General features: G+C 38.0%; 2 protein-coding genes across 6 annotated transcripts in view; both read left to right on the plus strand.

Moving 5' to 3' along the window:
- The window catches only part of slc38a1.L (solute carrier family 38 member 1 L homeolog), a 36,659-nt gene extending 31,969 nt beyond the window's left edge, over window positions 1-4,690 (plus strand). For all 3 annotated transcript variants that reach the window (XM_041586387.1, XM_018252515.2, XM_041586388.1), the window contains 2 exons: window positions 1,449-1,546; window positions 3,253-4,690. In XM_041586387.1, coding sequence (XP_041442321.1) covers window positions 1,449-1,546; window positions 3,253-3,333 — 179 coding nt within the window. In that variant the 3' untranslated portion in view covers window positions 3,334-4,690. The remainder of the gene's footprint in view (window positions 1-1,448; window positions 1,547-3,252) is intronic.
- A 14,461-nt stretch (window positions 4,691-19,151) lies between these two features.
- scaf11.L (SR-related CTD-associated factor 11 L homeolog) lies at window positions 19,152-59,215 on the plus strand. Of its 3 annotated transcripts, XM_018252518.2 has the most exons (16): window positions 19,152-19,310; window positions 19,974-20,088; window positions 23,395-23,470; window positions 24,584-24,738; window positions 25,450-25,527; window positions 28,409-28,512; window positions 29,283-29,344; window positions 31,343-31,380; window positions 32,251-32,351; window positions 45,616-45,714; window positions 47,126-47,232; window positions 48,780-52,325; window positions 55,111-55,460; window positions 55,710-55,910; window positions 56,414-56,533; window positions 58,508-59,215. In XM_018252518.2, the coding sequence occupies exons 3-16, from the start codon at window positions 23,410-23,412 to the stop codon at window positions 58,607-58,609; spliced, it is 5,124 nt and encodes a 1,707-aa protein (XP_018108007.1). In that variant the 5' UTR covers window positions 19,152-19,310; window positions 19,974-20,088; window positions 23,395-23,409; the 3' UTR covers window positions 58,610-59,215. The 3 variants fall into 3 exon arrangements, with proteins under 3 accessions (XP_018108007.1, XP_018108006.1, XP_018108008.1); XM_018252517.2 differs by lacking the exon at window positions 19,152-19,310 and having other exon boundaries at window positions 19,665-20,088; XM_018252519.2 differs by lacking the exons at window positions 19,152-19,310; window positions 55,710-55,910 and having other exon boundaries at window positions 19,665-20,088.
- Window positions 59,216-67,138: the final 7,923 nt, after the last annotated feature.

Consider the following 67,138-nt stretch of genomic DNA (forward strand, 5'->3'; position numbering starts at 1 on the left):
TTGTTGAGTTACTGTTTTGCCTGTTATTATGTAAATGAGGAGGATCCCTTTAACCACAGGCATTGTAACTGTGAACAATTACAGAGCTGCAGCAGGAAGCAACAAAAATGTTTGTTTTCCACTTTCATAAACTGTACCTGAACTCTTAACAGATAGAGGTAATGTTTTATGAGCAATATTATGACTGGCCAGTTAATATTTATGCTATTTTAAAATAAATATGTAAATTGAGATTGTATATCTTTATGTGTGTCTTTAAGGGCAGGGGCACACAAAGCTACTTGGGGAGATTAGTCGCCCAGCAACAAATCGCTTCTTCTTCTTTGGTCGACTAACCTCCCAGTACTACAATGTAAATCGTCAGCGGGATGGCGCTCGGAACGGTTTGTTTTCCGGTCGCCCGCAGTTTCCTCGTGAGGCAACTTCGGAAAACAAAGCCCTCCGAGTGCCATCCTGCCGTGATTTAGATTAGTCAGCTGAAGAAGTGATTTGTCGCTGGGCAACTAATCTCCCCTGTGTGCCCCTGCCCTTAACTTGGTTAAGAGCAGAAAATTAAGGGTGAAGAAAAAAAGAAATTAGTGATTAAAAAATGAATTCAAAAATTGAAACATATTAATAATGGATAATATTTGAAATCTTCAAATATGGAAAACCTAGAAAACAATAGCAGTTATACTCAATTTCATAAATGAAAAATTCTATATGCGATAAATATAAAAGTAAATCCCACAGGGATGGTGTGACTATGGAAATCAATGAAGAGGTAACCATACAGTGTCAGACTGGGACACCAGGGGCCCTCCCAAAAACCTTTGACCAGGGGCCCACCAATTAATCTTAGACCAGGGGCCCACTCTACTGTTATTCTTCCTCTCCTCACTCAACCTCTATTCTCCTAGTCTCTTTTCTTTACATACTCTATTATTCCATCTATTTAGCCTCTTTGTTCAAACAGAAATAGGGAGCGGCCATGAAATAAGATAAATGTTTAGCAGCATGAGGGCCCACTGACACCTGGTTCCAGGTGGGCCAGTCCGACACTGTACCAGAAACTGAGATTGCCGTAGTCAAGCTGTAACATAATGGAGTAGGCAAGTATTTAATTCTACAGTGTGTGAAGTAATCAAATCCTTATAATGATGGCACATTCAAGCAATGCAACTTTTAATTTATTTATAAAATACTTGCCATAAAGAAAAATGTGGGATATAGGAGCAGAGTTATCAAGGGTCAAATTTCGAGTTCATGGGAGTTTGTAATTTGAAATATTCGAATATTCACTTCGACCCTTGATAAATCTGCCCCATAGTGTTAAACTCAAAGTGCACATATTGTAAATGCTACAAATAAAGGCTGTGTGGCCTGATGATGCTCATAAATTAATTTCTATATGATCACTTGCAGAAGAAGAAGATATATTTTTCTTACTATATTTTGTGATTTAATAGGTGTAACATCTGCCAATATGTTGATCTTCATTCTTCCTTCATCCTTATATTTGAAAATCTTTAAAGAATCCCAAGGAGTCTTCAGAGATAGGTTGTGGGTATGTCTGTTTTATTATCATATGATATCTTGTTAAAAGTGACCTTTGTAAACACACATGCATGTTCTGGGGTGGAGGTTGAAAAGCAACCACAACATTTGCCTTGACTAAAAAAAATAAAAAAAAATATGTAAGTTGCATGCAAAAAAAACAGAAATGAACAGGTTTACAGAGAGAGCTGAATATAACCCAACTCTATAAATATAGTACAGATCATGCAACCTACAAATTGCAGGCCAAGTGCCTTTAAATAGATCACAGTACAGTAAAATTAATAACCTGTAAAATATATGCTTGCCATAAGTTATAATTGGTGCTTAGTGTCACATGACATATTAAACGTGTGTCTTATAAGACATATTATACCTCCATACCTCCTATAAGATATATGATTAATGGAAGCTAACGGTATTAAAGCACAATTGTAATAACCCTGCATAGCGACTACATACTGTAGAAGCTGAGGGATAGTGGGGCTCATTTATTAACGCAGCGCAGCACTAAAAAGAGCGCAGTGGCCAGACATTTGCCCAGCGCATGCGAGTATTTAATAATGTAGCGCACGATACCTTAACAGTGCGATTTGTGCGCTAATGTAGACACAAGACAGGTGCGACGTGTGAAACTGCGTATCAGCTGTCGCAGTGCTTATAATAAATTGTGCGCACAGGAAGATACCGCAAAGGTAAGGATTAGTTGTGCTCATGTATGAATGCGCTGCTTTAATTAGTTGCGTCACATATTGCGCATATTGCGTTCACTTAGACGCATCTGCATTTGTTTCTGTGCTAATATTTGTTTGGTTGCAAAGGTGTTTAGCCTACCTGATACCCTTAAAGGAACCTTGGTCAATATAAACATGTTGGGTGGAAGGCGTGGTTAATATGCACTTTACAAGGGTTGTTCATCTTGAATATACTAGCGCAGCTGGGCAGGAATGCGCATTTTGAAGAGCGTTACTATTACGCCACGAAGAGGCAGGCGTAAAAATTGTGGTGCTGTTGACCGGGTGCAGTTTTGCACATATACAGACGCAAATCTGCGACGGCCGCAGTGCAAGCGCATTGTAGCCACGCCCACAGCCACGCCCCTAACAACCACGGCATCGTTTGCGACATAAATGCCCAATCTTTTGCGCAATGCGCATAAACAAAACCATCGCAAAAGCTCTGTGTTATGCGCAATATCACGCAAATATATTAGCGATCACGCTTGTGATGGCGCAGACAACCTTTTACGTCCACTTATGCGCTGCGCTGCTTTAATAAATGAGCCCCAGTGACTTTTATAAAAAGAGGCATCAACCAGTAACTTTCTTCTCTATGTTTTGGTGGACCACCGTTGACTTCTCAATCTCCCTGTCTAGTAGAGAACAACAGTAAATGAGTGTCAATGAAAATAGCGCCCCTAGTTTGCCCTAGTCAATAATTGGGCAATGAACAATTGTGTTCCTAGGTTGCCCTACGTATGTTTAACAAAAGTGTTTCACATTTTAGGGGCATTTATATTAATGATGAGCGTCTGTATTATATCATACAAACCTATTGAGCCAAGAATAAAAAAATCACCATAATAATACTCACTTTTCAGATAATAATACTGCAAGAAATTGGTTGTTAGCAACTGAAATGAAAGCTCAAAAATGTTTACTTTATTTGTTAACATATAATACAACTTTGCTTGTCCTTTTGTCTTTGTATTTGCAGGCATTTGCTTTCCTGTCATTAGGAGTGTTGTTCTCCTTAGTCAGCATTCCCCTTGTGATCTACGATTGGATAAGCTCATGAGACAACAGTGAAGGTCACTAGTCCCAATAAAACTGCTGCTTGCTGCTTTCCAGTATCATCAACCCATCTGTTATTCAAGGGCACTGTAGTTGGGAAGAAGGCATACATTACTGTTTCTTCTTTCATCATTTGTAATTGTAGAGTTATTTCACTTACTTTTATATTCAAGCCATACTAATTTCTATATTAGCCTAATAGCTTTAAAATCATCTTGTATTTTAACCTTTGATCTGTTTGCTTTGACATTCCTAACAGTGTTCCATGGCTTTTTCTTAATATTTTATGGAGTACTAAAGCCTAAAATGAATATGGCAAAAATGCTGTATTTTATATAGTGAACGTATTGTACCAGCCCAAAGATTCAGCACTTCTTTAACAGTAATGATCCATGCCTCTAAAGTTGTCCACAGTAGTTTGACATCTCCTGATCTTGTTGGGTCATATTTTCAGTGTCAGTGACACTGCACAAGCTCAGTGTGCTCTTGGCAGTGGTTGAAAAGTTAAGATTAGGGAGCCTCAGAATTTATCAAGCAGAATGTAGAAGCTGGTGCTGCATGGCTGATAAAGTAAATTCTATGTGTTGTAACTTTTCTATTACATTTATACTGTATATTTTGTGTCAGTGTCTAACCCAGGTAACTGAGAGCTACCCAGAGCATGTGCTGTGTATCAGCAGAAAATGATGGGAATAAACTGGGCACATATTCAAAGGCACAGATCTTATTTGCTGAACGGTTCTGCTTGGGCTGGTACAGAAGCCCAGAACATAATGTGGAGCATTTGTAGTCTATTTTTTAGCTTTAATTTCTTTAGCTTTGGTTCTTCTTTAAAACAATCCGATGCAATTTTCTTTCCTCCTCCCAGCTAATTGTTTCCAATTATGTATTTTCATTGATAATTACCCAGAGGGTTGGATATTGTTTTTATGGTTACACTCAAAACTCAAAACATAGCTTTTGTGTTTGTTTCTATGCTAAGCAATTGTGCAGGTCACAAAGTGATTGATGCTATATATGTCAGCAGCCCTGGCGGCAAGAAATATTTTAATGGTCATTAGGTAGAAACATTTGTTTACATGTTTAATTTGTTTAATGGAGAAGGAGGTATTACAGACCAAAATAATATACAAGCATTGACCTATTTAAGAAACTCTTTAAAAGTATATGATCTAAAATGAATTTGTTAATTGTGAATATTATATGCAGTCTCTTATGATTCTTTTTTTTTTTTTTAATTATTTTATAATTAGATTGCTCTACAAAAAGTTAGGATGGACAGATATCTTTTGCTTAAAGGGAAAGGAAACCTAGTCGGCGCAAACCCCCCACCCCCCTCCCGTTTGTTGCCCACCCTTCCTCCTCCCCCCTGGCCTACCCGTCCCGCTGGGCAAATGCCCCTAACTTGTTACTTACCCTTCTGCGCAGGTCCAGTCCAGGGAGTTCACAGACGACATCTTCTTCCACGCGATCTTCTTCTTGCTTTGAACGGCACATGCGCAGTAGGATCATTTCGCCGGTATGATCTACTGCGCATGCGCGTGACTTTTGGCGCATGCGCAGTAGATCCGTACCGGTGAAATGCTCCTACTGCCCATGCGCCAAAACGCCCTTCACAGCAGGAAGAAGATCGCGTGGAAGAAGATGTTTGGCCTTTTTCCCTCATATGATTCTTTTACTTCCAGAAATTCCAGAGAGCAGACAAAAATAATAATAATACCTCTTTTAAAAATAAACTTAAAAATGCATCCATTTTTTTAAGTTCAAAGGTACCACAATTTTTTGCACTTCGATTTTATTAATTGTGGCATTTTAGTCTTAATTTTTGTTTTGTTGCAGCTTCTGTTTATAATTAGGAAAAAAGCAGATTGTCCATGAATTTTGCCAGTCAACAATGCAATATTTAAAAAACTTTCTTTTTCTCTGCAATATTAAAATAGTACCTTGTGCCGCATGAATCCATATTGGTGGTAAAACAATCCCTGCTAATTGTTTTTTCTAAAAAAAATAACAGTTCACCAGATGGAGAAATTGTTTTTTTAACATGATCAGGATGAAAAAAATCTCTTTGCCTGACAACGATCTTTGAGGCAAAACGTCAGCCCCATAGCTTTAGGATATCATACGTAACAAAATCATAGAAACTACTATGAAAGATCCAAAATAAAAAAAATCTGCAGAGAAAGACTATATTGAATATGTATGCATATTATTATTTTTTTTTTAAAAAAAAGGAGCTATTTAGTAAAGTGCATTGTTTCAGTGGCATCAATGCAGTGTCTGATTATTATTATCATATTAGTAAATATAAATAGGCATATAAATAAGGCTTTATGTGCACAGTAGCCTGTATTGTGTTTACTGGATATGTATAGAACAAAAGAGAAAGTAAATGCTATTAGCATATATTAGCACTGTACCACTGTAGAGGAGTAACTACTTAAACAAGTTAGAGAACATTGTAGTATAATTACAACCTTTCTTCAACCAGCGTCAGCATTTTTCACACCCGCCTCCTATCTCATAATATTACAGAACTATAAAAGCATATCATCTGGCTATAGTGCTTTGGGAATTCGGAGCAACAATAAACACTCATGCCAAATTTACTGGCCCCATTCACTGCTTTAGGTTCCTTTTGGGATGGTCAGATCCACAACTTTGAAACATAAAGGAAATAATGTGATAGTTACTAGTGTAGGCTGAGAAGTGTATTCAAAAGGTGCTAAACTGTACTGGGTGCAAGTGTAGTAAGCACGCTGTTGAACTTACATATTTTTTTTTAAAACTGTAATGTGTGAACAAGTAAACAATGGATACTAGCCAAAACATTAATTAGCTTCTAAGTTCTGCACAACACTCCAACATAACATCTTCATATGGTTTAAATGTCTTTATTTGCTTAATTGACACAGACCACTACAGCAATGTTTCAGGTCCACATTGACCCTCTCTCAAGCTTGGAGTGCTGCCTATAATTTAGACGTTTTGTGACCTGTGGAATGAATACAGTGGGACATTCACCCATTATAAAAGGTATCTGGTGCGGTGTTGACTTCCAGTCAAAACATTACCTGGCTGCTAGGATATAAGATTTAAGCCTTACAAAGCATGATATTATAGCAGAAACAGGTAATATAATGTATTTTAATGGATAGGAAACACTTTTTCTGGTACTTGGATACTGCATTCACAGTAATTTTATTTGGGACCCAAGAAGAAAAATCCAATGTATGCTAGTGTTACACCATAAGTTGTGGCACAAGTTTGGCACCTGCTAAGTTGTTCAAAAATGGTGACTGAGTACCTTAATTATGATTGCAGCTGCAAAGGCAGTTGAGCTAAAATTAATGCAAATGTTGCACATATTGGGAAGTATTTACTAGAGGCTAAAATTTGGAGTATATTCATCAAAAAAGAAAACACAGCATTGGTATTTTACTAAAAGAGTACAGCTTTTGATTAATTAACTTTGCAATGGCGAAAATTCTCCTTGCAATGGTGAACATTTACATTTTTTCATCCAGTGACATTTTTCCAATGCATAACTGAATATTTGCCCATATATGTGCATTTTCACAAAAAAATTACTCCAGCAATATTTAAGCACAATATGTTCACAATGGTGTACGTCCAAACTTTAGTAAGCATGAGATGAAAAAATAGCTGGCAAATAGTGATGGGCAAATTTCACCCGTTTTGCCGAAAAATGTGAAAATTACGAAAAATCGTGAAATACAAAAGTTCACGAAAATATAGTGAAATTGAACGTTTTCACTAAAAAATCATGAAAATCTAACATTTTCACCAGCGAATTTTCGCGGGAGATTCGCAAATTTATTTGCCAGCGGCGAAACGCAGAAATTCTCCGCAAATTCATGCAAGCCGAATTTATTCACCCATCACTACTGCCAAACTTTGGCAGAATTAGGTGAGGAGAAAATTCACCCTTCAATAAATATGCTCCCATTGATACGTGTCCAAACATGCTGCTTGCATGTATAGTTGCACCAATGCACTCACTCAGCCTGCTTCATTCTGAATGTTAGCTAGCCATAACTAGCACCAAATAATCCTATTAGCATACCTCTTTTTCTGGCCTATACCTGTTTGCTAAAGTTTATCCTTAACTTAGTAAACAGGTACCTTATAACGAGAGTACTATATGGACTATATAGTAGTTTTAGTACTACTTTTGACAATAGAATTCTTTGGTGACATTGGAAAATTATGCCAGAAAAGAATCAAATAATTTGTTTTTTTAGGCTCTATTCTAATTATTTTACTAAACAGGACACCTCTATTTACCAGTATTACCAATTCCAATCGTGCAGTGCTTCAAAAACCTAGTAAACAAAATGTCATACATTTCACATTCCTTAAAAATGTTCTTCGTTCTTTGTGTATATATAAATATGATGTAAAAAGATAGTTTGCTATATTTTTGCAATTATTTTTGTTCTTGGTTTTTAATATATGTTATATATAAGTATTTTCAAAAATACCCTTAAAAAGGTAGATAGAAATTAGGTTTACAGGGGTTAGTCATTTGTCATTTAACTAAACATTCCATCTGATTGTTGCAAAGCTATAGATAAGTACATGTTTGGTCATTCGTACTACAGAAAAATACAATTACCATTAAATACTAGTATAATATCAGCAACTTCAGGTAATAGAAATATTATGTAAGTACCGTATTTAAAAACATATAAAAACATTTCATACAATGTTTTGTAGTTTACATGCTGGTATTGTGTTTTCAGTTTTTATGTTAAAGCGGTAGAAATGGGTTTAATATTTATCTTATCTTCATTAGCCGCTGTGGTGTGGAGAAAAAAAAATACTTGAATGTTGTCGGTTACAACAATGAGCCCAAATGTAATGGACAATACATCTGTACGTCATTTATTAGTGTAGCCATCTACTATATTGCAACAAAATTTCTTATTAATATCATATTTTGCAATTTGATGGTCATATTCCACAACTGAAGTCCACAATACAGATTTTTCACAGGCCCACAGGCAGGTGACATCATGGGGCCAATTCACAAAGGCTCGAATATCGAGTGTTAATTAACCCTCGATATTCGACTGGGAATTAAAATCCTTGGAATATCGAAGTCGAAGGATTTTAGCGCAAATAGTGCAATCGTACGATCGAAGGATTATTCCTTCGATCGAACGATTAAATCCTTCAAATAGAACGATTCGAAGGATTTAAATCCAACGATCGAACGATTCGAAGGATTTAAATCCAACGATCGAAGGAATATCCTTCGATCAAAAAAACTTAGGAAAGCCTATGGGGACCTTCGAAGGTCGTAGTAGCCCATTCGATGGTCGAAGTAGCCCAAAAAACACTTCGAAATTCGAAGTTTTTTTACTTCGAATCCTTCACTCGAAGTTAGTGAATCGGCCCCCAAATGTATTCTCCATCAAAAAATATGTTTTGCCTAATGAAAAAAATTTAATTTTAAGAAACTCTCCGATATACATAATTACAAATGTTCGGTGGTTTTAAAGTTACTTTTAAATGTTATTGTTACTGAAATCAGTATGTGTCTGACTGTTTACATTTGGACTGCTGGTTCTGACTCCTGAAATATTGCAAGCCAGCTGATAACTGATTACTAAACCTGAAGGAGACCTGATAATTGTTACATTATTGTAGAGTCAGACCCAGAGAGCACAAAGTAATAAACAAGCACGGCTTTTGATTTACATTCACAAATAATTTTAAAACTGTTGAAAATTTGTAATGGATATATAGTGGAAAGTTGTTTAAAATTACCTTTTCTAAACAATGATACCAACTTACCATCAGAAAACCTTTTTAGCTCTCTGAGACCCTGTGCAAGTGAGACTGGGAGCCCATTTATCAACAATCCATTTATCAAACATTCTCATATTAGAGAGGTTTTTGAAACTACAAGTAAAGTTATTTTCTCATGTAATTTATTAAAGGATCCGAATATAAAAAGCACAAAACAAATGCTTAACGATCCAAATAAGAATTCAAAAACCAAATTGATCAAAATTTGACAAATAGGATAAGTGCAGGTTCCATTGACTTCGACTGCTTTTACATGGCAAAGTATTATATTAAGGTTTCGTGGTTTTTACACTTTGTAAATCTTGAATTTTTAGAGTTCGAGAGAAATTAAAAAAAAAAACATTTTTAGAGAAATAATTTGATTAAAAAAATAGAAATTCGAATGTTAGTAAATAGGCCCCATAGAGTACCCTATAGTGATAAAAATTGTTTTTTTAGGCATAAATTATACTGACCTGATAACATAAGTTAGAAGTGCAGTGTCTGTTTGGTCCAATTGTTTTTAATTTAAATAAGGGAAATTATGGGGCAGAATTTACTAACATTACATATTTTGTTGATCTCAACAGTAACAACAAAAACATTTTTTGCATCGTAACAGTTTATACAGCACTGCAGTAAAACATGTTCTGATGAACAATAATCACAATAATTAAATTGACAGTTTTTTTAATACACTTTACTGAATCTCAGGAACATTTTTCAAACATATTAAACTGCTAGGAATCTGGGCTCTCTAGTGGTTTGTTAGTAAATTTTAGTAGATGGCAAAACTAACCAAAGCACAAAGTGGGGCAAAATCTTCAGCACATTTTTTGAGTATAAGCTTAAGAAGCTTGCTTGAAATCCTGCAGGATTTCCAAAAATATGAAATAGATTGCTTTAGGAACTGATTCAACTGGAAGATTAATATTTTTAAAATTTTCCTGAAGGATCAATCTGAATTAGATAAATTAAGAATGGTTATTTTTGAATCAATCTAATTTGGTCTCATTCGTTAATTTCTTCAGTAAATCTATTTAATAAACCATATTAAGTAAATCAGAGCTAAATTTGCAAGGGGATTTATTCAGATTTACACTCAAATCTCCCTAGTTGGCAATCCATTTGAGGGATCCTATAACAAAATGGTGTAGTCTCCCATTGTGTGGGATTCTTTGCTCTAGATGAAGCGCTTAGCATTTCAATGTTTGTCCAGATTCCAATTCAACTTTTAATTGTGGTTCTTGGGCTTACTTAAATGACTGCCGAGATGGTTATTATGTATGTTATGTGTAAATGTATTCCTTTTGCGTTTATGCAGTTTCTTTCATACTCTGATCAGCACATGGTAGTGGGACCATCTTGTAAAACATTACTTGAATGTTATTAGCACAATTTTATGTGACTGTTGGTATTGATGTAATTTATAGTCAACAAAATAGTATTGTCATTTTTAAGAGGACATTTCAGTTTTGGTTTTACTTTAAAGTATAGGCTTTTAGATGTTGTAACAAATCTGTTTTTAATAAAGATGTTCAATTGAAAAATTGATATATGTTATGGATGATTATTTATTTACAATATACAAGCAATACATGGTTGTCTCTTTATAAAATTCACATTATTTGTTCACACCTCTCTTTAGCTGTAACCTTGTGCCTGGCTGAACCGAATCTGAATCCTAATTTGCATATGATAATTAGAGACGGGTAGGGAAATCACATGACTTTTTGTCACAAAAGAAGAATTTTTTCCACTTTTTCCTTTCCTACCTCTAATTTACATATTTACATTCGGTATTCAGCCGAATCTTTCACAAAGGATTCGGGGATTCGTCAGAATCCCAAATAGTGGATTTGGTGAATCCCTAAAGACAAAGCGCACAAGTTAAGTATTATGAACTTAAATATATTACGTAGATATAGTAACAACAAACTCCATAAGGCAAAGTGTTTCCACTCTTTCCTCAGGCGAAGGCACCAGTATAGAGAATTCAGAAGAAATTAATTAGCCCTATACATGTATACAGGGAAAAACAGACCCAAAGGAAAAAATGACATATAGAATATAATATTATGCATTTTATACCTGAGGAAGGATTGAGGACATAGCAAAACATTGCCATATGGGTGGAGGAGGGAGGGCTTTCTGTAATTATAGCTACCTGACAATATATTTAAGCACATAATACTAATGTGCTGTATCTTTATTTTATTTTCTGTATATAAAACCTATGAAGAATATAAATATTGTCTTCAGTTCTGGGGACAATGGGCATATTTACAAAAGGGTGATTTTTTTTGTCCTGAGGAAGACACCCCTCTGTGGTATTGAAATGCTGACAAAATAGAGATTTTTTTTATATACTTTTTGATACCAGAAACTAGTTTGACAGTATTTTTTGATTTTTCTTTTAAAAAAGGGTGAAAGCTGAAATTTGGCATGTTATCACCAAAAATTAAAATTTGCCTTGACCAAAAGATAATTACAAGAAGTTTTAGCAGTTAACTTCACATAGGCAAAAATGTACATTATTTTGCCAAGCAATATTTTACCAGTGAATCTTTGGTAATTTACAAAGAGCACAAGAAATTTGCACAAACAAATATCCCGACTGATTTGGGGCTGGCCAACTGCCATCTCACTTCTTCATTGTAAAAATTCTTTAGAGCATTTTTTCCTGATACAGTTGCATGGAATAATATCCTGATAAATGTCCAAAACATTTACTCCAGGAGAAAATTGTCACATTTGTCTCACACAAGCTTACAATTTTTAGTAAATATGAGATGTGTTGTGAATATAAGCCTGACAAATTGAGACAAACTGGTAACGTTTGACAAGGAGAAAATTCACATGTCAGTAAATGTGCCCTTATGTATTGCAATTCAAATTGCAATATAAATAAATTATAAAAAATGTGATGAGTACATTGTATCTACTAATTGAATCCTATATTATTCTGTAGATTAATGGAGCTTTCATGTAATAAACCGTGGGATATGTTTTTCTTTTTTAACTGAATCTGTGGCTGGGGCATATCAAGGGAAGTCATGCGTGCAAAGGATTTTTTTTAATTGGGGCCCCAATTTTCTTGTTGACAGACCCCACTAACCAAAGCACCCAGGTGACCAATGGACTTATAATTGGGGGCCCATGGGGGAGTGCCTTGCTTGCTAGCATGGGGCTCCCTAATTACTTATGACAGCCCTGTGTATATAGTCTTAAACAGACTAAGAATAAAGCAAGAACAGTACTGCATACACAGTGTAAGTGTAGTGAGATAAAGATGTACACCTAGCAATAGAACCGCTAGCAATACTGACCAGACAGTCTCCTTTAATCAAGGGTTTAACCTACGGCACTATTCAGGAAAAAATTTCCCTTTTTGCAGATGACCTCCTTATATATTTGGCAGATCCCAATGATTCTCTTACGGCCCTCCTGATCCTGGTCAACCGGTTTGGCTCATTCTCCGGACTACGAGTTAACTGGAAAAAATCAGTCTTATTCCCCATTGACCCTGGCCAACCTCGATCTCTACCAAAAGAGACCCCTCTCGAATGGGCCACCCAATTCAAGTACCTAGGAGTGATAGTCCATGCAGATCTCACAAAATACACTACCTTGAACCTCGACCCAATTTTAGTTAATCTGACCAATACCTTAAATCGATGGACTAAACTCCCTCTGTCTCTCTGGGGTAGAGTAAATGTCATTAAAATGATTTACCTCCCCAAAATTCTCTACCTACTCCATAATGCGCCAATATATATCCCCAAAAAATACTTTAAAAGTATAAATCAAATCGTGATCCCCTTCCTTTGGAACAATAAAACACCCAGAATCGCTTGGTCAAAGCTGTGTGCACCATGCGACGTGGGAGGACTGGCCCTCCCCAACTTCCATTGGTATTTCATAGCTTCACAAGTATATTACCTCCACTGGTGCTTTAACCCTGACCCATATAACCCAAACTCGCAGTTACAAGCTCTTTTACTATCCTCGTGGGAGGGTCTCCGCAACTTTCCCTATCGGAGTCCCAGGGATTCTGGCCCATTACCGACGACACTGACTACCCCACAGAAGGCCTGGCTGATAGCTCTCAAACTTTTGGGACATTCACCACCCCTCCTATCCCCTCACCTCCCACTCTGGGGAAATTCCTATCTAAATTACTTTAGATCCTTGCAACACTCAAGTTTTCTGGCCAAGGCAAGGCATTAAATGCTTGAAGGACCTCCTTGAGAATCATACCTTTGCCACCCTTTGCACACTACAACAAAAGTGCCAGCCAACAGAAATTCCATTATTTAAGTACCTACAATTACGACATGCCTTCCACTCCCAATTTAACAGCCTTACTCCCCAGCAATCCTGCCTAGTCATAGAAGAAATTCTTCATGATCCCAACCCGGCAAAGCTGGTGTCCCGGCTCTACCAGCAATTCCTTTTATCCGGCCCCAAACCTTTTCGATCGGCACAAGACTGGTGGAATACCAAAATTGTAGGCCTTGAGCAGGATAACTGGGAAGAAGCAACAGATCACATATACACTGGCCTGATATCGTTAAAAGACAAACTAATTCAATATAAAATTATGCATCATATTTACATAACTCCCACACGACTCAAAATGATGGGCCGGATCCCCTGCGACTCCTGTCCCAGGTGTCACCAACAAGCTGCGGATTTCTTCCACTTAATCTGGGAATGCCACTACATATTGAGCTTTTGGACACAAGTCGTAAACTATCTAGCGGACAATCTTGACTTTCCGAGAATAATTTCACCTACAGTTTGCCTTTTGGGGGTCCTAGAAGAGATAAATACCAGCTAAGTATACTCAAATCTCTTTTCGTATCCTACTCTTTTATGCGAAAAAAACTGTAGCCCTTCACTGGATGGGTAACCTCTCACCCTCTCTCAATGCGTGGATACAACTGGTTAACAAAGCAGTACCCCTATATAAGCTCACCTACGAAGTTAGGGGAACACCAACAAAATTTGATAAAATTTGGGGATTGTGGAATGACATTGACCCGACCCCTCTATAGCAAGTCTTAACCAAGTCCATCTCCTATTATGAAATCCTTCATGGTTAGCTATCCTACATATCCTCGACGGTCCCAACCTAGCCTTCAGATGTAAAGTTCACCTGAGTTTGATAGTGTCCATCTCAACTGCTCGATCACTGTATTGTGTTATGCTTGGTGATAGCCTGTGCCATGTTTTCATCCTGCCAAACTTGTACAGTTTAGTCTGCGAGTGTACTTATTTGTTGTATGTATGATTGCTGTGTGTTTTAAAAAGAAATAAAACTTACCTTTAAAAAAAAAAAGATGTACACACATTCTCCTTGTGAATGTGATATAGAGATAATGAAATTAAACGTAAAATGGTAAATAATAAGACTGAAGCCACAGCCTCCATATACTTGTATATATAAATGGAACTAGCTTCATCCATAAGTCAATTGTGCAATTGATTATTTTAAAAGTGATATATATTTTAACTGATTATATTTAGAAAGTGTTTTGATGTAACTAATACTACAATGTTATTGTGGTGAGTTTAGCTTACAGGGTTTTCCAAGAGGCTATTTTTATATTTTTATTCACACACGTGCACAACTAATTGCTATAAAGCTTACTTATCAAAGCGTTCACTAAAGTTCCCAGAGGGAAAATCCACAACATTTTGCTCACATATAATGATTTTTTTTCATTATGGGCTTATTTATCAAAGGGTGAAAATATGTTTCAAACATTGTTGAATATGTCCCTAAAAATCCTATACAAGTACGGTAATTAAGACTGTAGGGAACTCTATTTTCATCATTTGATAAATAAGCCCAAAAAGTTTTTTTATACTGACAACTTGACATGTTTTACACCAACTTTTACGTCTTTATAGCTGTGGCTCATATTATTCGGAGCAATTCAATAGTGCACTCTAGTGGTATGTTTGAAATTAAACAACATTAATATCTGCATCATTTCTATACTGTATACTGTAAACATATTGAAGTCATTGAGGTGGTTATTCAAACCATTAATAAATTACGGTAACTAGATAGTATTAAATATCCCAGACTGTATGTCCAGAGTGGACTAAAGGAATGAAAGTCGAGGGTCCCATTCAATAATCTTGCACCGCATTCCCCCAATAGTGCCTTAGGCAGATGCCTACCCCTATTTTGATCCCTGTGGAACAGAAGTTTGCATGTGGTAAGACCTGGGGAAAGGGCAGCACTGGCATATTTTCTTCTTAGTATGTGGCCAATGAAAATAATAATGTCTTCTAGCTCAGTGGTGAAATACACCTTTTGTGAAAAGGGGATGGCTATTAGGACACAGAAGGTTATGTGGATTGAATGAAGCGCTGGCTACCAGTTTTTGTTGCATGAAAGGCTACATAACATAATGACAGACAAAAATACACTATTTATCAGTCCTCAGAGGCAATAATCTGACCTAAAGGCTGTTGATGCCCTTTTGAAATAACCATATGCAAACCATGTTCTGATGAAGAGTGTCTTTAAACTCTGCAAAAAGTCACAGTTTAATGAAATCACTGTCTGAACCTTTGGGGTTTATCTTAAAATGACTGGTGTGAGTGAAATTCTGTAAAAGGCTATGGATGGACAATGCAGCTTGAATTTCCTTTTTGTGTATTTTTATTGTCATAAATCTTATTCAGGGAATGCATCCCAGACCTGTAAACTCACAATCGTTTTAAGGGAACACATTGTCTTCACTGGATCACTGAAATAGCCAAGTACATTTTAAGCGCCTAAACTGAAAAGGTCTAAAACCAATAATAAACAACCTCATATTCAGTACTGATGGGTGTTGGTTATTCAACCCAAACTCACAAAGTTTTAAGGGGACCACTTTGATTACCTTCTGTGGGTCACTGTAACAGCTAAGTACACTGATAATAAACAACCTCATATACAGATGGGTGTTGGTCAGAATTAGGAGTGTGATTAAGGTATAACATGGCATGGCCAAAATACTCTTGAAAAAAAATACTGGGCTGATGTATTTGCATAAGAACCTTTACCCTAGAAAAATACTTTGGGGCAAATACACTAAAGGGCGAAGTGGGCGTCACTAGCAAAAATTTGCCAGAAATCGTTTCGCGACCTATCGCCAGGTGAATGATCATTACTCCGCATATTCACTAAAGTGCAAATTTCCGCTTTGCCAGAGTTTCCTTCACCACCTTAGACCTGCCGAACTGATAAGATGAAGCTACATCCTCCTCAATTTTATGTCAGTGACTTCATATCCTGTATGCCGAAAAGTCATAAAAGTTCTAAAAAACGCTGGAGTTTATTCATATTTTAAAGCGGGATTGCCTTTAAAAGTTCTAACTATTAATTGAGGGGGGCATGCCACATTTGTTTTAGGTATGGGCTCATGTCTAGGGCATTAGAGGATCTATTTTGGTTTTTTTTAATTTACTTCCTTTGACATTTGTAATAAAAAGTGGCCACTTCAAGCATTTGCTCCAAAATCTCTAATAAATACATCTAGGGGGCAGATTTACATAGGGTCGAATATCGAGGGTTAATTAACCCTCGATATTCGACTGCCGAATGTAAATCCTTCGAATATCAAAGTCGAAGGATTTACTGCAAATAGTTCGATTTTAATCCATCGAACGAACGATTTTTCTTCAACCTAAAAATTTATAGAAAGCCTATGGGGACCTTCCCCATAGGCTAACATGGCGCCTCGGTAGGTTTTAGGTGGCAAATTAGGGGGTCGAAGTTTTTTTTAAAGAGACAGTACTTCGACTACCGAATGGTCGAACGATTTTTAGTTCGATTCGAAGTCGTAGTCGAAGTAGCCAATTCGATGGCCGAAGTAGCCAAAAAAATACTTCGAAATTCAAAGTTTTTTTTATTCTATTCCTTCACTCGAGCTAAGTAAATGGGCCCCTAAGCGTAAGAGTACTAAAGAAGTTTCGCTAGTCACAAATGAACGCTAGCGAAAGTTCACTATGAAATGCTCACACTGACGAATTAACACTAGTGAAACTTCGCCAGCATTCGGCTACAGAGACGCAACTTTGCATTTTTGTTAATTAGCATAATGGTAACGAATTTACACCTGCCGAAGTGGTGTGAAGTGTGGCGGAGCCTTGCCCTTTAGTAAATTTGCCCCTTTGTCTTTGGTTCAGCTTCCCAGGCTCTTTGAGCCAGTCTGTCCAACTCCCCATATGTGCAGGGTTGTACATGTTTGAGATGCAGAGTGATGGGTGCAAGCAAGGTACAGCACTTGTTACCCCCCTCCTTTAATACGTGTGGCCCAGCGTATCTACTTCCTTCCCCTTAAAGGAATTGTTCAGTGTAAAAATAAAAACTGAGTAAAGAGATAGGCTGTGCAAAATAAAAAATGTTTCCAATATAGTTAGTTAGCCAAAAATGTAATGTATAAAGGCTGGAGTGACTGGATGTCTAACATAATAGCCAGAACACTACTTCCTGCTTTTCAGCTCTTTTGGTTTACACTGACTGGTTACCCTGGTTACCAGGCAGTAACCAATCAGAGACTTGAGGGGGGCCACATGGGTCATATCTGTTGCTTTTGAATCTGAGCTGAATGCTGATGATCAATTGCAAACTCACTGAACAGATATGTACCATGTGGTCCCCCTTCAAGTTGCTGACTAGCTCAGAGGTATACAGCTGAAAAGCAGGAAGTAGTGTTCTGGCTATTATGTTAGACATCCAGTCACTCCAGCCTTTATACATTACATTTTTGGATAACTAACTATATTAGAAACATTTTTTTATTTTGCACAGGCTATCTATTTACACAGTTTTTATTTTCACACTGAACTGTTCCTTTAAGACCTGCCCCACTTAATGCTTTCCTTGACCTCAGTCTAATCCAGATTCGAGTGTATGGCAAGCACAAACTCTTCTTAGCTTCTGTCTTCCCAGTGCTGTGCATAAGCATGCTGTCCAACTGTTTTATATGTGGTTGCTCACGCGTTTCCTTCTCCTGTGGCACTGTGTGAGGGCAGGGGCTTTTAAATGGCCTCTCCTGTCCTAAACTCACAGTACAATTCTCACATGCCAGTCCTACCATTCATTGTATTCTCAGGATGGGATTCCTAAGGAAGTGACAAGGATTTTGTGTACTATTTCCTTTTATTTCATTCTCTCACCAGAGTGAAGCTTACACTTGCTCCATAAATCAGTGTTTTTGGGTGTTACTTTCTAACTTTCTACAGCAAGAAGGCCTCATGCTCATCCCATATTTGCCTCTTCTCATTTTCGGCACCCAGTGGAAGACTTCTGAGCAATGGTTGCAGCATCTGGGTATTTACCTTTCAATTAAGCCCCCTTCTCATGTAAATGCTACGTATGCAGTGGATAGAGCATTCTGGGCATATAGGGTCTCTGATTAAGTACATAGTTACGAAACGCGTCAGACCATGTGTTAGCATTTCTTCTTTTTAAACTGATGTAACCAATAAAGGATAAATTTTTAACCAACAACCTATGAGCGATCCTTTGACTTTGGAGTGCGCCGCAACGACTTGGATGTGACTAGTTGAAAACGTCTCCCTTAGCGACAGACTCGGGGCGGCAGCACCCGGGTCACCCCGTGGAGAGGGTAAGCTGATCCTTATGCATACTTATCTATGAATGTAAACAACTGTTGGAAGGAACGTGGGAAAGACTGTGTAATAAACGCAGGGCTCGGGGCAGGTGCACCCGGGCCAATTACCACCAACGGTGAGCGGATCTTAAACCGCTGTAATTTTCTTATGATACAGGGGATCAAGCGGATAGAAATTATTTATACCAATTGTAACCTCAGAATTGGTGTTGGGATATATATTTTTGACTGCTAACTGGGCATATAGGGTTGCCACCTTTGCCGGCAGCTAAACCTGAACAAAGGGGGTGGGGCAGATAGCATTGGGGGTGGAGCAGTGATGACATAAGAGGCAGGCACAATGAGGTAGGTGGCAGGGCCAGGTTATTGCACCATTTAGACGCAACTGGTTGGATTTCCATCCATGTTGTAAACCGGACAGAAGGTTTCGATGTCCATTTCAAAACCACGCTGGAGGCAATCCTTAATCTCTTATCTATATTCTGCTTGAGGAGTAAACTCAATCCTTTAATTACAGGTATGGGATCTATTATACAGAAATCCTTTATCCAGAACGCTGTAAAATACAGCAATGATCATTCAGAAAAACAATTTCTTATTTTTGATTGATTTGCTTTTTTTTGTTTTGTTTCTGTAATAAGAAAGGAATATCACTTGATAATTCATTTATTTTACTGTTCGAGTTTCACAAGGCTGAAAACCAAACAGAAACTTGACACCAGAGCAGGCCTTAGAAAACCAGAACTGTTTGGGTCAAAAACCAAACAGGTGGCAACCCTATGGGCAAATAACACTGCAGAAAGTGCACAAAAAAGAAATACAAGTAATAGCCATCCCCTCAAGTGACGCCATGTGATTAAGACAGCAGTAACAAATGCAAGAGGCTAAAGAAACGCTTTAGTTTGACCCTGTCCAGCGCCTGTACCTGTAGTCTCGCAACTACAAGTTCCAACCTATAACGGCTCGTGTAACATCACAAGTCCCGCGCACATTACCCTTCCCTCTGCCTAGAGCGGCCTGTCATTACGCTTTCCTCGAAGGCTGCAGCTTATTGGTTCCCCTAAACAGTCCCTCCTTGAGTAGATAGCTAAGATGGCGGCGAGTGTTTTTGTGCTGTGAGCCGAGTCGTTCGGAACCACAGAGCGGTGCAACTGTATTTGTTTTTGCTTTATCGCTTCAGGGTCTGACATGTGGCCTCGCTGAGGAAGACGTGGTGGTTTAGCCCAGTCCGAAGCCCTGCAGGTACTGAAGAGCGGCTACACGCGTACAGAGAGAAGGAGGCCTTAGCCGGACAGGTACCGTTCCGGAATGGTCCATAGTCGTATGTTTGCGTGCGTGAGATCATTGAGACGCTGTGTGTGTGTGAGAAGGCGGAGTTCCTGTGTGATTGTGAGAGCCTGTTAGCTAGTACTCTGTTTACTTTCGGCCTCCATTTGTTGTGCTGCCGCTTTGGGGATACTTTGTATGTAGCCACGCTCGAGACTTTCTGCCGACAATTGCACACAGACTGTAGTGTGAATCTGTGCTTGTCTACAGTTTTACTCAGGTGCTTAAGCGAGCACATCAATGAATGAAATCACTTAAAGGAAGTGTTCAGTATAAAAACTGGGTAAATAGGCTGTGCAAAATAAAAAATGTTTCTCATAAATGGAATGTATAAAGGCTGGAGTGACTGGATGTGTAACCACAAAACACTACTTCCTGCTTTGCTGCTCTCTTGGTTTCCGCAGAAATCAATCAATTGTAAACTCACTGAACAGTTCTGTCCCTAGTGGCCCCCCTTCAAGTCGCTGACTAGCTCAGAGTTAGAGAGCTGAAAAGCAAGATGTTGGATACTGACTATTATGTTAGGGTCAGGGCACACGCTCAGATTCGGGGAGATTAGTCGCCTGGTGACAAATCTCCTCTTCTTTGGGAAGACTAATCTCCCCGAACTGCCACTAGCCAGCTATTCGCCGGTAGGATGGCACTCGGAGCAATTAATTTTCCGAAGTTGGAGGAAACGTTGGCGACTTCGGATAACTAAGCGATCCGCTGCCGGGAGATTAGTCACCCTGAAAGAAAAGGAGATTTGTTGCCGGGCGACTAATCTCCCCAAATCTGAGCGTGTGCCTTGACCCTTAGACATCTGTTCACTCCAACCTTTATGCATTACACTTTTGGCTTACTATATTAGAAACTTTTTTTTATTTTGCACCACCTATTTAGCCAGTTTTTATTGTTACACTGAACTGTCCCTTTAAGGGAAATTCCACTGCACCTCAACGAGATAATTGTCTTATTATCACATTAATTAACCATTTTATTAACGGTTTGTATGAACTGCTTATAGAGTAATGTCAGCTGTTTATATTGAGATCTATTTATTGAATATGAGATTTTGAGCAATGGAGTGTCTAGTTATTGGGCCCCACAGCAAGATCGTCTGCCCTCCAGACTTGCTCAGTTTACGGAATTTATGCAAAAGCTCGTTAATTTGAAAGGAACTTATGTAACTTACATATCAAGCAGTGGCAGAACAGTGCAGCGTGACAGGGTATAAACTTAAGGCAAATTCCACTAACCCCCCCACCGTGAAGGTAAACTCCACTCGCCCTCAAATAAAAGTCTTCCTTATTAGCACGTTGTTAATTTTTACTATTTACTCTTTCTCTGACTAGATATTGGCCCTAAACTTACACAATTTACATAACATATCCAAAAAACTCAAGTGACTTTCATATCAAGGTTTGAAGTAGACTGGATTCTTAGCCACAGCTTATTCCTTTAGCGTGTCTCTGTATTTAAACAAGAGCCAAGATATGACGTCACCTTTTCACCTGTTCCTCATGCTTTTTGTCTCCCTGCCTGCCTCACTTTGCACAAGCTGTTATTTATGAGGGAGGCAAGCAGTGAGACAGGCAGCCACCTAAACCAAATCTTGGATAGAAATCGGAATGCCTCCTCCAAGAAACAGCCATAGTGTCAGTATTTTAATAACTATATTTTTTGAATGTAATAGAAACGTTTAATGAAGCCTTAATGAAAATCCACTCAAGTGAAATGATTAGTTATTGGGCCCCACAGCAAGATTATTGGGCCCCTAGAACAAGATATTTTCTTGATCATATATTGCAGTTAGTTATCAGTTCCATGGGGTCCCAATAGTTCCTGGGCCTCCAGCATTTGCATGGCCTGTTCCTTCTATATCAGTCCAAATTATATTCCTAGGTTTGGTTGTGTTCACAATCCCCTGCCGGCTCTCACTTGTATCCCTCAAGTCCACAAAATAATACCTAAAAAAGAAGCCAGCGCCACAGGCACCGGGCAAAACAAACAAATATAGGGCAATAACGTTTTGCAAATGACCCCCTTATTTCTGTGCACAGGTTTTATTGTAGCTTCACCGTGCTATGTGTAACCCCTTCTTATCCACCACCACAATTATATATAGCCTTTTAGGGAAGAGGGGTTGCTTCTTGCCTCGTGGGCCTTATAGGTGGATACTCACAAACATATGGTTCAAATAGGCGTAAAAAATCTTTGTTGTCCCAGCGCGTATCCTTTAGAACTGTGAAGTAGATGCGGCAGCGAAATAGTGTAATATTGCCTTTAATATATTTAAAAATGTAACATTAAAATTGCACTCACATGGCATTCCGCAATAATAGCATGTATAGCATATCGTCCTAGAGAGGCTTTCTCTCCACGCCTATCCACAATCGGAAATCCTGCTGCCAGAGCGCTCGTGGCTTTAGGGTCCCTTGCAGTATATCGGCGGGTCGCTCTCCTATGGCGTGCTATTCCGTGCTCCGTGCCTAAGTTACACCTCTCTTTTTCAGTAAAATCATTGGTGAGTTTGTATCATAGTAGCTGTGGTTTAAAAACAACCCCCCCCCCCCAAAAAAAACCCCCTAAAAAACACATCAGACAAGTTCAAGGTTTTGTCCCAGCACACCCTATCTAACCCGCAAGCTGAACGTTTATCAAAAATGTTAGCATTGCACACTTGCATGTGCAAGGGGGGCACCATATAAATAACTTTTACCGGTTTCTGATGGCGGCCCTGCCTGCTAGGTTATCTTGTGTTCATTTTTTCATTTTCAGTTTGCTAGATCTCTGCCCCCCCCCCCAATTATTTATTGTACTTCTTATGCGGTTGTCCCTTCTGCTGTATTTTGTTTCACTCAAGCCAAATTCATTTTGGATATAGATAAATATTTAAAAACAAGGTTTTAGGATTCTAAATACATTTCAAAGTGAGAGCAGAATGTAGTGACACCCAAAATACATTAAATACAGTTGGAAGTATGAAGATTGATTGCATATTTTAAATGTGTATTTGAAATTACAAGTCTGCAGATAAGCTCTTTATAAAATGACCTCCTTATCTTCAAACATGGCAAAGAGGTACAGATGTGGAAGGGATGGCTTTGTTTATTCAAGATCCCTGTTTTAACAAACTCTCTTGGGGAGGGTCAATACTAAATTTATAGTCATAACCATGTTCTTGCATTATTTGTTAAATGTAAAAATATAAACTTTTTTCACCCAGCTGTTAATATTAATATTACCCATCTAAGAAAAATGCTTTTACTTACCAGTTACAATTTTATTTTTAGATAATTTTGAGCAACATGAAGAACAACAGATTTATGTTGGCTGGGAGTGACAAGCAGCATAAAGATGATGATGATGGTAAGTTTTGAAATAATGCTTGTCCAGATGTGGTATCTGTTATCTGGAAACCTGTTATCCAGAAGCTTCGAATTATAGGATGGCAATCTCCCTTATTCAAATAATTCAAATTTGAATACAAATTATTTCCATTTTCTCTGTGGTAATAAAACAGTACCTTGTAATTGCTACAAAGATATAGTTAATCGTTATTGGAGGCAAAGCAGACCTATTGAGTTTATTTAATGTTTACATGATTGTTTAGTATACTTAAGGTATGAAGGTCCAAATTACAAAAATATCCATTATCTGAAAAATCCCAGGTCCCGAACATTTTGTATAACAGGTCCCATACCTGTAGTAGCATATAATGGGGCGAAGTATTAAAGAGGCATATACCCTCTTGTTTGCAATGCGTTTAACAAATAGGGCTTATCCTAAATATATTTCTTGCCAATGTTTTCATCATGAAATATGCTTTTTTTTTTTTTTTTTTTAATTTCTTGAATTTTCAAATGGTTCAAGGAACCTCTGCCATTGATTTCTACATGACCTCCAAAAGGTTTTAGCGGGAGCTTTTTGCAGCTTCGGGGCATAATGAATCTTAAAAAATGTTTTTCTATCCTAAAAATTTTAGTTTTTACTTAAACTACCCTGGAAAAACACAACTCGACCTTTGATAAATAACCCTCCTAAAATATGGATATCCATATTGCCTGCTCTCGTATACCCCTTAACTGGAAATCCCCAGGTCCCGTGTTACATGTTGGTAAAACCATAAGACTAGTACAAAATATAACAGATATTATAGTTCAGTGCTGTGAACATTTCAGGTTTTCTACAAAAAGTATATTCGACACAAGCCCTATAATCAGTGTTGCTTAACATTATTTGCATACTGGTCTTATCCACTATCCTCGGGGTTGCCATTGAGTGTATTTGCCTGGCTTTCAAAGCCCTTTGTGTAAAATTTCAAAAGGATTTTAATGAATGCAGCATCTCCATGGGTATGGTACTGTATAGTCTATAACAAAAGGAAATGGAGAAATGCAACAATAATTGGTCTACCAGAATTTACAGTATATGAATTATGAGGGTATTCACTATAAATATTACTGGCCTCTTGTTCCACAGATGATGCAAGAGAAGATTCCACCTGGTCTAGTCTTGTAGCATGTTTCACAAAAGAGCAGTGTCCAATATGTTTGAATTTTATGAGAAAAGATGTTGCATTTCCTGAAAACTGCTACCATGCATTCTGTTTCACCTGTATCTTAAAGTGGTCTGAAGTAAGTATGCAACTGCATTTCCATTGCATCTTCTTTGTCAAACTACAGACAACACACACACTTCCAATATTTAGGTTATCCAAGGGAAATTTAGTACCTTTTATATTTTCTTTTCTTCTCTGCATAGACATATCCGTGTTTAGGGAAACTACTTTCAAAGGTGCCAATACATAAAAACACAGTCTGGCAATAGTGCTGAAATCTAGCTAGCCATATAATATACAGTTGTGCATGATATGCTTAACTCTTAACTGTTTTTAGGTTACCTAGAGCATTGACGATGTACTGGTGGCATGTTAATAAGAGGGAGGAAGGAGCTTGTGGGCAAGTTGGCATCTAAACCCATAAAAATGAATTTTTGGCCATAAAACAGCTGATAGCAGGCTTTATATGCTCAGTGGTGCTCTTTGATGGTCAGAGTTTCAGCTACCCTAACTGTCCATGCACTTTCTTTACACTTCCAGTAATTTTTAACCCATAGTTGCTGGCTCAGTTGAGCTGAAGGCTTGGTATTCACAATCTAAAAATACAAATATCTCTGGGAATTACTATGAATGACCTGATATTTTATGAGAGTTTCTTTAACTGATCTTCACCTGTATGGTCATTATTTGCTTCTTTGACTAAAGAATAGAACTGCAATTATTATAACATAATGCTTTAGTTACAAAGCTTTGTGACTACAGAGGAAAAATTAATTTTTTTTTCCAGACTTCCACTTCATGCCCTGTTGACCGCAAACCATTTCAAGCTGTTATGAAAATAGATAAAGTTGTTGGATGTACTAAGGTATGTTTTTAATTTCATCTTCCTGTCATCTGAGGTTTTCAGACTTTGATTAAAGTCACTCTTTACACCCTTATACCATGCTTATAAAGCGGATGCCAGTATATATAACACATTCTATAGTCAATGTAGTATTGTCCAAAAAGAACCTTTGATGTAGAATTTTTTTTTTTTTTTTTTAAACCAAATTGGCCTTAGGGCCACAAGCGTGAAATTTGAATACAGGTATGGAACCTGTTGTCCAGAATGCTTGGGACCTGGGGTTTTCTGGACAACAGATCTTTTCGTAATTTGGATCTCCATACCTTGTCTTCTAGAAAATCATGTAAACATTAAACCAAATAGGCTGGTTTTCCAGTAAGGATTCATTATATCTTAGTTTGGATCAAGTGCAAGGTATTGTTTTATTATTACAGAGAAAAAGGAAATTTTTAAAAAATTCCGTAATTCGGTGTTTACTACAATTCCAATCCAACATATGAAGGGCTACAGATTGTCCATAACTTTGTTATAATTTAAAGGTGCCACCTCAACATTTGTTTCAGTGCCTTTCCCATCCTAGGATTGAAGATTGGGTAGCCTTCTGGTTTTTATCACAGGAACTCTGTGGAACAAGATACTTCTTAGCAACAAACTGAAGTGTAACGCTGGCCATACACAGACTGATAAAACCTGCCAATTCTGCCCCATTATGATCTAATCTTTGGCTTTGGGACCAAACAGGAGTATCTTATCCTGTATGCCCATCTTAACCTTTGTATGCTAAAATTAAACTGAAACACTTTGATCTGTCCTCTCTGCTAAAACTGATCTATACTAGACAATTTAGAAATCCATAAAATATTGTATGCATCTAGGAGTCTCCTTTCTTATTTTAAATAAACTCTTCCTTCATGCTCCTTTGAAAATCGTTCACTTTGTTTTAACTACATTAAATTGTCAATGTAGGAAATAATGATCAAATGATTTTGTCATCCTGAACTTTCACACAAATTAATTTGCCTGTTTCTTTAAAGTGGACCTGTCTTCTACCCATAAAAAGCTGCATAATTAAAGTCCATAGCAAATTTAAACATGAAACACAACATTTTTTTTTTCATTCAAAAATGGTGTTTTAATATCTGAGCTGTCAATCAAATATCTGCCCCGCCCCTATGTCTGAGGCATAGAGGCGGGGCATCCAATTACTTTCACTTTACATTCAGCACTTCCTACATGTCACTGCGCTTCTCACACCTAATTATGTAGGGCACTGGGTTCCCCATTCTGGTGTATAAGATTTTGGGGCGATACACAATGTATCTTAATAACAGTGTCCACAACATGGCTCCTGCCTGCTCGCTCTGATTGCCTTATTCCTTGTAACAAGGTGAAATTTGTATGTTCTTCGAGGGTAGAAGTATTAAACCACAAGGAAAACTAATTTCCTCTTTCCTAGAAGTGAGGCAGTTTTCATGTATACAATGGAAATGCAGACTTGTTTTATTCCTGTGCATTAAGGTCTCTTGTGTTCATAAAAAACTTTGATAAATAAAACATTCAGATCTATAAAGGCCATTTTCAGTTCTTCACTCAAAAAGAAACCTATATTCAATATACTTTTCTTTTCAGTGCAATTCTCCCTCTTCCACTCCACTCACGATAAGTACTGCCTGCACAAATCTTTAAGAACGGCTAGCAGCTGTGCTGCTTCAAAATGATCAGCACAGCTCTGAGTTCTGGATGGCAGGAAAGCAGCATCTGGGGATGTTTCATGTGTTTTTCTCACTAAAGGTGGCCATAGACGTAACAATTACGATCTTTCTTGGAAAAGATCTTTCCAAGAAAGATCGTTCGTTTCAATACACACGTGTAGAGCTGAATCGTCAGATATACAGGTAGATATACAGGTAGAAACAATAGAATTCTACCTGTATCTGATGATTCAGCACTAACAATGGGCGATGTTTGGGTCCCTTCAAAGGCACCCAATCAAAATTTTCCGTCCAGCCCGATCGACGAGCCGACCGATATCCAAGTCTTCTGCCGATAACGGTCGGCACTTTTTTCACCATACACGCAACGAATATTGCACGAAAATTTGTTTAATACGATATAATCTTTGCGTCTATGGCACCCTTAAGGCTGACCTTTGAGTGGTGCTGATTATTTTGATCAAGTAGTGCAGCCACCATCTTAAAACATATTTTATAAAGCATTTTCATGAATATCATCACTGACTAGTAGTGTCTGCCACTGAATATTCCCATAAAGAAAAAACCTGCCATTTTAAGTACTATAGTCCACCCTCTGGTACTTCTGCAGCACTGTACTCGCACACACCATGCTAGGTTTCTACGAGGTAAAGGACCTGCCTTTTTTCTTCTTTCCTGTTAGTTACAACTTGCATTTCCTATTGTTGTGAATACTTTGAAATGGGGGTCACTGGCCCTGTAAGGCTACAAATTATATTTTTTTTTTATCTTTCTATACAGACCCAATCCTATTCGTATTTGTCTCTTAATTCGTAATGTATTTGTAATTTAGACCCTAGCAACCAGATTGCTGAAACTGGAGAGCTGCTGAATAAAAAGCTAAATAACCTCAAAAACAAGTAATAGTAAATGAAAACCAGTTGCAAATTGTACCACAATATCACTCTACATCATACTTAGTTAATTTAAAGGGGAACAACTCCATTAAGTTACCAAAAACATTCACAGACTTTCAAAACACCACTCTAGTTGGAAAATGTAGTCAAATACAGCAGATTATATTGGTCATTGAATGTTTTTTCTTCCCTGTGATAAAACATCTATTGTACTGCTGTGGTGTTAATTCTGAATGGTCATAAATCACATTTCAATTTATTTCTAAATATTGTCTCCACATCTTTAAATTCCAGATCCCGGTCAAGATGAGGATAACTACAAAATCCATAGAAAGATACTGCTGTGACAGGAAACCGTGCTGTTCTATTGGTAATGCAAATGGCAAAATATATTTCAGGTACAAAACTTCATAACCTGTTTCAGCTACATTCTGCTGTGTTCGCAATTTCAATTTTTGCAATAAAGGGCCCCCTTTAGATAGATAGAGATATTATTGCAATATATGTACAGACAATCCCTGTTTTGTATAAGGGATTTTTTTAAGCTTCATGCACAAATGCCTTTAACATATTGATTATGGGCAAGTGCAGTGTTTTCAGGGATATAGTTTTTCCTAGTACACCTTAACTTAAAAACAGAGGTTTACCTATGATGAATTTATTAAGCAAGCTGATTTTATAAAAAGTAAATGTGAACATTCACAAATGCTCCATCTATAATCAAATGTTACAGTTAATATCACACCTGGCAATAGACTGGTTTTGTCACCATGATCTTTGTGTTATTTAAATTAGTCGCGCTACATGGAAATGTGGGAAGCTTTTTGTTGTAGCAAATATCTCCTCAGTACGAAGAATCCCGTTTCTTGGAGATCACATGTTCAGCATGTTTATTTACATGCTGGTTTTCCCATACATTTTGCATGGAATTTGTATTTTTGCAGCAGGATTTAAAATATACAGGAATATTTCTGAAAGTTATAATGGTTATATTTGTTTTATGAAAGACAATTTTATTTATTTTTTTTGCATCTTATGTTTTGCCTACATAGATTTTTTTTTTTTTTTTTTTTAAACATTTTCTCAGTACACATGAGGCTAACTATTCTCTATAATAAAAGCCGTTTTAAGATAATTATTTAAAATGCTCCCTGCTTTGTTTACTCAGAACTGATGCAGCCAAAGAAATTCCACTGCATAATTGTAAGGACAGCACTTGTGAGAAAAAGCGTAAGTTTATTGGGGTTTTTTTTGTACCCAGGTTCACAACTCTTACAAAAATATTCTTAACTTTTGATTAACTAAATACTAGCAACCAGACAGCAGTTGAAATTCTAAACCTGCAATGTGCAAAACATAATTGCAATTTATCTTATAGTTCTCCTGTCTATATTATTTAAAAAGTATTTTAATATGAACTACTCTATATAAATCATAGAGAAGCCGAGTGGTTGAAGATAAAGGACAGCTGATGTTGTAGATAGGGATGCACTGAATCTAGCATTCGGTCAAGACGTTTTCAGCAGGATTTGGCTGAATCCAAGGGCCTGTCACAAACAAAACATTTTTTAGCCACGTTACTTGTGCAGTTCTTTGTTTTTTTTCTCTCCCTATTTCCCTAATTTACATTTGCAAATTAAGGTTCTGATCCAGTTTTGTATTCGGCGAATCTTTCACAAAGGATTTGGCTGAATCCTAAAAAGTGCATTTGCTGCATCCCTAGTTGTAGATAGTGTATGCAAAAATATAGGATGACATGGTCAAAGGTGGTTTCACAACAAAAATGGAAATTATATGGGGCTCATTTATCAACACTGGGCAAATTTGCCCATGGGCTGTTGCTTATAGCAACCAATCAGATTGCTGCATTCATTGTTCTTCTTGCAGCTGGCTTTATAAAGCTAATCACTGATTGGTTGCTATAGGTAACAGCCCATGGGCAAATTTGCCCAATGTTAATAAATGAGCCCCACTATCTTCTCACGGTACTAACTGAGCATTTTGACTTCCCAACAATTCTCTCCTCTTATATGCCTCCTGGGTCATGGGAACATAGTAAAATTCCAGTGGCACACTGAATGCTGAAAAAGTGTAAAATGTATTCACCCCAAACACATACAGAAAAAAAAAACCTTTTTTCTGTATGTGTTTGGGGTGAATACATTTTACACTTTTTCAGCATTCAGTGTGCCACTGGAATTTTTCGATGTACCTGTATGACCCGTATGGCAGGAGTGGGTCCCCCAGTGTAGCACCTGGTAACACAAAGGGTACATGATGAGGGGTGGAAGCACTACCATTGTTCCTGGGTCATGGGAAAAAGTTATTTTTCAAAAAGCACTAGTTAATAGTTTTGTTTTGCACAAAAATCTATTTTTCAAAAGCGCACACTGTGTATTTTTTTTTTTTTTTTTTTTAACGTTACATTTTGAAATATGACATGGGGCTAGACATTTTGTCAGTTTCCCAGGTGCCCCCAGTCATGTGACTTGTGCTCTGATAACCTTCAGTCTTTACTGCTGTACTGCAAGTTGTGGAGAGGTTGCCTCCCTTCAAACCCCCCAGCAGCCGATCAATGGGAAGGTAACCAGATAACTCCTTGGTAGATATAAGAAAAGCACTCCATAGTAAAAATCCATGTCCCACTGCGACTACTTCAGTTACATCAAGTAGGAGAAAAAAAAGCAGAAAGCAGTTCCACAGTGCAGCACTGGCTCTTTCTGAAAGCACATGCCCAGGCAAAGTGACCTGAGATGGCTGCCTACACACCAATATTACTTAAAAAAAATAAAAAATAAAAAAAAAAAAATACACTACTTTGGTTAGGAATGACATTTTAAATGGTAGAGTGAATTGTTTGCAGTGTAAACTGTGTAATTTAGGAATAAAAACTACACCATAAAAATCATGACTGGATCCCTTTAACTCTTTGTATTCCCTTATATACTCGGAGCAGTTTTACCTAATTCTTGGTACAATATCATATATATCTCTGAAACAGGACACAGCTCTAGTTTTAAAAATACATGCATATTCAAGTTTAGTACTGTAGTACAATTAAATGTTAATATAAATATTAAGATTTGTGTCTTGCACTAAAGACGGCAGAATCAGTATATTTCTTTTATAAGGTGGAAGAAGTAAAAAGATTAAGTATAATGCAAAAATCTGTAGACTTCTATAAGACATTAACTTACAGTAGCTTTTTTTTTTTTTTTCAACAATTAGGGTGCATCAGTAAAGAGAAAACTGACCTGAAATTGAAGGTAAATGTTAACTTTTAATACTGATCCATGTTTAAAAAGAGTTATATGGATGATTTATTGGCTGCCTTCAGGCAATTATTTGATCAATCACACATATGGGGAGTTTTGTCGCTGCGTTAAAAAATCACTATAGCCTTGTCATTCACTTACCTTACTTAAGTAAGTAAATTGACTGACTGGGAGATCGCCAGTTACCGTGTAATTCCGCACATGTGCAGTTGTCGCAAACCAGCAAACTGCTCCAACTGCGCATGCGCAGAAATACCGATCTCCCAGTCAACTTACAGAGGATGCGGAAGATGGATGCGTGGAACTCCGCTGGAAGAATCTGCACTGAGGGGTAATTATGGAGTATGAGGAATTTCCCCGGGGGGGGCAGGTTAGCCTGGGGTCAGGAGGGAGGGCGGTCTACCTGGGGTGGTGGGTATGGGTTTTTTTGCAAAAGGGTTTCCTTCTCCTTTAAGATGCATTATGAAACCTCAATATATTTAGTAACACAAATCTGCTCAGTAATAATTAGACATGCTTAGCAATAAAAATAATTTGTTTAGTTTAAGGTGATGATATTTGCCTATAGTGGTTTTTCGCTGTGGTTGCTGTACACTTTGGATGGTGAACTGGAGGGCTCTGGGCTGAATGTGGTCCCCCAAGAGATTTTTATGGCCCCAAGCTGCTCAATATCATCCGTTTATTATAATCTTGTCCTGAAGTGAAATATTGCTTGCCTTATTTTGGATTATTAAGCTCCTGTTGAGAAGGGAGTTATGCTTCCTCTTTAATTAAAAGAATATAATGAAGTAATATGTAAAATGTTTTTTAATACAATGGCCTGTGAACACTGCAAAATGAGTGACTCGTGTTTCCTTTTAGATCAAAAGATTAAGCTGGTCCAGTGCTTGTTGCTCTGTTGGCAATCCAGACATATATTCTCCTGCTAACCCTTCTGGTACACCTAACCATGTTAGTAGTGGGTAAGTACTGTTTGAAATGAATATGGCTTTGCATTTTGTAGTCCCTAAAAGTTATTCTCTATTCTAATTTTCTTCTGCCGTCACAAAATACAAAAGTGTCCCGGATCAGTGACTGTAGCCCCAAATATAAGATCAGGGAGCATACTGAAAAATGTGTGCTAGTAGTTATGAAATAATATATTGCAAACTCTTATATAGACAGCTCTGGACAGAGAAAATTAACAAAAAATAAACATACCTATAACAATCTCCACACATAGTATAAAGACATTTGGTTTGTCTCTCAATAGAGGTGGGATAAATATATTCAGAAAAAACAACTGGCATTTCCACAATGTTTATTAATATTACAGCATTTTCACACACTAGAGAAGAGACCGGGGTTGCTAATTGATTTTAATGTTGTCTAGTACTTGGAACAATGGTACACAGGGCCAGTTTGGCCATGTTTAAAGGAGAAGAAAAGTCTAAAATTAATCTTCGAGTCCTCTGTCAAAAGAAATACATTTCTTTCCTTCTATTGTGTACACATGGGTTTCTGTATCAGACTTCCTGTTTTCATTTTAAACCTCCAGGGTTTGGGCTTGAGCATGCTCGGTTTGCTCCACTCCCCCTCCCCACCCTACTGTAATCTTGCTATGAGTGAACAGGGAGAGACACAGGCAGGAAGTGATGTTGCAACAAGCTAATATGGCAGCTGCTATCCTAAACAAACAGAGAGCTTCTAGAGCTGTTTACTCAGGTATGGTAAAGTATTCTGTAGAATAAATACAGTGTTCTAGCTTGCACTATTGTGGCTAATCTATTGGCAATAAACTTCGGTAGCTTTCCTTCTCCTTTAAGTACCATGTTTTTAACAAGCTTTTAGGATAATTCTATCGTGGCTGCTGTTTCTGGCACTCTTTGTGTCCTTCCCTCTCTGCATTACCCTGATTCTTGTAAATGAGTGATTTAAAATATTTATATAAAAAGTAGTACTATATTAGCAACTTTGATCAAATTTGTATTCTGGTGAAAAAGTTACATTATAATTAAATAAATGTAAATAAATGTTTTAACAAACGTTATTTTTATGAATTGTTTATATTTCATGAATATTAATATCACTGTATACAAGCCATATTTAAGCTATACAAACCGGTACCATGTTCTCCAGAAATTCTGTAACATTTCAGAAACATACTGTTTTATTTAAAAGCTTAAACATTTTGTTGGGCGTTCTGATGTGCCAGTAGTTATCTCGCTTCGGTCCGACACAGTGGGTTTTATGGGAAGTGGTATAAACAGATAAACTGTGCATGTAGTCATAGCCACTGGGACACACAATACAGTAAAAATAAGACTTTAAAGAAATATGTTTGGTGTAGAAATAACCGTTGGTTAAAAAAAAATGAATGATTAAAAAGCTTTTGCTTTATATTAAATTTAAGGTTAGAACTACACAAGGGCTTTTGTAGGATGTAGCACTTATTTGACTGGAATATTAATGGAAGAGGCCTGAATAGAAAAATAAGGCATACAAAGTAGCAATACAAAAAACATTTGTAGCCTTAAAGAGCATTTATTTCTTTAGATGGTGGACACCATTTGAAAGCTGGAAAGAGTCGGAAGAAGGAAATAATATAAAAAAGAAAACATGAAGGCCAATTAAAAAGTTGCTTAGAATTAGCCATTCTATAATATAAGTTACCCAATGTGTGAACCTGCCATAAACATGCAGAGTTTCCCTACAGAGTTCGCAGATGCCATATTCTCCCTTCGTGGTTCCTCTGTCACTTTGTACGCAGCTTACAGGAGCATGCGCAGTTAAAGCTGATCCCGGACGTAAGTTCAACTGCGCACGCCCTTTCAGGTGTAATGTTGTAGAACTAACACTAGAATATTTAAAGGGCACCTGTTGAGTAAAAATGTTATCCCCAACCAAAGGTGTGGGCTAATAGAGCCTGCATTTTTTTTTTTAAATGCCCCCCCGCCAGCGCCAGGCTACCCGCACCAGGAGGCGCCCTTTAAGAGAAGATTCTAAAAAAGTAATGAGAATACATAAAGCATTTAAGGAAAGAAAATTTAGTTATATGAAAATAGTAAGATTTTATTCTACTAGTCTTCACTCAACAAACTCACATTTGCCAGTTAAAACTGTAGGCCAAATATGCTGCTGTTGTGATCACTATTTAAACTTTTTGCTATATGTATCATTGCTTTTATTCCTAAAATCTACTGTATGTAAATATTGTAAAATCCAACTCCTTAATCCTAAATTAAGTCTTAAATTGTTTTCATGTGTTTGTTGAGAGAATAAGATTGGCATTTATTGTAACCTTTCTAAACTTATCCGTAAATGCTAGTGTTGATACACTTTCCTGTAAAAGTTGGGTGCCCTCTCTGATCATTGCACATCTTGGCATTGTTCTAAGCAATGTTCTCTATTTTCTATGCAGCTGCATATGCTATTTAGAAACCGTGGGCACAAAACTACCTTGGTATTGATGGGTTAATTGTTTCAGAATAAGCATACATCCCAACTATCCCGATTTTCGCAGGACAGTCCCAATTTTGACAGCTCAGCCCGCAGTCCTGGTTTCTTACTGAAATGTCCCGAGTTTCTCTGTCTCCTGCACGGACGCCAGAAAAAAGTTTAAAAACTTAAAGCAGTTTTTCACCTTTAAATTAACTTTTTAATTTGGAGTTATTTAGCTTTATATTCAGCATCTTTGCAGTTTTAGCCATGTGGTTGCTGGGGTCCAAATTACCCTAGCAACCACCTTTTTGAATAAGAGACTGAAATATTAATAGAAAAATGAGACATAAATAGTAGCAATAAAAATACATTTATAGCCTCAAAGAGCATTTATTGTTTAGATGGGGTCAGTGACCTGCACTTTAAAACTGGAAAGAGTAAGAAGTAGGAAATAATTCAAAAACTATAAAAAAACAAACAAAAATAAACTGAATAGTTGCTTAGATTTAGCAATTCTATAACAAACTAAAAGTTAACTTAAAGGTGAACCACCCCTTTAATGAAATAAGAGGCTTTTTGACAGTGAGCCCAGAATGCTTAGTACCTGCTATTTAACTATTTAATATACAATCGTAACAATTTAAGATAAACAGGTTTCTTGGGAGAATTTACACTGGCAGCTTAAAGGACAATTCACCTTCAATAGCAAAGCTGTAGTAACACTTCAATAGCAAAGCTGTAGTAACACTTCAATAGCAAAGCTGTAGTAACACTTCAATAGCAAAGCTGTAGTAACACATGTTACATGTAAATCTTGTAAAATGGACATGAAATTTAGGGGTGTGTTCACTAAGTGGCTGTGGTCAAATTTTTTTTACCACTCATAGATAGCACAGCAGAGCTTTTTAGCCCTCTCAGATTTTCAAATAAGTATTTAACTGCATGTTTATGCATTAAGTTCTTTGTATGCAGTGGCCTCAGAATTGGTGTACTTGCTAAAACAGGTTTTTTAACAGGTTTTTTAATAACCTAAAAATCTGGAAAGGTTAATTTAGGTTTACTTCTCTATGTTGCTTAGTGGCTCATACACCAGGTAGAAGCCCAATAGTGTTGTGCGGGTGTAAAAAACGTCTGCCTGACCCGCCCATCTCTGACATCACAAAGGAGGCGAGGTAGAGCACGCGCACGTCTATAATTTCAGGCTGCCAGAGACCGAAGTGGGGCATAGTAAGGACAGAGTCCAGGTGAGAAAAGAAAACGTTATGCAGGTTTTAGATCGTACCGCACATCAGTAAGGGTGGTGCAGACTAGATTAGTTGCCCAGCGACAAATCTCCTTCTGCGGGCAGCTAATCTCCCCTTACTGCCTTCCCTGCGGCTATAATACGAATCGCCGGAATGCAGCTTCGGGTGACTTGGGAAATGACACAGTGAATGAAGTGATTGTGTTAAAAAAAAGATTTAGTTCCTCACATTTTTATGCAATCTTTTTGTTCAACCCACTAAATTAAAGCTGCAAGTCTGCAGTTCAACTGCATCTGAGTTTTCATTTAAAATTCATTGTGGTAATGTACAGAACCAAAATTAGAAAAAAGTTGTCTCTGTCCAAAGATTCAAGGGCCTAACTGTTATCTGCTATAAAGCACTTTGCACACACAGCACTTTAGTTTGTACAAGCTTTTTTTTTGAGCCGTCACACAATCTAATGGAATAATGGGAATCACAGTGTGGGCTACAGACTCCTCCATTATATAGTGCTTTAAATAAAAAAGATCTCATGGCCTTTATAACAAAAAATCTGTAAAATCTATAACCCCTGTTTTTTGTTTTATTATTATAAAACTAGAAACCATTGACTGAGTGGATTTAATTTTGTTTTATGGTACGGACCAAAAAAAAACTCAAATAGTGTGAAAACAGAACTCTTAAGTGATAAAAAATTGCAATAAAAAAAACACAAGATTGACTGCATAACTCTACCCCTTTATTTTAATATATCATATACCACTGTGACAGATGCAGCCAATTCTTTTTCAAAGTTGCATAATTACTGGTGTGTGGTCAAGGGGCAAGTATCATGAAAACACCAACTTTGTCGGTATTGTTGCTTAGCTGCCAAAAGTACGCTCCAAGCAATGCCATGAAAGGCGATGAAAAGCACATGTCAGAGGATAGATAAAAGAACATTTCTAAATCACAAAATATCCGTTGAGATTAGGGTTGCCACCTTTAAAAAAAAAAAAAAAAAAAAAAAAAAAAAAATCACCGGCCAGCGGTGGGGCCGGAAAATAAAGGGGCGGTGCGTGATGCAAAAGGAGACGGGGCAGGGCCACGTGGTAGCATCACAAAATGGGCGGGGCCACTGGCCGAAGAAAATGTAAGTTTACATTGGTGGGCATGGGATTTTGTAAATGGTATTACAAATTACCAGCAGCTACATTGCCGGTAAATTTGTAATACCGGCTCTGGCAGGTGTTTTACCAGCCAGGCTGGTAGAATACCGGCCAGGTGGCAACCCTAGTTGGGATACAGTGAAATTAAAGGGGCACTCAGGCCAAACTAAAATTTGATAGAGGCCCACATAACACAGAAACCCCTAATATACTAATTACAGATACCTGTTTCTTCAAAAGGTATGAATAAATGCCATTTTCTATGCTGAAATCCAGCTGTCTGACAGTTCTTCTCTTTCTGCATCGTTTGAAATCCTGGCAGGGAAGGAGGGACTAAAACACTGTTACAAATTGTAACCACTACTCCACAGCTTACCGACAGCATGCAGGAACTACATAACCCACAATGCATTGCACTGTGATGTTCCGTTCCTTATTAAAATCACATGTGCATGGAATTTTGGGGTTTGGAGGATGCAGGCTGAGGACAGATGGCTGCTGATACAAAGTAACAGTAGTCAACCAGCTCAGCAAAGTAATCCGAACAGCAGGGACTAGGCTTAGGGAACTGTTCCAAACCATTTGTAATAAAACTAAAAATATGCAGACTTTTCATGATTTCTAAGTTGCTTGAAATTGTTTACTTTTCAAAAAGCTCAAATTATGTTTTTGTGGAGTTCCCCTTTAAGAAATTGAAAGCATATGGCACAGTTGTAAAGCTTTTAAGAACAGGTAATCCACCAAAGGCGAGTGCAAGTAAAGGAGGCCACCAAGAGGCCTATGACATCTCTGAACAAATTAAAAGCCTTAGTTGTTCCTGTTGCAAATAAAATGCCATTAATAACTTACTCACATGACCTCCTGCGTACAGTTGTCTGAATACATGTTGGATAAATCAGCCAGAACAAGGCTCTATGGTCTGAGTCCAAATGGGTTGTATATAGAATAAAAAGTAATACTGTGAAATCATGGAAGAAAATATGAAGCAGGCTGCAAAAAACACGATCCTTGGTAAAAGTTTTATCTTCTAGCTAGACAGTAACCCCAGACTTGCAATCAAAGCTACATAAGAATGGCTTAAAACTGTAGTTGCAAGCCAAATACATATTTAAGCATAAAAGCCTCACCAATTAAGTAACTCACCAAATTACATAGGTGGCCCAGGTGCTCCTGCCCCAGGCCCTCATCTCAATGTATCTCAAGGTAGCGGACAATCCGTGAATAGATGAATAAAAATGTTGGCGCGAGGCACTTATAGGTCACGCATAGATCAGACCAAAAAATAACCGATTCCATACATATGCAACTTCAAGTCAGTATTTAGCAGATGCATCAGACCAAAATATGAAGTAAAAATATGAAAATGTTCTTTATATAAGCATCTCTCGCCTAACACGTTTTCGTATCACTGGGACACTTAGTCATATTTTAAAGGCCAAACAACCAATCACAAAAAAGGGGAGGGAAAACATACAAATTGTGTTTACAATTTTTAGGGATCACGTACCCTATTATAGGTAATACACATATCAAGGAGAATTCAACCTGTGGTACCCCCCTCCCTCCTCCCCCCAGGCTAACTACCCCACCGGGGAAATGCCCCATACTTACCCCTCGTCGCAGATTCTTCCGTCTAAGTTCCACGCATCCATCTTCCACATCCTTGGAAAGCTGACTGGGAGATCGGTATTTCTGCGCATGCGCAGTTGGAGCAGTTTGCTGGTTTGCGACAACTGCACATGTGTGGAATTACACGGAAATTGACTATCTCCTGGTCAGTTTACCAAGGAAGCGGAAGATGGATGCATGGAACTTCGCTGGAAGAATCTGCGACGAGCTGTAAGTATGGAGTACGGGGCATTTCCCGGGTGGGGTAGTTAGCCTGGAGGGAGGGGGTACTGGGTTTTTTGCCCACAGGTTTAATTCTCCTTTAAGATACACAAATATAGAAAATAAAAAAAATACAAAAGATGAAAAGCATCTAAATGCATGATAAAATCAATGACGCAAATTTTTGAGAGTTTATACAAAACTTAATAAAGTTGACCATTATATTGAATAAATGTATCAATAGAAAAATATATATATAAATAGAAAAATATATAGAGAAGTGTATGAGAATGGGTATGTGTCCATATGTTGTTAAGTAATATCCCAGAATGCATATATGAAAATATATATGGATATAAAATATATAGTGGATAATGTACCACCTACTGTAATTTATAAAGATATTATGTCACTGAGGAGTTATGTGACCATATAAAAGCACGAGGCCGAAAGCCGAGTGCTTTTATACAGGTAACATAACTCCGAGGTGACTTCTAATATCTTTATAAATTCAGTAGGGGTACATAATGCATTATAATCTACATTTTGTGTGAAAGGCCGCGTGGGGAGGGGTTTGCATCCAATTCTGGCCGCCGGCATCCAAATCGGGCGCGCCGGCGTTCAATTTGAACACGGCGGCGTCAAATTCAGACGTATTGTGTTAAATTCGCCGGCCGGGACCCCCTGTTATAAACGGCGCGTTCTGCATAGGCACTATACCAGATGAAAGTGAATCTGAGAAAATCATAAATAGGGGCTGGTCTAAAACTGAACTAAGCTCTCTTAGAACCCGGGGGTGTATGCCATAAGGTCCTGTAGCCTTGATAACATTAATTTTTAATGATACATGCACCATTCATAACAGGAGCCCATTATAAGGACTTATCCTTTTTTCAAAAAAGGAAAATGTAGTATATAATATATGAGGAGACAAAACAAGTCCGGAAAATAGAATAGATATTGATACAGAATATAAAGGCAAAGATGTAAATACCTAAATTTGAATACAAAAATACATGCACCAAAATGCAGATCTAGTGGTAATAGCAAGATACGTTGAACTCTGAGTTCATGCCTTTGGTTAGTCTAGTATCAAGGGTGAATATCCAGAACACTTCACGTTTAAGTATTTTCTGTAGCATATCTCCACCTCTATATGGAGTTATGACACACTCAATCCCTTGTATTTGGAAGTAGTCCAAGTTCCCTGTACTGCAGGAAAAAAAAATCTTTAGATACATTTGCAGGTTTTTTTATTCCGAATGTCAGGTGTGTTCTCTGTTTCTTTCCGTTAGGCATCTTGAAGTTTGTCCAACGTATTCTAAGCCACATTTGGTGCATGTAATCAAATATACAACATTTTTTGTATTGCAGTTGATGTGCTGCCTTGTCTTGTAAACCTTTCTTGTAATGTTTGAAAACTTTATTTCAAACATTAAAAGAAAGGTTTACAAGACAAGGCAGTACATTGATTGCCTCATTTTATCATGCATTCAGATGCTTTTCATCTTTTGTAATTTTGTATTATCTCTAGTCGTGTATCATAATGTGCCCTTGATATGTGTATTACTTATAATAGGGTATGTGATCTCTTTAAAAATTGTAAACACAATTTGTATGTTTCCCCTCCCCTTTTTTGTGATTGGTTGTTTGGTCTTTAAATACTGACCCATGTTTGTCAACACTCAAGCCTATGACTATAAGTGTCCCAGTGACATGAATTGTGTTAGGCAAGAGATGCTTATATAAATACAATTTTCATATTTTTACTTCATATTTTGGTCTGATGCATCTACTAAATACTGACTTGAAGTTGTATATGTATGGAATCGTTTATTTTGTGAGGGTTTTTTCATTGTAATTTAAAATGCGTTGCAGAGATCTGTTTTTGCTTTGACAAGCTTTAATTCTGATTATTGCCAAAATAAACTGTTATTCCATGTTCTATGACAATAAAACATTAAAGCGTCCAAGGAAGTGAATTCATTTTTAGGCACTATAATGTTTCTGTGGTGTGTCTTTGGTAGAATTTCTTTAGATTAGCGGTTTGAACATCTCCTATAAGAATTGCACCTTAGAAAACCTTCTATACATAATAATAAAAAGGTTCCCTTATTGCAGATAAAAACCTTCTAGTAATGTGTTTAAAGTCTCACAGATCTTACATAAATTGTATATAAAGAACTCCCAATTCTCCCAAATGATTTTTACATTGTATGCTAAAACTGTCCCATAAATTCATTTGATTTAAATTCATTTTTTTTACTTTACAAATTGATAGTATTTGTAATAGAGTACTAAGAGAGGAAAAATAGACTGTTTGGGTGAAGTGACGGTTAGAAATTACAGATGGTAAGTTTTTAATATAACCACAGCTTTAACATAAGAAAGATCAGTTTTTCTTTAAAGTCTCCGTTACTACAGTGGATTTTAAATCTGTTTTTCAGGCGCTAACAAGCCAACATCAAGATCCCCTTGATGCTAATTGAAGACTTTACGTTTAAAGTTCTTTTCGGTTGTGAGGAGATCCTCAAGCAGTTTGGAAGATATCACAGGCCTTAAATTTGATGCAGATTTTTGTAGCCTTTCCCCTTTCAGATTCATTAAGAAAGATGCATACTTTAAACTGCTTTGAACATTTCAGGATCATTTGTCTGATGCCCTTGAATCAAAACCTTGTAAAATGACAGTTAAAGGGGATCTATTGCAAAAATAAATCTATGAGATTAATCCCATGGTAATAACAAGGTTTCTAAATATAATATATTCGTGCAGAAGTCCGAGTCAGATTTTGAACCATCCGGTACATTGGTGTGTATTGCTTTTGCCCAGCAATCTATTAGAGCTAACTATTTCAAAATAACAGACTCCGCCCTAAGGCTGCTTATAGAGACATTGCTGAGAGAGGGCTAGTAAAACATAATTAAAGGTGAACTATAGTGAAAATTCAATGTACGGTAAGCTTCATTACACTGAAATAAGAAACTTTCTGAATACAGTCAATAAAAATGCCCTTTCCCCTTCATTTCCCTAATTAACATATGCAAATTAGGGTTCAGAGGCCGAATCTTTAACAAAGGATTCCGAATTCAACCGAAACATAATAGTGGTTTCAGTGCATCCCTACTCACTGTCACTTGGGGCAGGTCGGCCTAGCTTAGTCAGAAAAAGTTGCACTTTCACAAATAAACCAGCAAAGGTTTGCCCTGCTGCACTTTACCTCTCCATCACTGAGCACCGGGCTTCTCGAGTTAAACATGATATTCAGTGCAAACCTATTTTCAGGTATTGTTTGCCGATCCATGAGGAATTTTCATTCAGCTGACAAAATACAGCGTGCTCTAATTTGTAGGGATGCACAGATTCCACTATTTTGGATGTGGATTCGTTGCATCCCTAGTAATTTGTGGCTAAAACTGCTGTATTTCCTAAAAGGACTTAAATGCAATTGAGCTTAAAGGAGACATGTAGGATAAGTAAAAATAAAATCCTAATCTTGTAATGAATAATGTATGGCGCTTGTTTTGCTCTTGGTTAAAAATGTAAATCTTCAAAAATTGACCCTTTTAATGGAGCTCCTATAGATCTGCTAAGGTCTCTGTATGTGTCAAATGAGGGTTAGATTGTGCCATTAGCACAGTACGAGGGGGATAGCCAATGACAGCCCTGCAGTCACACAAGCAAGGACAGTCTTCAGTTCCCTATCAGATCAGCCTAGCTGCTGATTGGTTTCTATCCTACAGTGCAGTGTGCTGCTGGCTCCCCTGTACAGCCAGGGAAAGGAGGTGGCAGAAAGTGGAATTAGTAGGTTTTGCAGAAACCAGCCAGAAACACTACTTTTTTGAAGACTTCTATATTTAAGAGTATAATTCACTGGCAAATTTTTGTTTTTCACAGTGTCTCCTTTAATGAGACATTCCGCCATGATATGACAATCGCTTATGCAGATACTATTCAAAACAGAAGACATTTTTCTCGCTAGGGATTCCAGACGGAGTATTCAACCATAATATTGGTAACTTCATTATTTGCACTGTAATTAATTACACATACATAACCATAAAATTGTGGTTGGCCAGCCTATACTAAAATAGCAATATACTATTCACAATTCTGTTCCTTTTTGTGATTTCTTTCGTCTCCTCACTCATAATTCTCTAAATTGCCTTTCAAATGTTACACAAGGAGGATTGCACAGCTATGACTTCTATATTATTGAACACTACATTTTTTTTTATTTATATATAGATACATTTTTTTACATCCCCGATAAACTTGATTTATTATCATTGTTGTTAATGATAGTTGAAAATTATAAAATCTGTTAAAATTTGCTGACCTTTCTGTCTATGGTTTGGTAATGCAAAGTGACTGACCTATGAATGTTCAACCTACCTTTGATCAGATTTGTCATGTGGCCAGCTTCATGCAAGATTGTTGTCGGATCCAACTGATCAGACAACTTGCTAGTTGCTGATCTGAGAACCCAAGACAAAAAAGAGAAAATCGAGGGCCCACTGCCATGTAAAGCAAAAACTGTTTATTATGACATTAAAAATTATTTCTGAGAACAATGTATAGGTATCTATGAAACTAATATGTTTGATCATATGGAAATAAGAAACTTTCTAAATATATTCAAATAAAAATTCTTTTTTTTTTTTTTAATTACTATTCTCTTTGCTGTCCCCCTCTCAGCATCTGTCTCTCTTCATTCTTTCTTCAAGCAGGAGCTGAATATCAGTATTTGATTGACATTTTTGGTGTGGCTCCCTTTTCTAGCACATTTATATTTGAGCTTTCTCAACTGATTCCAGCACAAACAAAACACTGACTTTGGCACAAACCTTGCATGTAGAGACACCTGATTTGTTGTGATTTAAAAAAAATAAACAAAATAAGCTTTTAATACATCATCTTAGCAAAAGGACAATGGCTGTCAATCAAAATCAGACTCCTGTATTGAGAGGCAGATGCTGAGAGTCGTTAGTGAAAAGTAACTATTTCCGATATAAATTTTTCACTTTTGCAATAGTTCACCTTTAGGAATTTACTTTACACAGCTTTTCTGCTTTGAGCGATGAATGGAACCACAGAGGAGCTATGCTAGCTTAAGCAATGTTAGGGTTCTGATATCATCTTCCGATAAAGTGGAGCCTATAGGAATACATATGCTGCATTCCTTCTCACTAACCTGCCCTCTTTCAGATTAATTGTACATTGATGCTTCGATTACTACTCAACGATGCAGCCTGCGGATTTAATGTGTTATTATGACAGACTGAAGTTTACAACTTTGACAAGATACCATCTTTGCTTCATAGTTTTCTACATCTACTGCATCTAATCTACTGTATGAGTATTATAATTAGGGATGCACCGAATCCAGGATTCGGTTCGGGATTCTGCTTTTTCAGCAGGATTCGGATTTGGCCGAACCAAATCCGAACACTAATTTGCATATGGAAATAAGGGGCAGGGAGGGAAATCACGTGACTTTTTGTCAGAAAACAAGGAAGTAAAATAAAATGGTTTCCCCTTCCCACCCCTAATTTGCATATGCAAATTAGGGTTCAGATTCGGCCGAATCTTTCACAAAGGATTCGGGGGTTCGGCCGAATCCAAAATAGTGGATTCGGTGCATCCCTAAATATAATTCACATTACTATACCACACAAGCTTCTTATCTTTTAACATTGGAAGCACGTCATCCTCAGGCTGTTTTGCAGATAACTTGTGTACTTGTAATTAATTTAGCTGCCTGCAGGATGCATGCAGATGAATTGCTGTTCACCCGCAGAATATTGGGGATATGATGATTTATTTTTTTTTCCCTTGAAGCTAGAGGTTATACAGAGATGGTTTTCTTATGGTTTTTTTTTTCTTCTGTGGCTTATATTGGCCCTGCAAAGGTATATTTTCAGGTTATCCGAAGATGCCAATTTTGCCATCCAGGGACCTGAATATTCTATGACATGAGTTCATGGGGTCATAGTCAATCAGAGGGGAAGCCACTCTGTCCAAATAACTCATTACATAGCATTGTACATAGACTAATGAAGCCGTTCATTTAGATATGAGGAAATGCAAATGGTGAATTGTAGATAGGATTAGAGCTTTGTATTAGATATGCTTGCTACAATATTTATTTGCTAATTTTTTGTCATTTTGCTGTGACAGTGTGTTCTTGTAATAATGATTTGTTTATAATGAGCACTTGCAATATATAACTCTTTTAAACGCATTGAAGCAGCCACACATTGAAATGCTTTGCTGCTTTGCAGTTCAATAATATGTGTGTGGTATTTCTCAAAACTTTATTTTCATGTTACTATACGGAACTTTCTATTTGTCCACAGAGCCAGTTGAGTAATGGAAGAGCTGTGATTTTTTTTAATGCAGCCTGTACTGTAAAGCCTATGTACTTTGTACTGCTTACCTAAAACTTTTATACTAATGGTGTATAGCAAAGGGTAAAAGAATGGGAATTTAAAAATGTTTCTTTAGGTATCCTTCCAATCTTTTCTGTTCTACTTTAACTTCTAGTTTCTTTGTTTTAATATCCCATATACAATTTTTTCCAGTTCATATGTGCCACAAGATTCTGAAATCAATTTGATTCAAATGAAGAGAGATGAGCTAAGATTCTTCAGGACACCAGCTGTGGCTCGTCAAACCCAATGGTAAGATATGTATTTGTTAGTACACGATGCAGTCCGTTCCTGATGGTCTGTACAGGCACCCCCTATGTGATTTTGAATCTTTTCTTTTGCAGCACTCTTTAGTGCCATTTATAGTTTAACTTGTTGCATATTTCCAGTAAACATTCAGCATAGCCACATAGAAATCTGGAAATGTAGTATCTGAATTGTGAACTCTGTGTACTAGTTTACAACAGCAGGTTATGACACACATGATGTATCACCTGCAGGAAATCTGTGCCTCTGTGGGTGACAAAATATATATTACAAAGTAGCTTGTTTTACTCTGAATAAACAGAAATGTGGCATCATTTCCAAAATACTTTGAAGAGATACTAACACCAGAAATAAAACCTTTAATATATATTATAACATTGTTTTTGCATGATATTTATAATTATAATTTTGCCATAAAAATATTTTCCTAATGCTATTACATTATCTGATACCCTTTGTTCCTCTATGAGGGGCTGCCATATTTGTGCATTAGTAGTTCAATAGCATTAGAAACTCTAATCGACAGGTTGCGAAGGGACAGTCAGGTTTAGGAACTTCAAGTAAAAATTGCTTGCAAAAACAGATTACCGTAATATGACCTTTGGGTAGTTTTTAATGTACATGAATATTCAGATTAGTTTTTTCAGTGTCAGTATACCTTTAAAGGTTTTCTTATTAATTTTTTGAAACCTAACACATAAAATATAAAACAATAGTGCAGTGCTTGTTCAGTAAAAGCTTTAGTAAAAGGGTCTAGTTTCCAAAGATGCTTGAGGTGAATTTTTTTTTTTTAACCCTATTATAGTAAATGAAAATAACCTATTTTTTTCTACAGTAGAAAAAAAATTGTAATTAGGTGCCAGGTGCACTTTTTATACTTCACTTAGGGTGATATTTCAGTAGAATGCCAGTTTGATGTGTTTATGTGAATAGGTAATTGTGGCTTTAAATACTTCAATGTGGAACACAGCGATATATAGATATTTCTGTTACCCTATTATTAGTTAACTTGGGCCCTTGGGACTTTTTTGCTTAAAAGCATAGAGAAATATATTGTTTATAATCACACACATTTTACTTGTGCTTATTATTTAGTTAACATGATTAGTTGTCTTTGTGGTATGCTGTAGAAACCCAACTTAATAATCTATTGCCTCAGGCCCTGTAGGACAATGTCAGATGACTTAATTCAGGTGCTGCTGAGGGTAGGCATTTCAACCTCTTTTAGCCAATAATTGGTGGGTTGGTCACAAAATGCCAGGTGTACATAAAGAACTTAAAATCACCTCATGTCAGATAGCATTGTGTGTACATCTGATATATATGGGATAACTGTTCATTTAATTATTTGCTCTGTACATTTTTACATCAGTGATTGAAAACATTTTTTTTCTAGCAATACACCTCTTTGTACTGAAATGGAAACACTGATACTTCCACTGCCTTCCTTTACATTTTTTGACCATATCTTCCCATTAAATCACTTTTCGTCCAGAAATCAAGGTAACGTAATTATGTGGATTTTACTTTTGCATTGGTGAAGGACCACTAAAGGGCCTTTAAATATTTTACGTAATTGTGCTGAACTAGTTATGTAGATCTTTCAGTTTCCGCTATGAACTGATTTTAGAAATGGTAAACTTCAAAAATTCCACACTTGGCTTTTTACAGTGCTACCATCCATGTAGTAATAATGGCTGCTAAATCACACCCGTTGCTCTCTTTTAAATGGCTCATAACACTGCAGGATCAGCATGTTGGGTGTTAAGGCTGTTGGCCAGTTAATGACTAAATATCCAAGGCTCCAGTAATCTCAAGAAATATTTATATATGTAAGTGTATCGATGGGACTGTATTAGGTGTGTACACACAAACTTGTTCAACCCAAATTAACTATGGTAGCTCAGTTAAAACTTTGTCTTGTTTATAAACACAGGTGTTAAATTGTACACATGCCAGTATCAACTAAGTGGCACTTAATTTTGACCGCACTTATGCAATTTGATGTTAAAGGGATACTGTCATGGGAAAAAAATTTTTTTCAAAATGAATCAGTTATAGTGCTGCTCCAGCAGAATTCTGCACTGAAATCCATTTCTCAAAAGAGCAAACAGATTTTTTTATATTCAATTTTGAAATCTGACATGGGGCTAGACATTTTGTCAATTTCCCAGCTGCCCACAGTCATGTGACTTGTGCCTGCACTTTAGGAGAGAAATGCTTTCTGGCAGGCTGCTGTTTTTCCTTCTCAGTGGGACATGGGTTTTTACTATTGAGTGTTGTTCTTAGATCTACCAGGCAGCTGTTATCTTGTGTTGGGGAGCTGTTATCTGGTTACCTTCCCATTGTTCTTTTGTTTGGCTGCTGGGGGGGGGGGAGGGAGGGGGTGATATCACTCCAACTTGCAGTACAGCAGTAAAGAGTGATTGAAGTTTATCAGAGCACAAGTCACATGACTTGGGGCAGCTGGGAAATTGACAAAATGTCTAGCCCCATGTCAGATTTCAAAATTGAATATAAAAAAATCTGTTTGCTCTTTTGAGAAATGGATTTCAGTGCAGAATTCTGCTGGAGCAGCACTGTTAACTGATTTATTTTGAAAAAAAATTTTTTTCCCATGACAGTATCCCTTTATGGTTCAGATTTTTACTCTACCGTGTGTTCACCCTATTCAGGACAGTGCAGAGGTTTGCTGGAACATCATCCGAGAGGGCAACACAATGCACAAGGCATTGTACCCTCGGCCAGGGCAATTTATAGCAAATAGTAGTTCTAACCCTGGAGTTTATGATGTAATTATGTTCACAGGGGGCCTTGCACATTGGCACACCCCCAATTAATTTGCATTGACTTGTCCTTTAAAATTTACATTGAAGGGTTTTCCCTGTGGATGCATTAAAAAAAGAAGCACAGACTACATCAGGAAAGACCACATTTTAATAATGGTTATCTAAATTCAGACCCAGTAAATGTGTGTTTACCAGATAGATATGTTTATAAGAATTTGAGCCAGAACCTATTTATTGGTTTTCTTCCATTTTTGCAAATAGATTTCTCAAAAAGAACGTGTGCTCATTCAGGGACACAAGAAGGCACTGAAAAGAAGCGGGTAGCTGGTGCTTCTAGTACTAGAGGAAAGAGGAAGAAGCCTGTTCAGTCAAGCACAAGGAGAAGGTCTACACGAAATAGCAAAACTGAGGATGCCAGTCAACTTCAGAGTTCCCCTAAATCTAGCAATTCAGATCACGGTGCTACTGGTTGCAACAGCTCCTCCACTAATGCAGAGTCATCAGAAAATGTAGTGAAGTCCCCACCCAAACAAAGGAAAAGGCCAAAGAAAAGATCACTGGTTAGAAAGAGACTTAGATCCAACACACATACACAGGGAGAATCTGATGAAAGTAAGGAGAATTCAGGAAGTGAATCAGAACAAAGTAATCAAAAGTCAAAGATATCAAGAGAAAGCTCTTCAGAAATGGGACACACTGATACAGATACCTCTGCTGATCATGTTGCTGAAACGTGTGAGCATCACATGGATGAACAGTCTTCAGATATACCAGTTTCTGATACAGGCAAACAGTTTGAAGAACAAAGTTACGTTCTCTCTCCTCAAATAGAATCCTCTGATAAAATTCAATATTCACCTGACTTCCAAAATGAGGACAGTTTTGATAAAGACATTGCATCTCCTGGGTTAAATAATGGACAACATTTGGGTGCTGAACCAGACTCCCCACCTTCTACAGAGCAAATTGTATTATCACAATCTGCTACTTCTGAAAAACAACTAGATGCTGCAAGGGACACTGTTTTTTGTTCTGAATGGCTACATTTGGAGGAAACCAATTATCCTAGCACTGCAGAAACAGAGAAGTCACAGAATTCACAGAGTATACATTTTTCATCAGAACAATCTGATGGGCAGGATCTGGAGCATAAATTACATGCTGCATCTTCCTCTGCTTTTGATACTTTTCTAGAATCTGAAAATGCAAAAGTTTTACCAGTCATGTCACCAGAAAAACTCCATGCACCTGAGGAAAATGACTCCACTGTTTATGTAGAAGATAAATTGCAATGTGATAAACAGGATTCTGATAGAACTCAATTATCAGTCAGTGAAAGCCATTCCATAGAAATCAACCCCGGTGATTTCCCTATTCCACATAATGGACATAACTCTCCCCCTTCATTAGAAAGCACTGTTGTATCACAGACAGATCAGGAATCTCTATATTGTCCTGCCTCAGAAAAACAGGAACAGTCTCAAGTTGGTAGCTTTGCAGATATTATGTCAAAGGAAACTCATTTAGAAGCAACTTGTGAATCTCCTGTTTCTGAAATTCAAAGTTGCAGTGAATCTTTGCTTCTGGATAAGTTAACAACAGAACCAGGAGATGACACAGCAAGTGGCTTTTCAGAACATAAAGAATGTTTCAGGGAAGAAACTAGTACAGCAAATTTACCACAAGAACATAAAGACAAACCTTACTTTGAGTCTATAAACATAACTGAGCTTCCCGAACAAGCAAATTCTGCCTTTGCACAAATGCATGTCAAAGGGGATGATTGTGAAAAGCAAGAAAATGCCGACATTGAAAATGGTAACACAACGCATGTAAATTTTGGAAGCACTATAAACACAGGCACTGATTTAGAAGCTCACAAATTACACTTGCGTGTTAATGACAGTGGTGATAATTCCAATCTTAATCTTGAGGAAGGAAATATTTGTAGAGATGATAAATCTGCTTGTGATTTTGTTAGTAGTGATCAAAAACAATGTGAAATTGACAGTATGCACAAAGTTATGGACAAGGAAATTCTAAAATCTGAATCTGATTCTCAGGTGTCCGAAAAGGAAGATAAAAGTAATGTTCAAAAAACAGAATCAATTGAAGTTAATGAAAAACTTAAAAAAGAATCTCGTACAAGAAAATCTAGGTTTCACTCTCCATCAACCACATGGTCTCCTAATAAAACTGATATTAAAGATAGACCAAGATCTCGTTCAAGATCTAAAGTAAGGGACTCTCCAGCTAAAAGGAGGTCTAGAACCCGCAGTAGGGACAGAGAGCGAGGGGGACAGTGGAAAGGGCGAAGTAGAGACCGTAGACATAGGAGACAGTCTAGGTCCAGATCTAAAAGTCGATCTCGCTCACGATCTGGATCTCGCCCCCAAAATAGAAGCAGATTTTCTGCACCTGATCGAAACAGTGATAACCATTCACCACACTGGAAAGACAGACGGTCACATGAAAACTGGAGAGGTTCTAGAGGACATGAAAGGTACAAAAGAAGTGATAATGAAAAACCTAACGAGCATCTACGGCGAAATGAGCAGTATAAGTCAAATGAATATTCAAGACGGAATGAGCAAGCAAAGTATAACGAGCACGTGCATCAAAGCGAGACAGAAAAACGGTGGAATGAAGCAGAAAAGCACAGTGATCATTTTCGGAGAAATGAGTCAGAGAAGACGACTTCCAATCTTCAGCTCAATGAATTAGAGCAAAATAATGACAATTTTCCCAAAAATGAGGCAAATGTCCCCACTGACCATTCTCCACTAAAAGACTCTGAAAAGGCCACCAAACATTTAATGCACAATGAACCACAAAACATGAACAGTGAACATATCCTACAGAATAAGCCAGAGAATCTTTGGCAGGATGAATCTGATAGGCCATCTATCCCTTTACAACAGAATGAGTCTGAGAAACCCAATGGCTGTTTCCAGCAGGAGCCTAAATATCACAGCAATTCATGGCAAACAGAGCCTGAGCAACATAGTGAATCTGTCCAGTGCAATGAATCAGAAAAGGCAAATGTATTTCACCACAGTGAGCCAGAAAAGTCTGGAAATCATTTCCAGAGGAGTGAACCTGAAAGGAGGAATGAGCATGAAAAGTCTAGTGATCATTTTCAGTGGAATGAACCTGAGAAGAATCGCAGTTATTCCTGGAGGAATGAGCTTGAGAAGCCAGACAACTCTTGCTGGCCAAATGAGCCAGATGTACCAAATGAACAATTTAGAAATGAAAAACATAATACCAACAGAGAGCGATCTGAGCAATATCCTGGAAATAAAAATCATTATCCAGATTGGATGGCAGAAAATAATAAATCCACTGAAAAAAGAGGAAGAGGAGCAAATCGATCTAGAGGCTATACAAGGGGATCGTCCTGGTCCGATAACCAGTACCATTCAGGTGATTCATGGAATAGAAATATGAATTCCGAATGGAGGGCACCTAGAGGGCGTGGAGGTCGTGGTCGCGGTGGGTTCCGTGGTGGATTAAACTTTGGTGACCAAAACGAAAATCGTTGGAACTCTAGACAGCCTTTCTCAGGAAATTCTCAAGATTTTGGGCCTGAGCCCTCTGGATTTACGGACAATAGAAATTTTAGGCCAAAATATGAACAAGAACCACCCAACGCACCTGCAGACCGCTCTGGATGGTCATCTGCATCAAGCTGGGCTGTAAGGAAAACATTACCAGCTGATGTTCAGAGTTATTATTCAAAGAGGGGGAAAAACAATGCAGGCACACAGCCAGGGTGGTCAAGACAGGAAGTGTCTCAGGATCAAGGTCAGTACCGTTATTCTTAATTCACTAATGTGTCTCCTCCTTTATTGTATGCTGCAAATATATATATATATATATATATATATATATATATAAATAAATTCAGAAATCTTTCCTTTGTCATGATGTGGACAGAATGAGCCCCAGTGTGTTACCCATTCAAGAAAATGGTGATGCAGTGGTCAGTGGAGGATAGCATTTTTTGATTTCTGCAATTCTTCCTAAAAGGCCTTAGACTATCACTTGACCAAGACTGAGGCAAGCTTTTGAACAATACAATTTATTCTTTGGATTATAAATATGTCTGTAATCTGTTGTTATTACAGTATGCAGTGGGGACCATTGCTAGTTCAACTGCACCCAACTAGCACCTGCCAACCCCCTCTGACTACCACTTAGCAGCACCTCCCCCAACCATTACCCACCGCTGAACATAATACCTGTACTTTAATTTGAAGTATCCGCCTTTGTGTTCATTGAATCCACCATCCTATCTACTACAGGCAGGACTCCTAACAGATAAAATTTTTGTGCACCCTACTGCCTTTCTGCCTCACTATGCAATTATCGTGAAAATAAAATGCACCACAGCTATGGGACCTGTTATCCAGAATGCTTGGGACCTGGGGTTTTCTGGATAAGGTATCTTTCCAATATTTTGGATCTCTATACTTTATCTACTAAAAAAGCATCAAACATTAATTAAACCCAATAGTTTGTTTTGCCTTCAGTGAGGTATAATTATATCCTAGTTGGGATCAAGTCCAACTTACTGTTATTTTAACAGAGAAAAGGGGCATCCATTTAAAAAAAAAACAAAACGTTATTTTAATAAAATTGAGTCTATGGGAGATGGCCTTCTTGTAATTCTGAGCTTTCTGGGTAACTGGTTTCTGGATGATCATTTATATGATCAAATCAAAAGCTTTCTAAAGATAATCAAAAACAATGAATCAGACACAGAGCCAGTGTTTAGAGACAGATTGCTGAGAAGTAATTTTTTTTTCCAGAAATTTATATTGTATATTGACAAACTATTATTAATATAATTTGTCTTTACCTCATACTAGGAACATAACAATTAACCACATTAAATGATAGCTTGAAAGGGCTCAGATACATGTGTATGCACGTCTCCACAATGCAGTGTTTTCCCACAAAACACTACAGTTTAACAATGCAGACTGAAACTAGTTGTTCCAATCATGCAATAGTTTTGTAGGTGCATCTTTTAAAACCAAACACTATTTTGCAGTAAGGCTTTGTTAATAGCTATTAAAGGACCAGTTACATCGAAAGTTTTTTTTTAAAAAACTCGTTAGTACACATTGAAAAAAAAGCACCAAGACAAAATAAGCTTTAAAATCGTAAAGCCTTTATTAAGATATAACTTACCGAAACTCCGCTTCCGCTCCTCTTCAGAAAAGGTGACACGACAACGATCCATCGTGCAGCGATCAATTTCTCCTCCCTGGCTATCTCCTATAAGAAAGGCAGGGAGGAGAAATCGAGTGACACACGATGGATCGCCCAATCGCTTTCTGAAGAGGAGCAAAACGGGAAATCTGGTAAGTTATTTCTTAATAAAGGCTTTGCTATTTTAAAGTTTAATTTCTCTTGTTTTTTTAATGTATACTAACAAATTGTTTTTAAAAAGTTTGGTGTTACTGGTCTTTTAAAGGGGTTGTTCACCTTTCAAATACCTTTTTTCAGTTATTTTCATATTGTTCGCCATAAACTGACTTTTTTTAATTGCTTTCCATCTTTTACTTTTTACTGTTTCCCACAAATTTAAGTTTAAAGTTTGATCTTCATGTCTCTAGTGTCTGTCTGGCAGCAAAGTGACCTAGGAGCATCTGAACTGTTACAATTTGCTAAATTTAGTTGATACAGTTAGTTGAAACATTTCTCAGCAGTTGTCTGTGGAATATAAGCAACTATTGTATCAATTCTAACAGCTACCTTTAGGCTAGAGGTAGTGATGTGCTGCCTGACCGTAGGATCCTCAATACTATGACTGGAGGTAAACAAGTTAGGGACCATCATATGGGGTTTACCTTGACGTGGTATGGTGGGTTTTCAACTTTATGATCATAACTTTGTAACTAAAAACCCCTGTCTTTAACACATGCATTTGCATATATACTGAATTACTTCCAATTGGTTATATGCACTGACCAATTTGGTTATGTCAGTAGCACTTCCCTTATACTTATATACATTTCTACTTAGCAATGTGAGTGCTCCCACAACCCCCCCTTTTGTATTTGGGATTTTTAGTTTACCTAGGAGAACCTTGGGGGGAGAACCTGAGCTTTCTAAAAATGAAAAAAAACCCAGAATTTTTGTCCGTTTCCACTTCTGGAACAAGATTTAGACCTATAAATAAAAATAAAATGGAAAATTGCCATTTTTAACATTATTGGGATAAATACCTGAAAAATATTTTATTTTATGCACAAAAATTCAACTGATTTGGAAAGCCTTAAGTGTCTCGAACGTGCCAATACCAGATCTGTATAGTTTTATGAAGATTTCTGACTTCTACAGATAAAAAAACCCCCAGTAGTAAATTACCAATAAATTACCAGCCAATAAATCCTGGAACAGTAGGTTTACCACATTACTTTGTAACTGAAGGTTATTACGTGCATAATCTTTAAATTCTTTAAGGTGCTTCATTATGTCTTTAAGTTTTCCGCATTGTTTCATGTTTGTGTCCATAGCCATGTCCCTTGCTGGAAAGCTACATTTGTATAAATGTCTTTTATTTTGCAATTCCACATAGATCAAACCATTAAAGATCCAGCAAGTCAGCAAGCTGAACCATCCCAAGTCCCTGTGAATATCGTACAGCCTCAAGTGAATGTAGTGCAGCAACAAATGAATCCACCTCCTCAGCAGCCTATGAATATATTTCCATATCCTGTGGCCGTCCATCCTCCCATAGTAAACATCCAACACAATCCATTTAATATTCCTCCACAGCTACCCATGCATCTGCACCCAGGGCTGCCTATAGTTCAAGTGACTGCTCCTACCACAGTTCCTCAGGGACTGCCTCCTCCTCCACCACCTCCACCACCAACACAACAAATAAACTATATAGCTTCACAGCAAGATGGAAAACACTTGCAGGTATGTTTTTAAAGTGTATATATAGTTGTATGTAGTGTTGCACGGTTTTATTGCAGTGGCCATATGGCTTAGTGTTTCTGGAGATTAATTAGGAATGTTTTGTAGTGTCAAATAGGCCAAACTTAAAAGGTCTCCGCTATGAAATATAACACCGAATTCTATCCTGAAATGTGTGATGGGAAAATGTCGTTCTAAGAAATTTTGATGTGTGCTACACTATAAACGTGTTTACCATTGTGTGTGTGACAGGTCAATCCCAGTGCTTCTCATGTAAGTAGTAACCTGAGTGCACAGCTCTTGCCTGCTCCAACAGCACCCCAGGGAATTGCTGGAACTATCCTGGGACCAAATTCAGGTAGTGTTGCAACCTTAAGTCATCCAGTTAAATTCTCTGCAAGAAAAGAAAGCATATCAGTGGAAGCAACCGCAGATAGCTGCAAGAAGGGAAAGGTAATTGTGCCTTTGCACCTTTAACATTGTGCCTGATAACTGACACTAACATAACACTGGCCTACCCCTAGTCAGATTAGCACATTATGGCCCACCATATTCATGACTCAAGAAACTGTCAATATACTTGTTAGTGTATTGAAATTGTGTCCACTTAAAGCTCCCCCATGGTGCAAATATAAAAACAATGTATAGTTAAAAAGAATAATCGACAATTACATAAATAGAAAGCCTGCCAGTAATATTTAAATATAAAAAGGGAATTACAATGTTTCAAATGTTAATTTAACTCCAAATGTATGATCTTTATTTTCCACACTCTTTTTTTCCAGGGAACTTCAAATCCATTTCTCAGTATCGCCCTTACTCCTTTCATTGGAGTGAAAGTTCATTTGACATATGATTCCTCATATATGATCAGTTTGACATAATTTAAATGTTTTGGTGCTATATTCTATAATCTGTCAATAAATGCTTAATGTTTTGTTTGTTTTTCATGACAGAGATTTCAAATACAAGAGAGAGCAGCACAGGAAGTCAAAATAGCCATTAAACCATACTTTCAAAATAAAGATATAACAAAAGAGGAATACAAGGAAATTGTAAAGAAAGCAGTTGATAAGGTAGGTCTATGCTTTGAAAATTATCATAGTTAGTTCAATGGAGCTCTTATGTCTGCAGTTCAGGTAAGTAAACGTACGTAAAACTGATTAACCTTGTCAAACTAAATGGGTGCTGTACCAAGGGCTGGAATTTTTCTGGTCTACGTGGTGGAGGGCCGATAATGGAAGCCACTGTTGACCACTTCCTGTTTTTAAACCATACCCACTTTAAGCCACGCCCATGCTACCACAAGAACTTTTAAGACCATGTCCACTTTAATGTACACCAAAAAAAAAAAAAAAACAGTGGGTGCTCACTGCAGGGATATCACCCCTATGTGAATGTCATATTAAAACATACCCTTAAATCCATATGCTTCCCACCCCCCACCCCATGGATAACACAGCAACACCCATCACATGATAAAATACCTTAGGGGCCCCTAACAACAATTTTCAAATGCTAACAATACCTCAGAACAAGACTTAGCAGGCTCATGTCCCACGGGTAGAGTAGAGCAGGCAGTGTATGGCACACAAGGAGCATGTAGGGAAGACATAATAGAGCAGGAGACAGGGAAACATATCAGGACTATTTTCAGATGAACAGTTCATTCTGTGCTACCTACAGTGGCAATTCTGCTGCCCCTCCAGAAGTAATATAATATTATATAGTTAATATATAGCTAATATAGTTAATTAGGCAAAAATGTAATGTGTAAAGGCTGGAGTTACTGGATGTCTAACATAATAGCCACACTTCTTCCTGCTTTGCAGATTCCATGGTTTCCACTGAATGGTTACCAGGCAGTAGCCAATCAATAAGGAAGGGCCACATGGGTCATAACTGTTGCTTTTGAATCTGAGCTGAATGCTGAGGATTTGTTTCACTGCAAAAATGACGCCCATAGACTTTAATGCCCGCTGGCGGCAAATTTTTGGCGAAACGAAACAGGTCAAATTCGCCCATCCCTACTGAGGATCAATTGCAAACTCACTGAACAGTTATGTCCCATGTGGCCCCACTTAAAGTCTCTGACTAACTCAGAGTTAGAGAGCTGAAAAGCAGGAAGTAGTGTTCTGTTATGACATCCAGTCACTCCAGCTTTTAGAAATATGTTTTTTATTTTGCACTGCCTTTAAGGTTGTTATACAACAACAGTTATGTATTTGGATACAAAGGGACAGTATACACCCAAAAACATATTTGCTAAATATTAACACAATAAATAGGACTTGTGTTTAAATTACATTCTGCCTATTGGTTGGTTGATTTATTTTTTTTACAAGTGTTTTGAAAGTTGGGGTGTTTTCACTGTCCTTCATTTATAAACAGGGCAATTTGTTCATTGCTATCTAACAAACAATCCCCTCTCTTTTCTAAGCAGCAGCCTTTGAGCAGCTCATTATCAGGCACTTTTATTAGTACTGCTAATGAGATTTAGCCCTTACTATGCTCTGCAGGACCAGGAAGTAACAGGAAGGGCTAAAGTGAAATTGGCTTCATATTCTTGTTTAGTACCAGAAATAACAGAAACCTTATGTATTTATTAAACAAATTAAAATGTTAAAAATACATGCTTAATAGTGATGTGCGGGCTGACTGCGCACTTCCACCTGAAACTGCCGGCTTCCGACTTCCTGCTTGATTTTTTTTTAAGGACGTGCACCTCCTTCCCCGCCCCTTTTGTGACATAATCGGCGGGCCTTAAAATGGAAGCAGGAAGTCGGCGAGCAGGTTGGTGAAGGGCAGGTTGAGCTTCACATCACTTAAGTAAACTTTCATTATAAGCCATGCTGGTGACCATAAATATATTCACTATAATTTTGCCTTACGAAAAGCATCACAAACCGCATTACTATAATACAGTAAGACCCGCTTGATCCCTCTGGTGTAGGGACCTTACAGCCTATAAATATTTGTGCATGCATCAGATTTTGAGTTGTTCGTATACATGTTTTACGCCTTGCATGTTTTATCATTTGGGTTTTCAGGTTTGCCACAGTAAGAGCGGAGAAGTGGATTCGTCTAAAGTTGCGAATCTTATAAAGGCTTACGTAGACAAGTACAAACATTCTAGGAAAAAAGGGGACTGATGAAACACTTTAAAGCGGATCATCCTTCAATCATGAGTCAAATGTTGGATATAATTGTGAAAGTGCAATTTCTGTGTCTCGGAATAGTTCGCTGCCATCATTGGAATCAGGTTTTGATAAAATAAATTTTCAGTGTAGAAATGTTTGATTACATTTAGAGATGGTTCCCTTCATCCCCCCCCCCCAAACCACCAATGCATTTTGTTTTTACTAGCAAAGATATTATGGTTTAATAATGATGTACAGCATTTTGACTTGATTCTGTGTGTAAAATTAGAGATGTCTGGATACTTGGTTCTCAACCAGGTACAGTATGTACAATACATGTAATCTGGGTAAACTTTCTGATCACAGGGCTCACCTTGATTGTGTTTTCCTCTTATTGTAGTGAATTGTTTTTCTGGACTCATTTTGAGCTTAACTGGACACACTTTCAGTGTACATGATGTATTAAATTGTCTGAATCTTGATAGAGAATCTGTTTAGAAAATAAACTTTCAGAATAACAGTATGCTACAGCAAAGCTGTGTCCAATAAATATATATATATATATTTTTTTAACATGGGCACCACCTATGGCAACACCAAATAAATACTATGCTGCTTTTTTGTGTGTTTTTTTTCTTCGATTCACTTGTAATTCCCCTTACAATGATATTCAAGGGTAAGTCCTGTGGTAGCAGGGACAATCACTGGTACAAACTGATTAGTCCTAGTAATAGAGGACGTGTGCTTTAGAGAGGGACCAAACTCTCAGGAGATTCACACACTTTTACCCCTTGGTAATAGTGACTATAATGTTATCATTTAATGTCTGGTGCAAAAAACTAATATATAATGGTTGCTTTTTATAATAAGGTAAGTAAGATGCTGGACAGTGGGAGGGGCAGTAGATGTGATCTATTTGGATTTTTGCCAAAGCGTTTGATACTGTGCCCCACAAATGACTGCTTTCTAAACTAAGGTCTGTTGGGCTTAATGAAGTCATTTGCACATGGATAGGAAACTGGCTACAGGATCAGGTACAGAGGGTGGTTGTTAATGGTACATTCTCTACTTGGAGTAAGTTTCTTAGTGGGGTCCCTCAGGGCTTGGTATTGGGTCAATTTTTATTTAACTTGTTCATTAATGGTTTAGGGGAGGGTGTTGTAAGTAATGTATCAATGTTTGCAGATGACACAAAATTATCCAGCCCAATTAATTCCATCCAAGATGTGGCATCCTTGCAACATGATCTTGACAAACTGGCAGCTAAGTGGCAAATGAGATTCAATGTTGATAAAGGTAAAGTCATGCACCTGGGATGTAAAAATATCCAAGCCACTTATACACTTAATGGGACTGCACTAGGCAAATCCATTATGGAAAAGGACCTTGGAGTCCTTGTAGATGATAAACTTGGCTGTAGCAAGCAATGCCAGTCAGCAGCATCAAGGGCAAATAAGGTCTTGAGCTGTATTAAATGGGTCATAGAGTCACGGGAGGAGGGGGTCATTCTTCCACTGTATAGAGCACTTGTAAGGCCCCATCTAGAATATGCCGTACAGGATCACTCAAACAGGAGATTATTGTATTAGAGAGGGTGCAGAGAAGGGCAACTAAGCTAGTAAAAGGTTTTGAAAATCTTAGCTATGAGGAAAGACTGGCCAAATTGGGGATGTTCACACTGGAGAAGAGGCGCTTAAGGGGAGATATGATAACTGTATAAATATATAAGGGGATCATATAATATTCTCTCTAATGCTTTATTTACCAGTAGGTAGTAGTCACCCATTCCGATTAGAAGAAAAGAGGTTCTGCCTACATTTTCAGAAGGGTTTTTTTTTTACAGTGAGAGCTGTGAAGATGTGGAATTCTCTCCCTGAATCAGTGGTACAGGCTGATACATTAGATAGCTTTAAGAAGGGGTTGGATAGCTTTTTAGCAAGTGAGGGAATACAGGGTTATGGAAGATAGCTCATAGTACAAGTTGAGTCAGGAAGGAATTTTTTCCCCCTCTGAGGCAAATTGGAGAGGCTTCAGATTGCCTTCCTCTGGATGAAATAGAAGTTAGGCAGATAAAAATGTTAACGTATATATATATATTTTTTAAAGTAAGGGTAGATCTACACGGCCGTTTTTGGCGCGATCTGACACGCTGCAACAAAACGCCTGCGACAAGTCGCATGCAATGGAAATGAGGTAAGAGATGCAGACACTGCACATTGCTTCTGCCTCCAACAGTCGTGTCTCGTGGGATCAACACCGAAAACGTCTATGTAGTCCTATACTAAAACTTAAAAAAAAAAAACCTCATTGCGCTCGGTATAATTAGTAGGAAGAACCCAATGTCTTGTCTAAAGCGAGACCAACCTTTGATACAGGCAAGTCTCCTTATCTCCCCCTCTCTACCTGCGCCTTAGACAGGGAAATGCTGTTCTAACACCCTCCTCCCCGCTTCTTCTCTATCTCCACAGGCCACTAACCGCCGAGGAGAACACCATCCTGCCTCTATCCCCACATAGGCTGGGTACCCCTGCCTCCTCATTCTAAAATAAATACCGTACTTTAAAAAAAATTTCCTTAACCATCCTACTCTTGAGTGACATTGCCAAGAGTGAAAGGAGCATTATCACAGGTCACTTTTCTTGCCTGTACAAAATGCAAGACCAAATTTCACTCGGCCTCAGCTGATTCTGTGTGTATGACACCACGTCTGAATCTGAGTTGGTTAGGGCACTATCCCTCTCACTCGCAGGCATTCAAAACCTGGCCCACATTCCTGAGACCTTAGACAAGGTCCTTGAGCGTTTGTCTCACTCCTCCCAGATAGATAACCGCCCTGGAAGCAACATACGCCACGCACCTTCCCCTCCAGATTCCCCTAGGGAACCCTTCAATCCCTCTGATGAGGAAGGCCAGGTCCAATCAGAGGATGATTCAGACCAGGAGCACTTGGATCCCGATCTAGACACTCCTAGAACCCAAAAGGAGGTAGGTCTCATATAAGCGGTACTTAGCACGCTGAACAGTGCAGATCCCATATCCGAAGTAGAGCCAGCAAAGAATATCTTTAAGAGACAAAAGAAGAGCTCCTGCTTATTCCCAGCATATGAACAGCTTGACAAAAAAATTAAGGAACAATGGAAAAACCCTGATCACAGGGTACAGATTTCCAGGCGCTTCTCTCAGACTTATCCCTTTCCTCAAGAGTGCACCGATCTCTGGTCATCACCTCCAGCGGTTGACCCTCCAGTCTCCAGACTATCCAGGAATACCACTATCCCAGTGGTGACGCGTCAGCATTCTAGGACCCTATAGATAAGCGTCTAGAAGGCTTCTGCAAGTCCACCGTCACCTCGGCATGTTCCGCATTCCGGCCTATCTTTGTTATCTCCAAGTACAGAAAATAAAGTGCTAAATTCCTCAAAAATTCATTGAGGTGGGGGATTTAACAGAAAGAATAAAATATAGTATAGTATTTTTTTAAAAGATTTTTGTTTTTTAAAAAATTATTAACACCCACCGTGATTATTGACAGTGATAATAGTGTTCTTTTATTTAACTTAGAAGAAGAGAGCCCAAAAAAAAGTTGTGAAATTTTGAAAATATAAAAAATAAAAAGTGAAAAAAGTGAATTTATTCGGTGAATTAATAAATGTAAACGATTTCTCTCCAAGTGATAGTGAATGCAGTATTATTCATTACTTAAAACACATTCATTGTGCAGTAGGTGAATATTAATGTGATTATTGAATATTTAGTGTGGGTTAAACTTTCCCTTAGATTTTTCTCGTTTAAGATCCACACTCTATGGATTAAAGGAAAGATAACGTAGAATACTTTGCCACAATTCCGGTACAACCGGTTGTGCAGCTCACTCACCAAATGTGAGGTACTCCTGCAAATAGTTAGCGTGGTCTTTTTCGCTTGCAAATAGTTAGCGTGGTCCTTTTCGCTAATGAGCGAAAAGGACCACGCTAACTATTTGCAAGCGAAAAAGACCACGCTAACTATTTGCAGGAGTACCCGATCCAGAGAGACGTCTGTATCTTCCGAGGGACGCCAAGGAGACACAGCGACTTCCGCGGGACTTTTACCTATCCTTTTGCAGTTTTACCGATCGTGTTTGTGAGTGTATTTTTATTCTATTAAACTGTTTTAAAGTGATCCCTGCACATGCCCCTCTCTATTTTTATCCCTATTGCAACAACCCGGAGAGTAGAAAAAAAGTGGAAACAGCGCGAACAGGACCTATCAGACGCTCTCCCTTAACTCACATTTGGTGAGTGAGCTGCACAACCGGTTGTACCGGAATTGTGGCAAAGTATTCTACGTTATCTTTCCTTTAATCCATAGAGTGTGGATCTTAAACGAGAAAAATCTAAGGGAAAGTTTAACCCACACTAAATATTCAATAATCACATTAATATTCACCTACTGCACAATGAATGTGTTTTAAGTAATGAATAATACTGCATTCACTATCACTTGGAGAGAAATCGTTTACATTTATTAATTCACCGAATAAATTCACTTTTTTCACTTTTTATTTTTTATATTTTCAAAATTTCACAACTTTTTTTTGGGCTCTCTTCTTCTAAGTTAAATAAAAGAACACTATTATCACTGTCAATAATCACGGTGGGTGTTAATAATTTTTTAAAAAACAAAACAAAAATCTTTTAAAAAAATACTATACTATATTTTATTCTTTCTGTTAAATCCCCCTCCTCAATGAATTTTTGAGGAATTTAGCACTTTATTTTCTGTACTTGGAGATCGTCTCAAACAGGTGGAGGAGGACCTGCAAGTGCTGAACTGTGGGGAAACCAAAGTTTGTCCTTGGATACAACCTGATATATTTCTATCTTTGTTATCGCCTGGGTTGCTAAGGCCATGGAGGTCTGGGTAGAACAAACAGCACAGCTCATTGGGTCAGAGGATCCAACTACCGAGAATCTCCTTTCTCAAATAGCAGAAGCCACTACTTACATTGGGGACGCAGCAAAGATGGTCACCCAGGCTTCATTGCAATCTGTGGTGGCTTGTCGGTTCCTGTGGTTGAAGACTTGGTCAGCCGATCTAACATCCAAAAGATCCCTGGTCAGCATCCCATTCCAAGGGAAACTACTCTTTGGGCCTGAACGCTATAAAATAAGGCAACGGGCGGCAAAAGCACCCTCCTTCAACAAGCCAGATCCAAGAGAGCACCCTTCAAGAGACGCCCTTCTTTCGTCCCTTCAGGCAGGGCCAAAGGACAAAGTCTCAAGCGGATAAATCCAATCCCAGCTTCCGATCACGCTACCAAGGCAGAGACCCAGTTGGTCGTACGCCAAAGCACCACCGAAGTCCTCTCAGGACAAGTCCAACACAGCATGAAGGGGTGCCCACCCCCGAAGGGATCCCCCTAGGAGGCTGACTCCAATCCTTTCGGGAGGTGTGGAAAAGAAAAATACAGGACCTGTGGGTGCTTCGGGTGGTTTCACAAGGACTCTTGATAGGCTTCACTCAAAGACCACCTCTCAGACTCTTCATATCCCATTTACCCAGACTAAGCCACCAAAAAAAAAAAAACAAATTCCTCGCGGTCATCCAAGACCTTGTCTCGGCAAGAACTATTCAACCTGTACCACAGACCGACAGTGGAAGAGGGTATTATTCCAACCTCTTCATGGTACCCAAAAAGGACAGCTCTCTGAGACCAGTCTTAGAACTAAAGTATCTCAATACCTTCGTCAGATGGTGCCATTTCAAGATGTAATCAATACAGTCTGTCCTGGCATCCATGGAAGACAACGAATTTATGACTGTCATCGACATCAAGGATGTATATCTTCACATTCCAATTCACCACAGGATCTTCAGGTTCTATGTGGTCATGGTGGCAGCATTAGAGGAGCTAAGACTCAGGGGAATAACCGTTATCCCCTATTTGGACGATTTGCTTGTCAAAGGCCCTTCGGCAACCATAGTCCATCATACGTCCCAGGTCCTACAGAGCCTGACAGACTTAGGTTGGCTGATCAACATCAACAATTCGCACCTCCACCCGACTCAGTCAATAGAATACTTGGGGCTGATTCTGGACTCCAGGGAAAGCGAGAGCCTTTCTCCCACCAGACAAGTCCATCACCCTACAGGGATGGATACGGACACTCACGAGTGCCAACAGAGTTTCTCTCAGGACAGCCATGCAGACCCTGGGTACGATGGTTGCATCCTTCACAGCGATCCCTTATGCACAGTTCCACACCAGGCCTCTTCAACAAACCATACTGCTACAACAACGCAAGGATCGGAACGATCTAGATCGCCAGATCCCCATTCTGGAACGGGTAACGACATCCCTAGCCTGATGGACACAACCCCATTGGACAGCTGGGGGAAGACCCTTCCCCCCCACCAATGGACAGTTCTCAATTATTTAAGCTCAAATCACAGCAAACATTCTAATTTGTACTTTGATAAGTCACTCCCTTAATGGTGGTGAAAAGAAAAACAGGTGGATTTTCATTGAGGCTTGGGGAGACTAAGCTTGTTTGCCCCCCCCCAAAAAATCTTTCTCCAAAAAAATAAAAAAATCCTCTGGTTGACTGATGTGCCGGTGGGAGGGCAGGGGATGGCACATTGCTGCTAACTTTTTTCTGTAAAAAAAAAAAAAATTGCTACCTGTCAGCTCACGGGTGGATATTAGTGGCTCTATTTCCCTTAAAGGGGACCCGTCACCCAAAAAAATTATTAAAAATCCTATTTTATCACTTTAATCAAGCAAAATTAACTTTAATTACACTATATAAATTATTTGAATCTCGTTTCCTTCAGTCTGGGAATTCATAATTATAACAAGCAGGCAGCAGCCATTTTGTGGACACTGTTATTAAGACAAGCCTTGTATCATCTCAGAATCTTGTTTGTGCACCAGAATGGGGGACCTGATGTCCATCCCCATGTCCTGGTTACACAAGTAAATGGTGAAGAGAACGGGGGAATGTGGGGAGAGCAGTGACATGTAGGAAGTGCTGAATGGAAAGTGAAAGTAATTGTCTGCCCCGCCTCTATGCCTAGGCATAGGGGAGGAGCAGACAATATTTGATTGACAGCTGAGATTTCTAAATGAGTTTACAACAGCTATGAATGCTTTAATAAAAAATAGAAATTGGATTTCATGTTTAATTTGAAAAGGACTTTTATTATACAGATTTTTGTGTCTGGGTGACAGGTCCACTTTAAAGGAGAATCATACCCTACCCCCCCCAGGCAAATGCCCCTAACTCTTTACTTACCCCTCTGTGCAGATTCTGTCCAGCGGAGTTCATGGGCTTCTTCTATTTGGTAATCTTCACAATGAGACCGCCAAATCGGCACGTGCGAAGTTGGGGCAATTTAAGCACTGCTCATGTGCTTAAACTCAAGTAAATTGCCATATCGCTAGTCTCATTCTGAAGATTACCGAAGCGGCTGAAGATGGCGCCATGAACTTTGCTGGACAGAATCTGCACGGAGGGGTAAGTAAAGAGTGAGGGGTAAGTAAAGAGTGAGGGGTAAGTAAAGAGTTAGGGGCATTTGCCCGGGGGGGGGGAAGACAGCTAGGCTGGGGGGAGGAGGGAGTGGGGTCTATGTAGGGTAGGGTTTTTTTTTTATAAAGGGTTTGTTTCTCCTTTAAAGGAAAATGAAACCCCTGTATATGGAAAACCCCCATCTCCTTCCCTCCATTGGCCCCCTTCCCTGCTTTCTCCTTCCATCTTCAGTATCTTTGGATCCTCTTGTTTCCTTCTGCAATCGTCTGAGCCTGCAGCACATGTGCAGTAGTCATGAATACCAGACTGGCCCCAACTGTGCATTTTTGAAAAAACTCCATGTTGGCGCTCATGCCTGTGAAGAATCTGAAGATACTTTAGATGGCGCCCAAGAGCTGTGCTGCACTACTTTGCATGAATATGCCAACATTAATGCCAAGGACACTTTTTAAAGTAAGGTACTATGGAGGGAAAAAGCAGGGAGAGGGGCCAATGGAGGGTAGTGGATGGGGATTTTGGATTAACAAGGGTTTAGTTCCCCTTTAAGGATTTAAAGGCCTTCTTATCCTTAGCTGCCTACCGAATAAAATGTCATTCCTGTTATGCTGCCATTTCTTTATTATCTACCACTCATTTGAACTGAAGAGTGGTGGAATGTTATCAAGATAACTCACAGACTAGTTGCTTTAGACTTATTTCTACTAGACTCAGTAGAACCCCCATTTTTTACGTTTTTTTCAGGGGACCAGACAAAATTCATGTAAAATCCAGGAAAATTTAAAATCAGGGAAATGTATTATGCATAATATATAGGTGGGGCCACAAAACAACAATGTAAAACGAGGGAAAACTTAAAATCAGGGGATGTAAAGTTAAAGTTATACTGTAATGAAAAATAACAGCACTCAAGTTTTTTTGTTAGTAATTTAAGCACCAAAGGTTTTTGGTGCTGCTGTTATTTTTCTGTGTTACAACATGTTGGCACAGAGTTCAGTTGCACCCAGGGCTACAAAGAACCTTTCCCCACAGT

The sequence above is a fragment of the Xenopus laevis genome, chromosome 3L, assembly GCF_017654675.1.
Source record: "Xenopus laevis strain J_2021 chromosome 3L, Xenopus_laevis_v10.1, whole genome shotgun sequence".
NCBI classification, from domain to species: Eukaryota; Metazoa; Chordata; class Amphibia; order Anura; family Pipidae; genus Xenopus; species Xenopus laevis.

Excerpts from the sequence above, each read along its gene's own strand:
- scaf11.L (XM_018252518.2), top strand. The coding sequence starts at position 23,410 with ATGAAGAACAACAGATTTATGTTGGCTGGGAGTGACAAGCAGCATAAA. Across the intron at positions 47,233-48,779 it reads CTTTTCGTCCAGAAATCAAG|ATTTCTCAAAAAGAACGTGT; the intron begins GTAACGTAATTA and ends TTTTGCAAATAG. Across the intron at positions 56,534-58,507 it reads TAAAGAAAGCAGTTGATAAG|GTTTGCCACAGTAAGAGCGG; the intron begins GTAGGTCTATGC and ends TTGGGTTTTCAG.